At 40.0% G+C, this 71,783-nt stretch overlaps 6 protein-coding genes and 1 pseudogene across 6 annotated transcripts in view; 5 read left to right on the top strand and 2 right to left on the bottom strand.

The window, feature by feature from the left end:
- Positions 1-3,740, top strand: part of LOC110515956 — a 9,384-nt gene extending 5,644 nt beyond the window's left edge. Inside the window, exons 6-10 of the mRNA XM_036939739.1 lie at positions 1,925-2,074; positions 2,171-2,257; positions 2,389-2,538; positions 2,786-2,875; positions 2,970-3,740. Of these exons, the coding sequence (XP_036795634.1) occupies positions 1,925-2,074; positions 2,171-2,257; positions 2,389-2,538; positions 2,786-2,875; positions 2,970-3,077 (585 nt within the window). The 3' untranslated portion in view covers positions 3,078-3,740. The remainder of the gene's footprint in view (positions 1-1,924; positions 2,075-2,170; positions 2,258-2,388; positions 2,539-2,785; positions 2,876-2,969) is intronic.
- Positions 3,741-8,982: 5,242 nt separating this feature from the next.
- LOC118938266 (interferon beta-like) lies at positions 8,983-10,596 on the top strand. Its single transcript, XM_036940781.1, has 5 exons — positions 8,983-9,436; positions 9,533-9,619; positions 9,751-9,900; positions 10,148-10,237; positions 10,332-10,596. The coding sequence occupies exons 1-5, from the start codon at positions 9,311-9,313 to the stop codon at positions 10,437-10,439; spliced, it is 561 nt and encodes a 186-aa protein (XP_036796676.1). The 5' UTR covers positions 8,983-9,310; the 3' UTR covers positions 10,440-10,596.
- Positions 10,597-16,617: 6,021 nt separating this feature from the next.
- Positions 16,618-18,084, top strand: LOC118938265 (interferon beta-like). The gene is made up of 5 exons (XM_036940780.1): positions 16,618-17,043; positions 17,140-17,226; positions 17,358-17,507; positions 17,755-17,844; positions 17,939-18,084. Exons 1-5 carry the CDS (start codon positions 16,918-16,920, stop codon positions 18,044-18,046), a joined length of 561 nt encoding a protein of 186 aa, XP_036796675.1. The 5' UTR covers positions 16,618-16,917; the 3' UTR covers positions 18,047-18,084.
- Positions 18,085-24,279: 6,195 nt separating this feature from the next.
- Positions 24,280-25,508, top strand: LOC118938066 (interferon beta-like). Its single transcript, XM_036939738.1, has 5 exons — positions 24,280-24,405; positions 24,502-24,588; positions 24,720-24,869; positions 25,117-25,206; positions 25,301-25,508. Exons 1-5 carry the CDS (start codon positions 24,280-24,282, stop codon positions 25,406-25,408), a joined length of 561 nt encoding a protein of 186 aa, XP_036795633.1. The 3' UTR covers positions 25,409-25,508.
- A 4,154-nt stretch (positions 25,509-29,662) lies between these two features.
- Positions 29,663-44,199, bottom strand: LOC110487530 (annotated as a pseudogene).
- A 2,325-nt stretch (positions 44,200-46,524) lies between these two features.
- LOC110485144 (interferon alpha-3-like) lies at positions 46,525-47,592 on the top strand. The gene is made up of 5 exons (XM_021556212.2): positions 46,525-46,738; positions 46,835-46,921; positions 47,054-47,203; positions 47,289-47,381; positions 47,485-47,592. Exons 1-5 carry the CDS (start codon positions 46,613-46,615, stop codon positions 47,590-47,592), a joined length of 564 nt encoding a protein of 187 aa, XP_021411887.2. The 5' UTR covers positions 46,525-46,612.
- Positions 47,593-67,594: 20,002 nt separating this feature from the next.
- On the bottom strand, positions 67,595-71,209 carry gh2 (somatotropin-2). Its single transcript, NM_001124690.2, is given in 6 exon segments — positions 67,595-68,167; positions 68,442-68,588; positions 69,701-69,856; positions 70,302-70,418; positions 70,557-70,696; positions 71,182-71,209. Coding segments are annotated over 6 exon segments (633 nt in total). The 5' UTR covers positions 71,192-71,209; the 3' UTR covers positions 67,595-68,104.
- Between the last annotated feature and the right edge of the window lie 574 nt (positions 71,210-71,783).

The following is a 71,783-nucleotide window of genomic DNA, read 5'->3' as shown; positions in this document are numbered from 1 at the left end:
TTTCAACAAGCTGAACACAATCTTGATACAGAAGGTTTCCAATATCAAATGCACTCGAAAATAGGCTAAATTAATCAGAGGAAAAGTTCTAGATCACCACAAATCGGAGGAATTTCGCTGAAACTTGGAACTTCCAAGCGCCGTTTTTTTGTGTGTCGTCGGATGCGTTGGCGCAGCACCTGCTGTGGTTGAGTTGACTGAAAAAAATGCATGTCTTGTATGCGCTCCAGTAAAAAAGCGCATGAGCAGGTGAGATCGTGGGAGAGGAGCTTCGCTACAAACTGGTGCAGTTTTAAAAATTCCTTGACACCATGGTCAAACTGTGACGAAGTCGACTGCAGAGTCAAGCGGTGAGGAAGAAGCGGTCTGTTAGACAACCTCATAATCATCATTGGAGACATGTGACATGTCCTTGAGGCTGGCTAATAGATAGATGGATGATATTTTTACTGACTGACTGATATGTTTATATGTGAAGGCTTTGTATTTATGTATTATAACACTATTAAATGACATAATACATGCATCTATTATCATATAGTTTTTTTCCATTCATTTATATATTCAGTCATCCATTTATTCATCCATTCAGTCTCATGCATTCATTTGTTTATAGGCAATCTACAGTTAAATTAAACACCATAGTGGTCACTCAACCACTATTCTGGGAAATGAGGGATGTGGGTCGAGAAAAGTAACCGCTGTCAGAGAGCTATTGATTCAAGTAATGACCATCCAAAAGATCAACATTATAGTTTCAAATACATTTTTAAGCTATACAGTGTTTGTTTAGATGTATATTGTCTCAAACAATGTAATAAAAAAGTACATTTTGGGTTCTGTTGAGGATAAGACACGTGAACTGAGCTCATTGTGCCTTTAAAAGTTATATATTATCCAAGAGTCAATGGGTAGCCTGTGTATCATTCAGTTAAAAGTCCTACATTAAATGTAGCATTCGCAGAAATTGCCCCTTTAACTAAGCATATCCAAGACGATGAAAAATAGTGTTATTAGGAATTAGGTATTTTTCTACTAAACCCACGACAATGTTATCAAAACACATTAATTAGCACATTGGTTTATTTAGTCTCTCGTAAGTAATAAATAGTCAAATGGTAATGTTAGCCTGATTATTCAGATACAGACGTCATCAAATGCTGGATGATTTCTATTTAATCATCAGTTATTATCAACAGTTTCATTCGAATGTATCGACATGAATGGGATTAACGACAGAAGATGCAAACAGAACGAGATCCATTTTAAATCATCATCTCTCACTCCCTCTGTCACATTCACACGCACGAACGCGTGTCACATAGAGTGAGAAACACACAAACATGCTAATAGCAGGTTTGTGATTAAAAAACAAACATTGTAGTAGGTCTTCCCTTAGTTCATAAAAGTGCTATTAGATAAATATTGGTGTTTATAAAGACATAAAGAGGTCTACTGCACGCATTGTAAAATTAAGGGATCGATTATCTCTCTCTCTCTCTCTCTCTATTCTCTCTCTCTCTCGCTCTCTCTCTCTCTCTCTCTCTATGAGTTCTTTTTTTAACCTACTTAGGAAAATGTTCCTCCTATGAAGGAAAACTCGAAACATGATGAGAGGGAAGTGGAGCACACGAAAAGAGAAATCCGGTCTTGCGGTTCACTTGGCAAAACTTTCCCAAATTCATTCATTTCAACTCTTAATTTAGCGAGACACCCTTTCACTTTTTGTACATCCATTCAATCCTCACTATTTAAGATAATCCGCAGATATGGGATCAGAACACAAACCAAATTCTGACTGGAGGAAATTTGCAATATACTGGCAACAGGTAAGTCAACAACATGCTATCATTTGATCATTGCTTCGGGCTTCAATTAATTAATTATTTTCAGGATTATATTCAACTAACAATGACCATCTGTTGCAGATCATCTAACTACCATAAGAATGGCAATTCAGACTATCACTTGGATGAGCGCCTTCCTCTGCCTCGCGCAGGTTTTCTCGATGCCCATGCCTTGCCAGCTACAAGGACAGCTGGTGCGAACAACCCACAACCTACTGAGAGACATGGTAGATTTTATAAATTACTTTTGACTTGAGATGTATTATCCAACTATGTTTAACTGAATAGCTCAACATGAAAAATGTGTTTTCTCCTTCTTTCAGGGCGGTCATTTTCCTCTGGAGTGCCTGCAGGAGAATGTCTTCATGGCATTCCCAGCCACCTCATTTGCAACCTCCGGGGCGCCACAGGTAAGGGCAAGCGAGCATATTCAAGAGTTCTTTACAGCATGAAAGAGTATTTGCAACCGTTAGGATTAGAAAGTAGAACACTTTACACGGCCATTTATGTTAATTGAAATTATTGTTGTTGTCCGTTTCAGTTGAGCAGCAGTGCTGCTAAGGCTATTTATGAGACATTGAAGAACATCGACACATTGTTCGGAACTGACGAACTGCCGACAATGTGGGACCAACAGAAGTTGGAGTATTTTCAGAACATTATCTACCGTCAGATTGAAGAGAGCGAGTGTGTGAGTACCTACCTAGGCCAATACAGATAGCTTAACTGTTTAAGTGTGGTATGGTGACATTTGAATTATTTTATTCTTGTGTCAGATGATGGGGAGTGTGGTTATCTAGTCAGGGCAAAGATGCTGAATACCTACTTTAGGAACATCGCGGCAGTCATAAAATAAAAAGTAGGGTACAAGCAAATGCACTATAATGGATGCATTTTAATTATTATTCATCGCCTGCCTCTTTCCTCCTTTCTGGCAGATGAGCAGTGTGGATACAAGTGATTATCCCATCAGGGCAGAGGGCCTGAAGACATACTTTGGGAACATTGCAGCAGTTTTAAAAGAAAAGGTAGGATATAGGTTGAAAACAAATAGACACTTTGTTTTGATAATATCTCTACATAGGATAATATTGCCCTAACAATTTATTTTTATTTTCACAGAATTTCAGTTACTGCGCCTGGGAAGTGGTTCGAAAAGAACTCCTGTACACCCTAGAATTCATTCTGAAACACAACTCTGACAGCCTTCTGTGGTCCAACAGAACATGAATTTGAACTTGCAGATCTTTTTTTACTAATGTGTTTTACAATTGTGCTTGATTTTTAAAGCCTTCTATTCTACAATCATGCAATGTGCAATGTCAAACAGCAATATCATACATGTATTTATTTATGTATTTATTTATCAAGGTTATTTATTGATGTAGGCCTATTTATGAATCTATTTATCTATTTGAAAATCGTGCCTTTTGTTGCTCTTCATCAAATGTTAAGTTAATAAAATAAAAAATACTTTTAAATATTGGTAATCTCAGTGCTCATTCTGTATCCAAGTCCAAGGTGTGATTTTATGTAGTTATTTTCTATTTCACCTTTATTTAACCAGGTAGGCCAGTTCAGAACAAATTATCATTTACAACTGCGACACTGCCAAGATAAAGCAAAGCAGTGCGACAAAAGCAACAACACAGAGTTACACATAAACAAACGTACAGTCAATAACACAATAGAAAAATCTATGTGCAGTGTGTGCAAATGTAGAAGAGTATGGGAGATAAGACAATAAACAGGCCATAGAGGCAAAATTATTACAATTTAGCATTAACAATGGAGTGATAGACGTGCAGATGATGATGTGCAAGTGGACATACTGGGGTGCAAAAGAGCAAGAGGGTAAGTAATAATATGGGGATGAGGTAGTTTGGTTTGCAATTTACAGATTGGCTGTGTACAGCTGCAGTGATCGGTAAGCTGCTCTGACAGCTGATGCTTAAAGTTAGAGAGGGAGACATGTGTCTCCAGCTTCAGTGATTTGTGCAATTAATTCCAGTCATTGGCAGCAGAGAACTGGAAGGAATGGCGGCTAAAGCAAGTGTTGGCTTTGCGGATGACCAGTGAAATATACCTGCATATACCTGCTGGAGGGCGTGCTAAGGGTGGGTGTTGCTATGGTGACCACTGATTTGGAATAAGGCGGGACTTTACCTAGCAAAAACGTATAGATAACCTGGAGCCAGTGGGTTTGGCAACGAATATGTAGTGAGGGCCAGCCAGAGAGAGCATACAGGTCGCAGCGGTGGGTAGTATATGGGGCTTTGGTGACAAAACGGATGGCGCGATGATAGACTACATCCAGTTTGCTAAGTAGAGTGTAGGAGGATATTTAGTAAATGACATCGCCGAAGTCAAGGATTGGTAGGATTGTCAGTTTTACGAGGGTATGTTTGGTAGCATGGGTGATGGAGGCTTTGTTGTGAAGTAGGACGCCGATTCTAGATTTAATTTGGGGTTGGAGATGCTTAATGTGAGTCTGGAAGGAGAGTTTACAGGCTAACCAGACACCTAGGTATTTGTAGTTGTTTCACATATTCTAAGTCAAAACCGTCCAGAGTCGTGTTGCTATTAATGCAAGAGGGTGCGGCAGCAATCGATGGAAGAGCATGCACTTAGTTTTACTAGCAATTAAAAGCAGTTGGAGGCCACGGAATGAGTGTTGTATGGCGTTGAAGCTCGTTTGGAGGTTTGTTAGCACAGTGTCCAAACAAGGACTAGATGTCTACAGAATGGTGTCGTCTGCGTAGAGGTGGATCAGAGAATCATCAGCAGCAAGAGCTACATCATTGATATATTCATAGAAAAGAGTCAGCCCAAGAATTTAACCTTGTGGCACCCCCATAGCGGACATTAAGATTTGTATTAAACATGCTCAGGACATATGCACGGATGGCAGTACAATTAGTCCTATAGCCAGCCTACTAATCCATAAAGGAAAGCCATTAAAACAAGTTAAATGTATCTTCTCAAAATGTAGATATATTCAAATGCTTTTTTTCAATTAAGTGTGTTTTATCACTGGACAGGGCTGGCCTGGTTTGGACAGGGCTGGCCTGTTTTGAACAGTGTACTTTGAGCACCTATACAACTTCCGTTCCAACCATGGAGATACTATTACATTATTAGAATTGCTAATTCTACGCTTCCAACCCATCTATGAAATTGTGTTCCACAATCAATAACGTATTAGGAGTAATATTCGCCGAATAGAATGCAAAAGTGCACAGTGTATTCTGTTATCATGAAATGCATTGCTCCAATGTAATTATTTGCATAGACATGTACGAAAACTGTTCACTGTCTTTACGTTTTTCATGATTCATTTCACAATAGCATAATTAAGAGTCACCCGTTGAAAATTGGGGCTTATCAAGGGAATCATTCAACCTTCTTCACAGTGTTTTCCCTGTACACCAAGTCAGAACCGAAGGATTAAAAAACGGGGCATATAAGCAGACAATGAACGATCTAAAAATATTTGATTACTCAAGAAAGCAAAAAAGAGACCATTTTTGTATGCAGCTTTATTAACTCAATGATTGTTGTTGTTTTTCTACATTGTTTACAAACTGATATGTGAAACTTATTGATGCCAAAATAGCAAGTAAAACAGGCAACAACAAAAAAAAGTTAAACAAATGTAATTTTTCTGCTGTTGTGGCTAAACTTTTTTTGTTGTAGTTAAACATATGGGGCTCAAAACAGGTGGGGTACGGTTGTAAAACCGGTCGCCACTGGGTGGGTCCAATATCAAATGCTCTCAAATAGAGGCTAAATGAATCTGAGCAAATTCTAAATCACCACAAATAGGATGCATTTTGCTGCCACAAATCACATATGAAACTGGGAACTTCCAAGCGCCTTTGTGGTGTCATAGGACGCCTTGGCAGCGCACCTGCTGTGGTTGAGTTGAGTGAAGACATAAAATATATATATATATATTGTGTGCTCTCCAGGAACATAGCGCATGCGCATGGGAGATCACGCGAGTGGAGGTTCGCGACAACCTGGTGCAGTTCAAGAAATTCCTCGACAGCAGAGTCAAGCCATGAGGAAGAAGAGGTCTGTTGGAAAACCGCATAATCATCATTGGAGACATGTGACATGTTTCTGATCCCGGCTAATAGATTGACAGCTGATATATTTACTGACTGAATTATTTATTTATAAACATGTGAAGGCTATGAAGTTGTTCCTTTATAATGAAATCAAATAATTATTCTCTCATCATTTTTATTTATTCGTTTATATATTCAGTCATTCATCCTTTCATTGTTTCATGCATTCATTTGTTTATAGACTGAATTTTTAAAGGAGCAGTCTGCTGTTCAAACAATACCAAAACGGTCAATGAACCACTATTTTTCTCAATAGCTGTGGATTGGAGAAAAGTAATCATTGTCAAAGAACTAAGGATGAAAGGAATGTCCATCTACGAGATTAAAGTTATGGGCTAGTTTGAACTACATTTGGAAGCTGTACCTTGTTTTACCTACGTGTTTTACCTACGATAATGTTATCACAACACATTGGTAAAGTGGTTTATTCTTGCAGGTCTGCTAGTCTCCCCGAACGACGAAAAATTCAAATATTCATGCTAGCCTTTAAATGGTTGAGTATCTACCTGACTCTGTTCTGTTCTGCTTATACACGGCAGCATCTGAACTGTGCATGTGGACGCAATTCATGCACTAGTGCGTTATTTTTGCACCTGTCCACTATTTGATGTGCAAAATTTGATACTCAATATATCTCATTATTAGACCTCAATTTATTTTATTTTATTATAGGACGTTTTATATAACCAATGCCTTCACTCTCTGTACCACAATGTTTCATTTATGGATACTATTCCAATACAGTTCAGTTTTTGATATTGATATGACTTTATTTCAGGGTGGACAATTTCCAGTTCTGTTTCCGTAAAAAAAAGTCGAGCGCATGTTTCCAGAGCATGTTTACAAGAACACACAGGTAAGATACTGAAGTGTATCATGTAGCAAGATTTGGATAGAATCAACTAGAGAGTTTGATGTTTTTCCATTTCAAAATGATAAATTGGAAGTTTAACCATGGAATTTATGAGACATCCTAATGCCTAAAACGTTTTCTTTCATACAGGGCGAGGACGTCTCTGTGAATGCATTAGAGGCTTTGGAGTATATGGCCCAATTATTTAACAGCCTGACTCTTGTCACATGGAACAAAGAAACACTGAACCTGTTCAAAAACAGATGACCTAGTTAAGTTAAGAAATTGGAGGGATGCGTAAGTATGATCCCGCATCTTGTAGCCTAAGTTATATTTGGGGGGCAGACAATAATTAGCACAGGTCTTTATTTTGTGATTTAATCTAAGCGATATATTTTTTTTATGTACTTTTCTTAAGACGGAACTAATTCACTCACAACCATTTTCTATTGTCTTCAGGTCGGGTTTGGTGTTGGAGCATCCTCTGGAGATGGAGTGTCAGTGACTTCAGGCAAAGGGTCTCTGAAAACGTATTTCAACAAGCTGAACACAATCTTGATACAGAAGGTTTCCAATATCAAATGCACTCGAAAATAGGCTAAATTAATCAGAGGAAAAGTTCTAGATCACCACAAATCGGAGGAATTTCGCTGAAACTTGGAACTTCCAAGCGCCGTTTTTTTGTGTGTCGTCGGATGCGTTGGCGCAGCACCTGCTGTGGTTGAGTTGACTGAAAAAAATGCATGTCTTGTATGCGCTCCAGTAAAAAAGCGCATGAGCATGTGAGATCGTGGGAGAAGAGCTTCGCTACAAACTGGTGCAGTTTTAAAAATTCCTTGACACCATGGTCAAACTGTGACGAAGTCGACTGCAGAGTCAAGCGGTGAGGAAGAAGCGGTCTGTTAGACAACCTCATAATCATCATTGGAGACATGTGACATGTCCTTGAGGCTGGCTAATAGATAGATGGATGATATTTTTACTGACTGACTGATATGTTTATATGTGAAGGCTTTGTATTTATGTATTATAACACTATTAAATGACATAATACATGCATCTATTATCATATAGTTTTTTTCCATTCATTTATATATTCAGTCATCCATTTATTCATCCATTCAGTCTCATGCATTCATTTGTTTATAGGCAATCTACAGTTAAATTAAACACCATAGTGGTCACTCAACCACTATTCTGGGAAATGAGGGATGTGGGTCGAGAAAAGTAACCGCTGTCAGAGAGCTATTGATTCAAGTAATGACCATCCAAAAGATCAACATTATAGTTTCAAATACATTTTTAAGCTATACAGTGTTTGTTTAGATGTATATTGTCTCAAACAATGTAATAAAAAAGTACATTTTGGGTTCTGTTGAGGATAAGACACGTGAACTGAGCTCATTGTGCCTTTAAAAGTTATATATTATCCAAGAGTCAATGGGTAGCCTGTGTATCATTCAGTTAAAAGTCCTAAATTAAATGTAGCATTCGCAGAAATTGCCCCTTTAACTAAGCATATCCAAGACGATGAAAAATAGTGTTATTAGGAATTAGGTATTTTTCTACTAAACCCACGACAATGTTATCAAAACACATTAGCACATTGGTTTATTTAGTCTCTAGTAAGTAATAAATAGTCAAATGGTAATGTTAGCCTGATTATTCAGATACAGACGTCATCAAATGCTGGATGATTTCTATTTAATCATCAGTTATTATCAACAGTTTCATTCGAATGTATCGACATGAATGGGATTAACGACAGAAGATGCAAACAGAACGAGATCCATTTTAAATCATCATCTCTCACTCCCTCTGTCACATTCACACGCACGAACGCGTGTCACATAGAGTGAGAAACACACAAACATGCTAATAGCAGGTTTGTGATTAAAAAACAAACATTGTAGTAGGTCTTCCCTTAGTTCATAAAAGTGCTATTAGATAAATATTGGTGTTTATAAAGACATAAAGAGGTCTACTGCACGCGTTGTAAAATGAAGGGGTCGATTATCTCTCTCTCTCTCTCTCTCTCTCTCTATTCTCTCTCTCTCTCGCTCTCTCTCTCTCTCTATGAGTTCTTTTTTTAACCTACTTCGGAAAATGTTCCTCCTATGAAGGAAAACTCGAAACATGATGAGAGGGAAGTGGAGCACACGAAAAGAGAAATCCGGTCTTGCGGTTCACTTGGCAAAACTTTCCCAAATTCATTCATTTCAACTCTTAATTTAGCGAGACACCCTTTCACTTTTTGTACATCCATTCAATCCTCACTATTTAAGATAATCCGCAGATATGGGATCAGAACACAAACCAAATTCTGACTGGAGGAAATTTGCAATATACTGGCAACAGGTAAGTCAACAACATGCTATCATTTGATCATTGCTTCGGGCTTCAATTAATTAATTATTTTCAGGATTATATTCAACTAACAATGACCATCTGTTGCAGATCATCTAACTACCATAAGAATGGCAATTCAGACTATCACTTGGATGAGCGCCTTCCTCTGCCTCGCGCAGGTTTTCTCGATGCCCATGCCTTGCCAGCTACAAGGACAGCTGGTGCGAACAACCCACAACCGACTGAGAGACATGGTAGATTTTATAATTTACTTTTGACTTGAGATGTATTATCCAACTATGTTTAACTGAATAGCTCAACATGAAAAATGTGTTTTCTCCTTCTTTCAGGGCGGTCATTTTCCTCTGGAGTGCCTGCAGGAGAATGTCTTCATGGCATTCCCAGCCACCTCATTTGCAACCTCCGGGGCGCCACAGGTAAGGGCAAGCGAGCATATTCATGAGTTCTTTACAGCATGAAAGAGTATTTGCAACCGTTAGGATTAGAAAGTAGAACACTTTACACGGCCATTTATGTTAATTGAAATTATTGTTGTTGTCCGTTTCAGTTGAGCAGCAGTGCTGCTAAGGCTATTTATGAGACATTGAAGAACATCGACACATTGTTCGGAACTGACGAACTGCCGACAATGTGGGACCAACAGAAGTTGGAGTATTTTCAGAACATTATCTACCGTCAGATTGAAGAGAGCGAGTGTGTGAGTACCTACCTAGGCCAATACAGATAGCTTAACTGTTTAAGTGTGGTATGGTGACATTTGAATTATTTTATTATTGTGTCAGATGATGGGGAGTGTGGTTATCTAGTCAGGGCAAAGATGCTGAATACCTACTTTAGGAACATCGCGGCAGTCATAAAATAAAAAGTAGGGTACAAGCAAATGCACTATAATGGATGCATTTTAATTATTATTCATCGCCTGCCTCTTTCCTCCTTTCTGGCAGATGAGCAGTGTGGATACAAGTGATTATCCCATCAGGGCAGAGGGCCTGAAGACATACTTTGGGAACATTGCAGCAGTTTTAAAAGAAAAGGTAGGATATAGGTTGAAAACAAATAGACACTTTGTTTTGATAATATCTCTACATAGGATAATATTGCCCTAACAATTTATTTTTATTTTCACAGAATTTCAGTTACTGCGCCTGGGAAGTGGTTCGAAAAGAACTCCTGTACACCCTAGAATTCATTCTGAAACACAACTCTGACAGCCTTCTGTGGTCCAACAGAACATGAATTTGAACTTGCAGATCTTTTTTTACTAATGTGTTTTACAATTGTGCTTGATTTTTAAAGCCTTCTATTCTACAATCATGCAATGTGCAATGTCAAACAGCAATATCATACATGTATTTATTTATGTATTTATTTATCAAGGTTATTTATTGATGTAGGCCTACTTCTATATTTATTTATTTATTTGTCAAGGTTATTTATTGATGTAGGCCTATTTATGAATCTATTTATCTATTTGAAAATCGTGCCTTTTGTTGCTCTTCATCAAATGTTAAGTTAATAAAATAAAAAATACTTTTAAATATTGGTAATCTCAGTGCTCATTCTGTATCCAAGTCCAAGGTGTGATTTTATGTAGTTATTTTCTATTTCACCTTTATTTAACCAGGTAGGCCAGTTGAGAACAAATTATCATTTACAACTGCGACACTGCCAAGATAAAGCAAAGCAGTGCGACAAAAGCAACAACACAGAGTTACACATAAACAAACGTACAGTCAATAACACAATAGAAAAATCTATGTGCAGTGTGTGCAAATGTAGAAGAGTATGGGAGATAAGACAATAAACAGGCCATAGAGGCAAAATTATTACAATTTAGCATTAACAATGGAGTGATAGACGTGCAGATGATGATGTGCAAGTGGACATACTGGGGTGCAAAAGAGCAAGAGGGTAAGTAATAATATGGGGATGAGGTAGTTTGGTTTGCTATTTACAGATTGGCTGTGTACAGCTGCAGTGATCGGTAAGCTGCTCTGACAGCTGATGCTTAAAGTTAGAGAGGGAGACATGTGTCTCCAGCTTCAGTGATTTGTGCAATTAATTCCAGTCATTGGCAGCAGAGAACTGGAAGGAATGGCGGCTAAAGCAAGTGTTGGCTTTGCGGATGACCAGTGAAATATACCTGTATATACCTGCTGGAGGGCGTGCTAAGGGTGGGTGTTGCTATGGTGACCAGTGATTTGGAATAAGGCGGGACTTTACCTAGCAAAAACGTATAGATAACCTGGAGCCAGTGGGTTTGGCAACGAATATGTAGTGAGGGCCAGCCAGAGAGAGCATACAGGTCGCAGCGGTGGGTAGTATATGGGGCTTTGGTGACAAAACGGATGGCGCGATGATAGACTACATCCAGTTAGCTAAGTAGAGTGTAGGAGGATATTTAGTAAATGACATCGCCGAAGTCAAGGATTGGTAGGATTGTCAGTTTTACGAGGGTATGTTTGGTAGCATGGGTGATGGAGGCTTTGTTGTGAAGTAGGACGCCGATTCTAGATTTAATTTTGGGTTGGAGATGCTTAATGTGAGTCTGGAAGGAGAGTTTACAGGCTAACCAGACACCTAGGTATTTGTAGTTGTTTCACATATTCTAAGTCAAAACCGTCCAGAGTCGTGTTGCTATTAATGCAAGAGGGTGCGGCAGCAATCGATGGAAGAGCATGCACTTAGTTTTACTAGCAATTAAAAGCAGTTGGAGGCCACGGAATGAGTGTTGTATGGCGTTGAAGCTCGTTTGGAGGTTTGTTAGCACAGTGTCCAAACAAGGACTAGATGTCTACAGAATGGTGTCGTCTGCGTAGAGGTGGATCAGAGAATCATCAGCAGCAAGAGCTACATCATTGATATATTCATAGAAAAGAGTCAGCCCGAGAATTTAACCTTGTGGCACCCCAATAGCGGACATTAAGATTTGTATTAAACATGCTCAGGACATATGCACGGATGGCAGTACAATTAGTCCTATAGCCAGCCTACTAATCCATAAAGGAAAGCCATTAAAACAAGTCAAATGTATCTTCTCAAAATGTAGATATATTCAAATGCTTTTTTTCAATTAAGTGTGTTTTATCACTGGACAGGGCTGGCCTGGTTTGGACAGGGCTGGCCTGTTTTGAACAGTGTACTTTGAGCACCTATACAACTTCCGTTCCAACCATGGATATACTATTACATTATTAGAATTGCTAATTCTACGCTTCCAACCCATCTATGAAATTGTGTTCCACAATCAATAACGTATTAGGAGTAATATTCGCCGAATAGAATGCAAAAGTGCACAGTGTATTCTGTTATCATGAAATGCATTGCTCCAATGTAATTATTTGCATAGACATGTACGAAAACTGTTCACTGTCTTTACGTTTTTCATGATTCATTTCACAATAGCATAATTAAGAGTCACCCGTTGAAAATTGGGGCTTATCAAGGGAATCATTCAACCTTCTTCACAGTGTTTTCCCTGTACACCAAGTCAGAACCGAAGGGGCATATAAGCAGACAATGAATGATCTAAAAATATTCGATTACTCAAGAAAGCAAAAAAGAGACCATTTTTGTATGCAGCTTTATTAACTCAATGATTGTTGTTGTTTTTCTACATTGTTTACATACTGATATGTGAAACTTATTGATGCCAAAATAGCAAGTAAAACAGGCAACAACAAAAAAAAGTTAAACAAATGTAATTTTTCTACTGTTGTGGCTAAACTTTTTTTGTTGTAGTTAAACATATGGGGCTCAAAACAGGTGGGGTACGGTTGGAAAACCGGTCGCCACTGGGTGGGTCCAATATCAAATGCTCTCAAATAGAGGCTAAATGAATCTGAGCAAATTCTAAATCACCACAAATAGGATGCATTTTGCTGCCACAAATCACATATGAAACTGGGAACTTCCAAGCGCCTTTGTGGTGTCATAGGACGCCTTGGCAGCGCACCTGCTGTGGTTGAGTTGAGTGAAGACATAAAATATATATATATATATTGTGTGCTCTCCAGGAACATAGCGTATGCGCATGGGAGATCACGCGAGTGGAGGTTCGCGACAACCTGGTGCAGTTCAAGAAATTCCTCGACAGCAGAGTCAAGCCATGAGGAAGAAGAGGTCTGTTGGAAAACCACATAATCATCATTGGAGACATGTGACATGTTTCTGATCCCGGCTAATAGATTGACAGCTGATATATTTACTGACTGAATTATTTATTTATAAACATGTGAAGGCTATGAAGTTGTTCCTTAATAATGAAATCAAATAATTATTCTCTCATCATTTTTATTTATTCGTTTATATATTCAGTCATTCATCCTTTCATTGTTTCATGCATTCATTTGTTTATAGACTGAATTTTTAAAGGAGCAGTCTGCTGTTCAAACAATACCAAAACGGTCAATGAACCACTATTTTTCTCAATAGCTGTGGATTGGAGAAAAGTAATCATTGTCAAAGAACTAAGGATGAAAGGAATGTCCATCTACGAGATTAAAGTTATGGGCTAGTTTGAACTACATTTGGAAGCTGTACCCTGTTTTACCTACGTGTTTTACCTACGATAATGTTATCACAACACATTGGTAAAGTGGTTTATTCTTGCAGGTCTGCTAGTCTCCCCGAACGACGAAAAATTCAAATATTCATGCTAGCCTTTAAATGGTTGAGTATCTACCTGACTCTGTTCTGTTCTGCTTATACACGGCAGCATCTGAACTGTGCATGTGGACGCAATTCATGCACTAGTGCGTTATTTTTGCACCTGTCCACTATTTGATGTGCAAAATTTGATACTCAATATATCTCATTATTAGACCTCAATTTATTTTATTTTATTATAGGACGTTTTATATAACCAATGCCTTCACTCTCTGTACCACAATGTTTCATTTATGGATACTATTCCAATACAGTTCAGTTTTTGATATTGATATGACTTTATTTCAGGGTGGACAATTTCCAGTTCTGTTTCCGTAAAGAAAAGTCGAGCGCATGTTTCCAGAGCATGTTTACAAGAACACACAGGTAAGATACTGAAGTGTATCATGTAGCAAGATTTGGATAGAATCAACTAGAGAGTTTTATGTTTTTCCATTTCAAAATGATAAATTGGAAGTTTAACCATGGAATTTATGAGACATCCTAATGCCTAAAACGTTGTTTTCTTTCATACAGGGCGAGGACGTCTCTGTGAATGCGGGGCGGCAGGGTAGCCTAGTGGTTAGAGCGTTGGACTAGTAACCGGAAGGTTGCGAGTTCAAACCCCCGAGCTGACATGGTACAAATCTGTCGTTCTGCCCCTGAACAGGCAGTTAACCCACTGTTCCCAGGCCGTCATTGAAAATAAGAATTTGTTCTTAACTGACTTGCCAGGTTAAATAAAGGTAAAAAAAAAAAAAAAAAAAAAAAAATGCATTAGAGGCTTTGGAGTATATGGCCCAATTATTTAACAGCCTGACTCTTGTCACATGGAACAAAGAAACACTGAACCTGTTCAAAAACAGATGACCTAGTTAAGTTAAGAAATTGGAGGGATGCGTAAGTATGATCCCGCATCTTGTAGCCTAAGTTATATTTGGGGGGCAGGTCTTTATTTTGTGATTTAATCTAAGCGATATATTTTTTTATGTACTTTTCTTAAGAGGGAACTAATTCACTCACAACCATTTTCTATTGTCTTCAGGTCGGGTTTGGTGTTGGAGCATCCTCTGGAGATGGAGTGTCAGTGACTTCAGGCAAAGGGTCTCTGAAAACGTATTTCAACAAGCTGAACACAATCTTGATACAGAAGGTTTCCAATATCAAATGCACTCAAAAATAGGCTAAATTAATCAGAGGAAAAGTTCTAGATCACCACAAATCGGAGGAATTTCGCTGAAACTTGGAACTTCCAAGCGCCGTTTTTTTGTGTGTCGTCGGATGCGTTGGCTCAGCACCTGCTGTGGTTGAGTTGACTGAAAAAAATGCATGTCTTGTATGCGCTCCAGTAAAAAAGCGCATGAGCATGTGAGATCGTGGGAGAGGAGCTTCGCTACAAACTGGTGCAGTTTTAAAAATTCCTTGACACCATGGTCAAACTGTGACGAAGTCGACTGCAGAGTCAAGCGGTGAGGAAGAAGCGGTCTGTTAGACAACCTCATAATCATCATTGGAGACATGTGACATGTCCTTGAGGCTGGCTAATAGATAGATGGATGATATTTTTACTGACTGACTGATATGTTTATATGTGAAGGCTTTGTATTTATGTATTATAACACTATTAAATGACATAATACATGCATCTATTATCATATAGTTTTTTTCCATTCATTTACATATTCAGTCACCCATTTATTCATCCATTCAGTCTCATGCATTCATTTGTTTATAGGCAATCTACAGTTAAATTAAACACCATAGTGGTCACTCAACCACTATTCTGGGAAATGAGGGATGTGGGTCGAGAAAAGTAACCGCTGTCAGAGAGCTATTGATTCAAGTAATGACCATCCAAAAGATCAACTTTATAGTTTCAAATACATTTTTAAGCTATACAGTGTTTGTTTAGATGTATATTGTTTCAAACAATGTAATAAAAAAGTACATTTTGGGTTCTGTTGAGGATAAGACACGTGAACTGAGCTCATTGTGCCTTTAAAAGTTATATATTATCCAAGAGTCAATAGGTAGCCTGTGTATCATTCAGTTAAAAGTCCTAAATTAAATGTAGCATTCGCAGAAATTGCCCCTTTAACTAAGCATATCCAAGACGATGAAAAATAGTGTTATTAGGAATTAGGTATTTTTCTACTAAACCCACGACAATGTTATCAAAACACATTAGCACATTGGTTTATTTAGTCTCTAGTAAGTAATAAATAGTCAAATGGTAATGTTAGCCTGATTATTCAGATACAGACGTCATCAAATGCTGGATGATTTCTATTTAATCATCAGTTATTATCAACAGTTTCATTCGAATGTATCGACATGAATGGGATTAACGACAGAAGATGCAAACAGAACGAGATCCATTTTAAATCATCATCTCTCACTCCCTCTGTCACATTCACACGCACGAACGCGTGTCACATAGAGTGAGAAACACACAAACATGCTAATAGCAGGTTTGTGATTAAAAAACAAACATTGTAGTAGGTCTTCCCTTAGTTCATAAAAGTGCTATTAGATAAATATTGGTGTTTATAAAGACATAAAGAGGTCTACTGCACGCATTGTAAAGTTAAGGGGTCGATTATCTCTCTCTCTCTCTCTCTCTCTCTCTCTCTCTATTCTCTCTTTCTCTCGCTCTCTCTCTCTATATGAGATCTTTTTTTAACCTACTTAGGAAAATGTTCCTCCTATGAAGGAAAACTCGAAACATGATGAGAGGGAAGTGGAGCACACGAAAAGAGAAATCCGGTCTTGCGGTTCACTTGGCAAAACTTTCCCAAATTCATTCATTTCAACTCTTAATTTAGCGAGACACCCTTTCACTTTTTGTACATCCATTCAATCCTCACTATTTAAGATAATCCGCAGATATGGGATCAGAACACAAACCAAATTCTGACTGGAGGAAATTTGCAATATACTGGCAACAGGTAAGTCAACAACATGCTATCATTTGATCATTGCTTCGGGCTTCAATTAATTAATTATTTTCAGGATTATATTCAACTAACAATGACCATCTGTTGCAGATCATCTAACTACCATAAGAATGGCAATTCAGACTATCACTTGGATGAGCGCCTTCCTCTGCCTCGCGCAGGTTTTCTCGATGCCCATCCCTTGCCAGCTACAAGGACAGCTGGTGCGAACAACCCACAACCTACTGAGAGACATGGTAGATTTTATAAATTACTTTTGACTTGAGATGTATTATCCAACTATGTTTAACTGAATAGCGCAACATGAAAAATGTGTTTTCTCCTTCTTTCAGGGTGGTCATTTTCCTCTGGAGTGCCTGCAGGAGAATGTCTTCATGGCATTCCCAGCCACCTCATTTGCAACCTCCGGGGCGCCACAGGTAAGGGCAAGCGAGCATATTCAAGAGTTCTTTACAGCATGAAAGAGTATTTGCAACCGTTAGGATTAGAAAGTAGAACACTTTACACGGCCATTTATGTTAATTGAAATTATTGTTGTTGTCCGTTTCAGTTGAGCAGCAGTGCTGCTAAGGCTATTTATGAGACATTGAAGAACATCGACACATTGTTCGGAACTGACGAACTGCCGACAATGTGGGACCAACAGAAGTTGGAGTATTTTCAGAACATTATCTACCGTCAGATTGAAGAGAGCGAGTGTGTGAGTACCTACCTAGGCCAATACAGATAGCTTAACTGTTTAAGTGTGGTATGGTGACATTTGAATTATTTTATTCTTGTGTCAGATGATGGGGAGTGTGGTTATCTAGTCAGGGCAAAGATGCTGAATACCTACTTTAGGAACATCGCGGCAGTCATAAAATAAAAAGTAGGGTACAAGCAAATGCACTATAATGGATGCATTTTAATTATTATTCATCGCCTGCCTCTTTCCTCCTTTCTGGCAGATGAGCAGTGTGGATACAAGTGATTATCCCATCAGGGCAGAGGGCCTGAAGACATACTTTGGGAACATTGCAGCAGTTTTAAAAGAAAAGGTAGGATATAGGTTGAAAACAAATATACACTTTGTTTTGATAATATCTCTACATAGGATAATATTGCCCTAACAATTTATTTTTATTTTCACAGAATTTCAGTTACTGCGCCTGGGAAGTGGTTCGAAAAGAACTCCTGTACACCCTAGAATTCATTCTGAAACACAACTCTGACAGCCTTCTGTGGTCCAACAGAACATGAATTTGAACTTGCAGATATTTTTTTACTAATGTGTTTTACAATTGTGCTTGATTTTTTAAGCCTTCTATTCTACAATCATGCAATGTGCAATGTCAAACAGCAATATCATACATGTATTTATTTATGTATTTATTTATCAAGGTTATTTATTGATGTAGGCCTATTTATGAATCTATTTATCTATTTGAAAATCGTGCCTTTTGTTGCTCTTCATCAAATGTTAAGTTAATAAAATAAAAAATACTTTTAAATATTGGTAATCTCAGTGCTCATTCTGTATCCAAGTCCAAGGTGTGATTTTATGTAGTTATTTTCTATTTCACCTTTATTTAACCAGGTAGGCCAGTTGAGAACAAATTATCATTTACAACTGCGACACTGCCAAGATAAAGCAAAGCAGTGCGACAAAAGCAACAACACAGAGTTACACATAAACAAACGTACAGTCAATAACACAATAGAAAAATCTATGTGCAGTGTGTGCAAATGTAGAAGAGTATGGGAGATAAGACAATAAACAGGCCATAGAGGCAAAATTATTACAATTTAGCATTAACAATGGAGTGATAGACGTGCAGATGATGATGTGCAAGTGGACATACTGGGGTGCAAAAGAGCAAGAGGGTAAGTAATAATATGGGGATGAGGTAGTTTGGTTTGCTATTTACAGATTGGCTGTGTTCAGCTGCAGTGATCGGTAAGCTGCTCTGACAGCTGATGCTTAAAGTTAGAGAGGGAGACATGTGTCTCCAGCTTCAGTGATTTGTGCAATTAATTCCAGTCATTGGCAGCAGAGAACTGGAAGGAATGGCGGCTAAAGCAAGTGTTGGCTTTGCGGATGACCAGTGAAATATACCTGCATATACCTGCTGGAGGGCGTGCTAAGGGTGGGTGTTGCTATGGTGACCAGTGATTTGGAATAAGGCGGGACTTTACCTAGCAAAAACGTATAGATAACCTGGAGCCAGTGGGTTTGGCAACAAATATGTAGTGAGGGCCAGCCAGAGAGAGCATACAGGTCGCAGCGGTGGGTAGTATATGGGGCTTTGGTGACAAAACGGATGGCGCGATGATAGACTACATCCAGTTTGTTAAGTAGAGTGTAGGAGGATATTTAGTAAATGACATCGCCGAAGTCAAGGATTGGTAGGATTGTCAGTTTTACGAGGGTATGTTTGGTAGCATGGGTGATGGAGGCTTTGTTGTGAAGTAGGACGCCGATTCTAGATTTAATTTTGGATTGGAGATGCTTAATGTGAGTCTGGAAGGAGAGTTTACAGGCTAACCAGACACCTAGGTATTTGTAGTTGTTTCACATATTCTAAGTCAAAACCGTCCAGAGTCGTGTTGCTATTAATGCAAGAGGGTGCGGCAGCAATCGATGGAAGAGCATGCACTTAGTTTTACTAGCAATTAAAAGCAGTTGGAGGCCACGGAAAGAGTGTTGTATGGCGTTGAAGCTCGTTTGGAGGTTTGTTAGCACAGTGTCCAAACAAGGACTAGATGTCTACAGAATGGTGTCGTCTGCGTAGAGGTGGATCAGAGAATCATCAGCAGCAAGAGCTACATCATTGATATATTCATAGAAAAGAGTCAGCCCAAGAATTTAACCTTGTGGCACCCCCAATAGCGGACATTAAGATTTGTATTAAACATGCTCAGGACATATGCACGGATGGCAGTACAATTAGTCCTATAGCCAGCCTACTAATCCATAAAGGAAAGCCATTAAAACAAGTCAAATGTATCTTCTCAAAATGTAGATATATTCAAATGCTTTTTTTCAATTAAGTGTGTTTTATCACTGGACAGGGCTGGCCTGGTTTGGACAGGGCTGGCCTGTTTTGAACAGTGTACTTTGAGCACCTATACAACTTCCGTTCCAACCATGGAGATACTATTACATTATTAGAATTGCTAATTCTACGCTTCCAACCCATCTATGAAATTGTGTTCCACAATCAATAACGTATTAGGAGTAATATTCGCCGAATAGAATGCAAAAGTGCACAGTGTATTCTGTTATCATGAAATGCATTGCTCCAATGTAATTATTTGCATAGACATGTACGAAAACTGTTCACTGTCTTTACGTTTTTCATGATTCATTTCACAATAGCATAATTAAGAGTCACCCGTTGAAAATTGGGGCTTATCAAGGGAATCATTCAACCTTCTTCACAGTGTTTTCCCTGTACACCAAGTCAGAACTGAAGGATTAAAAAACGGGGCATATAAGCAGACAATGAACGATCTAAAAATATTCGATTACTCAAGAAAGCAAAAAAGAGACCATTTTTGTATGCAGCTGTATTAACTCAATGATTGTTGTTGTTTTTCTACATTGTTTACAAACTGATATGTGAAACTTATTGATGCCAAAATAGCAAGTAAAACAGGCAACAACAAAAAAAAGTTAAACAAATGTGATTTTTCTGCTGTTGTGGCTAAACTTTTTTTGTTGTAGTTAAACATATGGGGCTCAAAACAGGTGGGGTACGGTTGGAAAACCGGTCGCCACTGGGTGGGTCCAATATCAAATGCTCTCAAATAGAGGCTAAATGAATCTGAGCAAATTCTAAATCACCACAAATAGGATGCATTTTGCTGCCACAAATCACATATGAAACTGGGAACTTCCAAGCGCCTTTGTGGTGTCATAGGACGCCTTGGCAGCGCACCTGCTGTGGTTGAGTTGAGTGAAGACATAAAATATATATATATATTGTGTGCTCTCCAGGAACATAGCGCATGCGCATGGGAGATCACGCGAGTGGAGGTTCGCGACAACCTGGTGCAGTTCAAGAAATTCCTCGACAGCAGAGTCAAGCCATGAGGAAGAAGAGGTCTGTTGGAAAACCACATAATCATCATTGGAGACATGTGACATGTTTCTGATCCCGGCTAATAGATTGACAGCTGATATATTTACTGACTGAATTATTTATTTATAAACATGTGAAGGCTATGAAGTTGTTCCTTTATAATGAAATCAAATAATTATTCTCTCATCATTTTTATTTATTCGTTTATATATTCAGTCATTCATCCTTTCATTGTTTCATGCATTCATTTGTTTATAGACTGACTTTTTAAAGGAGCAGTCTGCTCTTTAAACAATACCAAAACGGTCAATGAACCACTATTTTTCTCAATAGCTGTGGATTGGAGAAAAGTTATCATTGTCAAAGAACTAAGGATGAAAGGAATGTCCATCTACGAGATTAAAGTTATGGGCTAGTTTGAACTACATTTGGAAGCTGTACCGTGTTTTACCTACGTGTTTTACCTACGATAATGTTATCACAACACATTGGTAAAGTGGTTTATTCTTGCAGGTCTGCTAGTCTCCCCGAACGACGAAAAATTCAAATATTCATGCTAGCCTTTAAATGGTTGAGTATCTACCTGACTCTGTTCTGTTCTGCTTATACACGGCAGCATCTGAACTGTGCATGTGGACGCAATTCATGCACTAGTGCGTTATTTTTGCACCTGTCCACTATTTGATGTGCAAAATTTGATACTCAATATATCTCATTATTAGACCTCAATTTATTTTATTTTATTATAGGACGTTTTATATAACCAATGCCTTCACTCTCTGTACCACAATGTTTCATTTATGGATACTATTCCAATACAGTTCAGTGTTTGATATTGATATGACTTTATTTCAGGGTGGACAATTTCCAGTTCTGTTTCCGTAAAGAAAAGTCGAGCGCATGTTTCCAGAGCATGTTTACAAGAACACACAGGTAAGATACTGAAGTGTATCATGTAGCAAGATTTGGATAGAATCAACTAGAGAGTTTGATGTTTTTCCATTTCAAAATGATAAATTGGAAGTTTAACCATGGAATTTATGAGACATCCTAATGCCTAAAACGTTGTTTTCTTTCATACAGGGCGAGGACGTCTCTGCGAATGCATTAGAGGCTTTGGAGTATATGGCCCAATTATTTAACAGCCTGACTCTTGTCACATGGAACAAAGAAACACTGAACCTGTTCAAAAACAGATGACCTAGTTAAGTTAAGAAATTGGAGGGATGCGTAAGTATGATCCCGCATCTTGTAGCCTAAGTTATATTTGGGGGGCAGACAATAATTGGCACAGGTCTTTATTTTTTGATTTAATCTAAGCGATATATTTTTTTTATGTACTTTTCTTAAGAGGGAACTAATTCACTCACAGCCATGTTCTATTGTCTTCAGGTCGGGTTTGGAGTTGGAGCATCTTCTGGAGATGCTCCAACTGACTTCAGGCAAAGGGTCTCTGAAAACGTATTTCAACAAGCTGAACACAATCTTGATACAGAAGGTTTCCAATATCAAATGCACTCGAAAATAGGCTAAATTAATCAGAGGAAAAGTTCTAGATCACCACAAATCGGAGGAATTTCGGTGAAACTTGGAACTTCCAAGCGCCGTTTTTTTGTGTGTCGTCGGATGCGTTGGCGCAGCACCTGCTGTGGTTGAGTTGACTGAAAAAAATGCATGTCTTGTATGCGCTCCAGGAACACAGCGCATGAGCATGTGAGATCGTGGGAGAGGAGCTTCGCTACAAACTGGTGCAGTTTTAAAAATTCCTTGACACCATGGTCAAACTGTGACGAAGTCGACTGCAGAGTCAAGCGGTGAGGAAGAAGCGGTCTGTTAGACAACCTCATAATCATCATTGGAGACATGTGACATGTCCTTGAGGCTGGCTAATAGATAGATGGATGATATTTTTACTGACTGACTGATATGTTTATATGTGAAGGCTTTGTATTTATGTATTATAACACTATTAAATGACATAATACATGCATCTATTATCATATAGTTTTTTTCCATTCATTTATATATTCAGTCACCCATGTATTCATCCATTCAGTCTCATGCATTCATTTGTTTATAGGCAATCTACAGTTAAATTAAACACCATAGTGGTCACTCAACCACTATTCTGGGAAATGAGGGATGTGGGTCGAGAAAAGTAACCGCTGTCAGAGAGCTATTGATTCAAGTAATGACCATCCAAAAGATCAACTTTATAGTTTCAAATACATTTTTAAGCTATACAGTGTTTGTTTAGATGTATATTGTTTCAAACAATGTAATAAAAAAGTACATTTTGGGTTCTGTTGATGATAAGACACGTGAACTGAGCTCATTGGGCCTTTAAAATTTATATATTATCCAAGAGTCAATAGGTAGCCTGTGTATCATTCAGTTAAAAGTCCTAAATTAAATGTAGCATTCGCAGAAATTGCCCCTTTAACTAAGCATATCCAAGACGATGAAAAATAGTGTTATTAGGAATTAGGTATTTTTCTACTAAACCCACGACAATGTTATCAAAACACATTAGCACATTGGTTTATTTAGTCTCTAGTAAGTAATAAATAGTCAAATGGTAATGTTAGCCTGATTATTCAGATACAGACGTCATCAAATGCTGGATGATTTCTATTTAATCATCAGTTATTATCAACAGTTTCATTCGAATGTATCGACATGAATGGGATTAACGACAGAAGATGCAAACAGAACGAGATCCATTTTAAATCATCATCTCTCACTCCCTCTGTCACATTCACACGCACGAACGCGTGTCACATAGAGTGAGAAACACACAAACATGCTAATAGCAGGTTTGTGATTAAAAAACAAACATTGTAGTAGGTCTTCCCTTAGTTCATAAAAGTGCTATTAGATAAATATTGGTGTTTATAAAGACATAAAGAGGTCTACTGCACGCGTTGTAAAATGAAGGGGTCGATTATCTCTCTCTCTCTCTCTCTCTCTCTCTATTCTCTCTCTCTCTCGCTCTCTCTCTCTCTCTATGAGTTCTTTTTTTAACCTACTTCGGAAAATGTTCCTCCTATGAAGGAAAACTCGAAACATGATGAGAGGGAAGTGGAGCACACGAAAAGAGAAATCCGGTCTTGCGGTTCACTTGGCAAAACTTTCCCAAATTCATTCATTTCAACTCTTAATTTAGCGAGACACCCTTTCACTTTTTGTACATCCATTCAATCCTCACTATTTAAGATAATCCGCAGATATGGGATCAGAACACAAACCAAATTCTGACTGGAGGAAATTTGCAATATACTGGCAACAGGTAAGTCAACAACATGCTATCATTTGATCATTGCTTCGGGCTTCAATTAATTAATTATTTTCAGGATTATATTCAACTAACAATGACCATCTGTTGCAGATCATCTAACTACCATAAGAATGGCAATTCAGACTATCACTTGGATGAGCGCCTTCCTCTGCCTCGCGCAGGTTTTCTCGATGCCCATGCCTTGCCAGCTACAAGGACAGCTGGTGCGAACAACCCACAACCGACTGAGAGACATGGTAGATTTTATAATTTACTTTTGACTTGAGATGTATTATCCAACTATGTTTAACTGAATAGCTCAACATGAAAAATGTGTTTTCTCCTTCTTTCAGGGCGGTCATTTTCTTCTGGAGTGCCTGCAGGAGAATGTCTTCATGGCATTCCCAGCCAACTCATTTGCAACCTCCGGGGCGCCACAGGTAAGGGCAAGCGAGCATATTCATGAGTTCTTTACAGCATGAAAGAGTATTTGCAACCGTTAGGATTAGAAAGTAGAACACTTTACACGGCCATTTATGTTAATTGAAATTATTGTTGTTGTCCGTTTCAGTTGAGCAGCAGTGCTGCTAAGGCTATTTATGAGACATTGAAGAACATCGACACATTGTTCGGAACTGACGAACTGCCGACAATGTGGGACCAACAGAAGTTGGAGTATTTTCAGAACATTATCTACCGTCAGATTGAAGAGAGCGAGTGTGTGAGTACCTACCTAGGCCAATACAGATAGCTTAACTGTTTAAGTGTGGTATGGTGACATTTGAATTATTTTATTATTGTGTCAGATGATGGGGAGTGTGGTTATCTAGTCAGGGCAAAGATGCTGAATACCTACTTTAGGAACATCGCGGCAGTCATAAAATAAAAAGTAGGGTACAAGCAAATGCACTATAATGGATGCATTTTAATTATTATTCATCGCCTGCCTCTTTCCTCCTTTCTGGCAGATGAGCAGTGTGGATACAAGTGATTATCCCATCAGGGCAGAGGGCCTGAAGACATACTTTGGGAACATTGCAGCAGTTTTAAAAGAAAAGGTAGGATATAGGTTGAAAACAAATAGACACTTTGTTTTGATAATATCTCTACATAGGATAATATTGCCCTAACAATTTATTTTTATTTTCACAGAATTTCAGTTACTGCGCCTGGGAAGTGGTTCGAAAAGAACTCCTGTACACCCTAGAATTCATTCTGAAACACAACTCTGACAGCCTTCTGTGGTCCAACAGAACATGAATTTGAACTTGCAGATCTTTTTTTACTAATGTGTTTTACAATTGTGCTTGATTTTTAAAGCCTTCTATTCTACAATCATGCAATGTGCAATGTCAAACAGCAATATGATACATGTATTTATTTATGTATTTATTTATCAAGGTTATTTATTGATGTAGGCCTACTTCTATATTTATTTATTTATTTGTCAAGGTTATTTATTGATGTAGGCCTATTTATGAATCTATTTATCTATTTGAAAATCGTGCCTTTTGTTGCTCTTCATCAAATGTTAAGTTAATAAAATAAAAAATACTTTTAAATATTGGTAATCTCAGTGCTCATTCTGTATCCAAGTCCAAGGTGTGATTTTATGTAGTTATTTTCTATTTCACCTTTATTTAACCAGGTAGGCCAGTTGAGAACAAATTATCATTTACAACTGCGACACTGCCAAGATAAAGCAAAGCAGTGAGACAAAAGCAACAACACAGAGTTACACATAAACAAACGTACAGTCAATAACACAATAGAAAAATCTATGTGCAGTGTGTGCAAATGTAGAAGAGTATGGGAGATAAGACAATAAACAGGCCATAGAGGCAAAATTATTACAATTTAGCATTAACAATGGAGTGATAGACGTGCAGATGATGATGTGCAAGTGGACATACTGGGGTGCAAAAGAGCAAGAGGGTAAGTAATAATATGGGGATGAGGTAGTTTGGTTTGCTATTTACAGATTGGCTGTGTTCAGCTGCAGTGATCGGTAAGCTGCTCTGACAGCTGATGCTTAAAGTTAGAGAGGGAGACATGTGTCTCCAACTTCAGTGATTTTTGCAATTAATTCCAGTCATTGGCAGCAGAGAACTGGAAGGAATGGCGGCTAAAGCAAGTGTTGGCTTTGGGGATGACCAGATGACCAAATATACCTGCATATACCTGCTGGAGGGCGTGCTAAGGGTGGGTGTTGCTATGGTGACCAGTGATCTGGGATAAGGCGGGACTTTACCTAGCAAAAACGTATAGAAAACCTGGAGCCAGTGGGTTTGGCAACGAATATGTAGTGAGGGCCAGCCAGAGAGAGCATACAGGTCGCAGCGGTGGGTAGTATATGGGGCTTTGGTGACAAAACGGATGGCGCTGTGATAGACTACATTCAGTTTGCTAAGTAGAGTGTAGGAGGATATTTAGTAAATGACATCGCCGAAGTCAAGGATTGGTAGGATAGTCAGTTTTACGAGGGTATGTTTGGTGGCATGGGTGATGCAGGCTTTGTTGTGAAGTAGGACGCCGATTCTAGATTTAGTTTTGGGTTGGAGATGCTTAATGTGAGTCTGGAAGGAGAGTTTACAGGCTAACCAGACACCTAGGTATTTGTAGTTGTTTCACATAATTCTAAGTCAAAACCGTCCAGAGTCGTGTTGCTATTAATGCAAGAGGGCAGCAATCGATGGAAGAGCATGCACTTAGTTTTACTAGCAATTAAAAGCAGTTGGAGGCCACGGAATGAGTGTTGTATGGCGTTGAAGCTCATTTGGAGGTTTGTTAGCACAGTGTCCAAACAAGGACTAGATGTCTACAGAATGGTGTCGTCTGCGTAGAGGTGGATCAGAGAATCATCAGCAGCAAGAGCTACATCATTGATATATTCATAGAAAAGAGTCAGCCCAAGAATTTAACCTTGTGGCACACCCATAGCGGACATTAAGATTTGTATTAAACATGCTCAGGACATATGTACGGATGGCAGTACAATTAGTCCTATAGCCAGCCTACTAATCCATAAAGGAAAGCCATTAAAACAAGTCAAATGTATCTTCTCAAAATGTAGATATATTCAAATGCTTTTTTTCAATTAAGTGTGTTTTATCACTGGACAGGGCTGGCCTGGTTTGGACAGGGCTGGCCTGTTTTGAACAGTGTACTTTGAGCACCTATACAACTTCCGTTCCAACCATGGAGATACTATTTCATTATTAGAATTGCTAATTCTACGCTTCCAACCCATCTATGTCATTGTGTTCCACAATCAATAACGTATTAGGAGTAATATTCGCCGAATAGAATGCAAAAGTGCACAGTGTATTCTGTTATCATGAAATGCATTGCTCCAATGTAATTCTTTGCATAGACATGTACGAAAACTGTTCACTGTCTTTACGTTTTTCATGATTCATTTCACAATAGCATAATTAAGAGTCACCCGTTGAAAATTGGGGCTTATCAAGGGAATCATTCAACCTTCTTCACAGTGTTTTCCCTGTACACCAAGTCAGAACCGAAGGATTAAAACACGGGGCATATAAGCAGACAATGAACGATCTAAAAATATTCGATTACTCAAGAAAGCAAAAAAGAGACCATTTTTGTATGCAGCTTTATTAACTCAATGATTGTTGTTGTTTTTCTACATTGTTTACAAACTGATATGTGAAACTTATTGATGCCAAAATAGCAAGTAAAACAGGCAACAACAAAAAAAAAGTTAAACAAATGTAATTTTTCTGCTGTTGTGGCTAAACTTTTTTTGTTGTAGTTAAACATATGGGGCTCAAAACAGGTGGGGTACGGTTGGAAAACCGGTCGCCACTGGGTGGGTCCAATATCAAATGCTCTCAAATAGAGGCTAAATGAATCTGAGCAAATTCTAAATCACCACAAATAGGATGCATTTTGCTGCCACAAATCACATATGAAACTGGGAACTTCCAAGCGCCTTTGTGGTGTCATAGGACGCCTTGGCAGCGCACCTGCTGTGGTTGAGTTGAGTGAAGACATAAAATATATATATATATTGTGTGCTCTCCAGGAACATAGCGCATGCGCATGGGAGATCACGCGAGTGGAGGTTCGCGACAACCTGGTGCAGTTCAAGAAATTCCTCGACAGCAGAGTCAAGCCATGAGGAAGAAGAGGTCTGTTGGAAAACCACATAATCATCATTGGAGACATGTGACATGTTTCTGATCCCGGCTAATAGATTGACAGCTGATATATTTACTGACTGAATTATTTATTTATAAACATGTGAAGGCTATGAAGTTGTTCCTTTATAATGAAATCAAATAATTATTCTCTCATCATTTTTATTTATTCGTTTATATATTCAGTCATTCATCCTTTCATTGTTTCATGCATTCATTTGTTTATAGACTGACTTTTTAAAGGAGCAGTCTGCTGTTCAAACAATACCAAAACGGTCAATGAACCACTATTTTTCTCAATAGCTGTGGATTGGAGAAAAGTAATCATTGTCAAAGAATGAAAGGAATGTCCATCTACGAGATTAAAGTTATGGGCTAGTTTGAACTACATTTGGAAGCTGTACCCTGTTTTACCTACGTGTTTTACCTACGATAATGTTATCACAACACATTGGTAAAGTGGTTTATTCTTGCAGGTCTGCTAGTCTCCCGAACGACGAAAAATTCAAATATTCATGCTAGCCTTTAAATGGTTGAGTATCTACCTGACTCTGTTCTGTTCTGCTTATACACGGCAGCATCTGAACTGTGCATGTGGACGCAATTCATGCACTAGTGCGTTATTTTTGCACCTGTCCACTATTTGATGTGCAAAATTTGATACTCAATATATCTCATTATTAGACCTCAATTTATTGTATTTTATTATAGGACGTTTTATATAACCAATGCCTTCACTCTCTGTACCACAATGTTTCATTTATGGATACTATTCCAATACAGTTCAGTTTTTGATATTGATATGACTTTATTTCAGGGTGGACAATTTCCAGTTCTGTTTCCGTAAAGAAAAGTCGAGCGCATGTTTCCAGAGCATGTTTACAAGAACACACAGGTAAGATACTGAAGTGTATCATGTAGCAAGATTTGGATAGAATCAACTAGAGAGTTTGATGTTTTTCCATTTCAAAATGATAAATTGGAAGTTTAACCATGGAATTTATGAGACATCCTAATGCCTAAAACGTTGTTTTCTTTCATACAGGGCGAGGACGTCTCTGTGAATGCATTAGAGGCTAAATGATAAAACATTCTTGATTGAAAAAAGGCATTTGAATATAACTACAATTTGAAAATATACATTTTGCTTGTTTCAATGCCTTTCCTTTGTGGATTAGTAGGCTATAAGACTAAACGTACTGCCATCAGTGCATATGTCCTGAACATGTTAAATACATATCTTAACACCGACAGACTTGGCTGCAGAATGAGCACTCAGATTAACAATATTTAAATGTATAGATTTTTTTATTAACTTAACATTTGATGAAGAGCAACAATAGGCACAATTTTCAAATAGATACATAATTTCATAAATAGGCCTAAATAAATAAATAACCTTGATGAATAAATAAATACATGTATGATATTGCTGTTTGACATTGCACATTGCATGATTGTAGAATAGAAGGCTTTAAAAATCAAGCAAAATTGTACAACACATTAGTAAAAAAGACCTGCAAGTTCAAATTCATGTTCTGTTGGACCACAGAAGGCTATCAGAGTTGTGTTTCAGAATGAATTCTAGTGTTTGCAGGAGTTCTTTTCGAACCACTTCCCAGGCGCAGTAACTGAAATTCTGTGAAAATAAAAATAAACTGTTAGGGCAATGTAGGGTAATATTGTTCTATGTAGAGATATTATGAAAACAACGTGTCTATTCGTTTTCAACCTATATCCTACCTTTTCTTTTAAAACTGCTGCAATGTTCCCAAAGTATGTCTTCAGGCCCTCTGCCCTGATGGGATAATCACTTGTATCCACACTGCTCATCTGCCAGAAAGGAAGAAAGAGGCAGGCGATGAATAATAATTAAAATGCATCCATTATAGTGTATTTGCTTGTACCCTACTTTTTATTTTATGACTGCCGCGATGTTCCTAAAGTAGGTATTCAGCATCTTTGCCCTGACTAGATAACCACACTCCCCATCATCTGACACAATAATAAAATAATTCAAATGTCACCATACCACACTTAAACAGTTAAGCTATCTGTATTGGCCTAGGTAGGTACTCACACACTCGCTCTCTTCAATCTGACGGTAGATAATGTTCTGAAAATACTCCAACTTCTGTTGGTCCCACATTGTCGGCAGTTCGTCAGTTCCAAACAATGTGTCGATGTTCTTTAATGTCTCATAAATAGCCTTAGCACCACTGCTGCTCAACTGAAACGGACAACAGCAATAATATAAATTAACATAAATGGCCGTGTAAAGTGTTCTACTTTCTAATCCTAACGGTTGCAAATACTCTTTCATGCTGTGAAGAACACTTGAATATGCTCGCTTGCCCTTACCCGTGGCAATGATGCCAATGATACAATCTCCTGCAGGCACTCCAGAGGAAAATGACCTCCCTGAAAGAAGGAGCTATTCAGTTAAACATAGTTGGATAATACATCTCAAGTCAAAAGTAATTTATAAAATCTACCATGTCTCTCAGTAGGTTGTGGGGTTGTTCGCACCAGCTGTCCTTGTAGCTGGCAAGGCATGGGCATCGAGAAAACCTGCGCGAGGCAGAGGAAGGCGCTCATCCAAGTGATAGTCTGAATTGCCATTCTTATGGTAGTTAGATGATCTGCAGCAGATGGTCATTGTTAGTTGAATATAATCCTGAAAATAATTAATTATTTGAAGCCTGAAGCAGTGATCAAATGATAGCATGTTGTTGACTTACCTGTTGCCAGTATATTGCAAATTTCCTCCAGTCAGAATGTGGTTTGTGTTCTGATGTCTGATCCCATATCTGCGGGTTAACTTAAATAGTGAGGATTTAAAGGATGTACACAAAGTGAAAGGGTGTCTCGCTAAATTAATAGTTGAAATGAATGAATTTAGGAAAGTTTTGCCCCTTAAGTCATAGGCTCAACCGTTGCTAAGAAAGACATAGAGAGAGAGAGAGAGAGAGAGAGAGAGAGAGTATCGTCCCCTTAACTTTACAATGAATGCAATAGACCTCTCTGTCTTTGTAAACACCATTATTTAACTAATAGCATTTTTTTGGACTAAGGGAAGGCCTACTACAATGTTTGTACTTCACAAAACTGCTATTTGCTTGTTTGTTTCTCTCTCTGTGCGTGCGTGTGTATGTGACAGAGGGAGTGAGAGATGATTATTTAATATTGATCTCGTACTGTTAGCATCTTCAACCATTTTATAACGTCTGTATCTGAATAATCAGGCTAACATTAACATTTGATTATTTATTACTTACGAGAGACTAAATGAACCAATGTGCTAATGTGTTGTGATTACATTATCGTAGGCTTAGTAGAACAATACCTAAATCCTAATTCCTAAAAATACTACATTTCATCGTCTTGAATATGCTTAGTTAAAGGGGCAATTTCTGCGATTTCTACATCCAATTTTGGACTTTTAAATGAATGATACGCAGGCTACCTATTGACTCTTGAAGAATATATAACTTGTAAAGGCATCATGAGCTCAATTCACCTGTCTTACCTCAACAGAATCCCAAAATGTACTTTTTTATGACATTGTTTGAAACAATATACATCTAAACAAACACTGTATAGCTTGAAAATGTAGTTGAATCAATAGCTCTCTGACACGTTGCAAGGGCCGTTTACATGTGAAAATCGTCATTGTCAGAAACAATGCCTTGATCTGAAGGATCTTCTTTCGAAAAGGCCGAACTCCCATTCAGAGAATGTGGCCTTTACATTAAGATCCTCTTTTTACCTCCCACATTTCAAGGAAGCATTTGGTATGCTACAGCTGCGCATGTGTCCAATTATTCGGCTCATTCAGTGAGTTCTCATGATGATGCTGAAAGTCTGTTCGGTGTAGATCTTATTGATGAAGGGTCAGAGGATATACTCAACCCAGCTGTTATGAAAAGTCTATGTATAAAAACTATTTGTATGCTTTACATGAAGTTACAGGCCAAGTATCTATTTCCCTCCTCAACGATACAAATGATTGTTGATGAGATTTAAAGTCTTAATGGACTTAGTCATCAGTCAACTCAAGGTTGCCCTTCAGTCTAATACTAACTTGACAGTCAGAAATTGAAGGTGTTTTAAGACCTTAGAGGACACCAATTTGCATGCATCCTTTATCAACAGAATACATGAGAAGGCAGTATTTCCAGAGGAACTTTTCCTATGTGCATCCTCAAGCTAGAAGTTTAATGTAGGTACAGATAAAAACCGAAAGGAACGATATGCTCAGTATATCCCTACATTGAAAGCTATGCTCAAGGATCTAGTTGTTTGGCAGGAATGTACAAAGCCAGTAAAGGACACTACATGTACTTCTGCACATGTGATACATTATGTTTGTGATGGATCTGTGTTCTTGTTTAATGTAGTATTTATGGACTCCGGTGTAACTCTAAAGCTTGTATTGTATCAATATGCATTTGCTGTTGTTAACAATCTTGGATCATCAAAGAAGAAACATAAGATTATGGGGGTCTACTTTATGCTTGCAAACGTTGATCCATTTTATTGCTCCAGTATTGATACTTCACAGCTCATGTTATTGTGTAATGACAGAGACTTTAAATACTTTGGCCATGACAAGCTTTTTTCAACAATGCTGTCAGATCTCAGAGATTTAGAAACAAATTGGGTTGGAGGTATCTGGACATGCACTAAAGGCAGCAGTCTTTTGCATTACTGGGGATCAGTTGGGGTCTCACAACATAGGAGGATTCACAGGAAATGTTAGTACTTCCAACTACTGCTGTCAGTACTGCCTTGCAACTAGAGGTAAACTGTTTGATTTTGATGACCCTGCTGCTGCCAGAATAGTTCAAAATTACAACGATGCAGTGAAAGCAATACAAGTTGGTAATGAGACAGAATCCAGAGAGTTCAATTTTGACTCTGCATTTCATTCCCTCAAGCAGTTTCATGTCTTACAGTCAGGCCTCCCACCATGCATTGGCCATGTTTTGTTTGAGGGGATAGTGGCATATGACCTAGCCATTTAAATCATGTACTTTGTTAAAATAAATCAATTATTTACGTACTTAGAGCTTAACCGCAGGATCAGGCAGCTTAGCTACCAAGGATCTGATGCGAATTCCACACCCTCAGAAGTTGGTGAAAAGGGAAATAAACTAGGTGGCCAGGTTACAGAAAATGAGTATTTTTTGAGGCTCCTCCCTGTGATAATAGGCAAAAAGATTACTGATACAGAAGATTGTGTATGGCAACGAACAATTCTACTTAAAGAACTTGTGGAATTAATCTGTGCCCCCTCCATTTCTGTGGCTCAAGTTACTTTGCTCAAGTATCTACGGACAAGAAAAGAGCTGTTTCCTTCTCTCAAACTGAAACCAAAGCACCACGATCTGATCCACTATCCTGCTTTGATGCTAAAGTTTGTCCCACTTATAAGGCTGTGGACAATTTGTTTTGAAAGTAAACACTCATATTTCAAAAGATTTGTTCGGAGAGTACAACATTTCAAAAATGTTTTTGTCAAACGCTTGCCAATAATCACTAATTTCTGCAAACCTATCTGAACTCAAGTTCCTTCTTTGCTCTTGCTTTGCAAGTAAAATGTTCCTTGCTGTATGCAATACAGTTGAGGCAAGCTTGCTTAGGGGACCGGATATTGTGGTGTCCACTGAGATACATTTGAAGGGCACCTTTTACAGATAGGACCTCTTTCTATGTCTTTGTAATGGTGTGTCATCAGAATTCGGGCAGATAGAGCTTCTGTTGATAAAGGAGAACAAGCGTGTCTACTTTCTTGCTACACGTCATAGCTCATCTTATTCACCAGAATTTGGACAGTGTGAAGTTCAAAGTGCTATTGAGGGCATGATGTGTCTTAATGCAGAACTATGTTTGCATCACTACCCAGAACTAGTCATTTCACGGAAACATAGCATAGCAGATGCTGAATAGGAAATCAAGTGGTGGAAGTGACAGTTCAAATAACACGAGTTTGGACAAAAATACAATAGGCATTCGGGTGTGGAAGAGCTGGAAGACATGAAGTATGTTCAGGAGGCAAGTCTTCATGTCCTGAAGCCAGTAGAAACAAGGAAGCTGACCATGTTAAGCATGGTGAGAAAATTAGAACATGATACACAGCCTGATTCCCAACCTCATATTTCTATCCAAGGTGAAAAGGATAGTACTGAAAGGAATGATCCAACACCCAGAAGTGTGTCTGGTAGCCCCCAAACACCCCGCAGTGAGGATTGTTCCTTTGCTATCCATAAGTACATAAGAAACTGCTAAACGGACTATACATTTACTGTTTAAAAAGTGCATATACATCCAAAACTTAAATGGGCTCTATGTATGACAATATGATTTACAATAAAATATTGTCAAGGTGGGTGTCAAGTCAGGTAATATTTGTCTAATTCAAATTGTTCAAATCATAACTTTTGGAAAGCTTTTCGAGTTATACTACCAATGATTTCAATCTACACAGACATTAGAACGGTCTCATCTATGCTCAGTTTCTCAGACTCTGATTAAGCCTAGTGTAGCCCTCCTATTCATCGTGTCAAATGTAGTTTTATGGCTTTATCGAATGTTTTATGTCATAATAATCATATTATTTAACAAGCACATCATTGATAGCAGGATGTATATGTTACAATGGGAGGTAAGTTTGGATTAGAAACTCAATGATCAATGATGATGATGTATGTGGTGTCAGTGCATAAAATGTGGAGTCAAGAGAACCCCAAATGTGTTTCTTGTGCACTTTCACAGGTGGTAGATACAACACTGAAAGCACAGGCTCAAGTTCAAGCGCATGCCCCAGTAGATGGACAGCACTGGCACTTCAGTTTTGTAATTCCGTGGAAGCTAATGCCATCTGAGGTTACAATAAAGCTGGAGAACAAGGAGCGCCCAACTGGAATGGAGAGATGTGATTGTTGATGAAATCCTAACTGTTTGTCCAATGCCAGGAAAGAAGCATTTGAGTGAAGTAGCCAGAAAGATGGTGCTGACTTATCCTAAGCCATTCCAAGATGTTATCGGAGGTGAAATTGTTGGTAGTGGACATGTCTCCCTCACTAAGCAGCTGCAGAGCCGAGTTGATAACTTGAAGCGAGGGAACACCCCCCTTTCCCTAAGAAGACAGTCAAGTGAGTCTGAGGATCCACAATCCAAGAGGATATGCTTGGATTCTTACGGCTGTATCAACTGGCGACCAGGACGGCTACCAGCCAATGAAACTAGAGAAACACGGAAACATACACAAGAAGAACTGAAGAAGATGTACAAAAACAGAAGCAAAGACAACAAGAGTATTGAAAAGAAAATGGCAGCAACCTTCTACTCCCAGAGGAAATACATAATTTGTGGTATGGAGAGCTGTGACATTGCCAGAGAATGTCCATATCTACACAAGACCCCCGGCATCAAGACTCACTTTAGAGAACTTACTGGTGTTGATCTCAATGAAGAGCATGAAAAAGCCATAGCGACCAAATGTGTGAGAATTGTGTGCTACTTCAAATCTCTCCCTCGTGAGTGGAGGAGCAAGATTGCCAAGACACTGTCAGATATAGAAACTGTCAAAAAGAAGCCAGAAGCCAACCTATCTGGGTCTGTTTTGCTGTTACTTGACTTCTTCAATGAAGAAGAGAACAATATGTTCCTCAACGTTGATGAAACTTGCCTTCCAATGGAAAGTGAATGTGCAAAGCTGCCAAGCACACCATGCATCGTTGTTTGTGGTAAGACATTTTCTGCATTTTCACTTTACATACCCAAGCGAAATCAGTGGTTTTCCTAAAGTGTATCATTTTGGAACCACATAAGTTTTATTTTAGTACACTGAATAGTATTAAAAGTAATCATTATATGTAAGTGTGTTAAAAATAAAACTAATAATTTTTTATACTTTCGTATACTTAGAATTCAGGATTGGAAATAGCATTTTAATATGCTTAAAATATATTCCTAATTTAAACTAATAGCTTATTTTAAGTGTACCGAAATGCTATTTGTAATCCTGTATTTAAAGTATTGTGACCGGTCCTGCATAACAATAAAGCCGAACAAGTGAGACAGGAACGAGACAAAAAGAACTAAGGGCAATTTCAAGTGTTTTAAATGAAATAAACAAGGCGTTTTAATTTCCAAACAAACAAGTCAACTTATCTCTCTGACCATTAAGGGAACTAAAATAAACAGTAAACCAATATGCACTCTAAGGAACAAAAAATGAGGCTTAACAGAAGCAATACTGATCAAATCAAATCAAATGTTATTTGTCACATACACATGGTTAGCAGATGTTAGTGCGAGTGTAGCGAAATGCTTGTGCTTCTAGTTCCGACAATGCAGTAATAACCAACAAGTAATCTAGCTAACAATTCCAAAACTACTACCTTATAGACACAAGTGTAAAGGGATAAAGAATATGTACATAAAGATATATGAATGAGTGATGGTACAGAGCGGCATAGGCAAGATACAGTAGATGGTATTGAGTGCAGTATATACATATGAGATGAGTATGTAAACAAAGTGGCATAGTTAAAGTGGCTAGTGATACATGTATTACATAAGGATGCAGTAGATGAAATAGAGTACAGTATATACATATACATATGAGATGAGTAATGTAGGGAACATTATATTAGGTAGCATTGTTTAAAGTGGCTAGTGATATATTTGACATAATTTCCCATCAATTCCCATTATTAAAGTGGCTGGAATTGAGTCAGTGTGTTGGCAGCAGCCACTCAATGTTAGTGGTGGCTGTTTAACAGTCTGATGGCCTTGAGATAGAAGCTGTTTTTCAGTCTCTCGGTCCCAGCTTTGATGCACCTGTACTGACCTCGCCTTCTGGATGATAGCGGGGTGAACAGGCAGTGGCTCGGGTGGTTGCTGTCCTTGATGATCTTTATGGCCTTCCTGTGACATCGGGTGGTGTAGGTGTCCTGGAGGGCAGGTAGTTTGCCCCCGGTGATGCGTTGTGCAGACCTCACTACCCTCTGGAGAGCCTTACGGTTGTGGGCGGAGCAGTTGCCGTACCAGGCGGTGATACAGCCCGACAGGATGCTCTCGATTGTGCATCTGTAGAAGTTTGTGAGTACTTTTGGTGATAAGCCAAATTTCTTCAGCCTCCTGAGGTTGAAGAGGCGCTGCTGCGCCTTCTTCACGATGCTGTCTGTGTGGGTGGACCAATTCAGTTTGTCTGTGATGTGTACGCCGAGGAACTTAAAACTTACTACCCTCTCCACTACTGTTCCATCGATGTGGATAGGGGGGTGTTCCCTCTGCTGTTTCCTGAAGTCCACAATCATCTCCTTAGTTTTGTTGACGTTGAGTGTGAGGTTATTTTCTTGACACCACACTCCGAGGGCCCTCACCTCCTCCCTGTAGGCTGTCTCGTCGTTGTTGGTAATCAAGCCTACCACTGTTGTGTCGTCCGCAAACTTGATGATTGAGTTGGAGGCGTGCGTGGCCACGCAGTCGTGGGTGAACAGGGAGTACAGGAGAGGGCTCAGAACGCACCCTTGTGTTGAGGATCAGCGGGGTGGAGATGTTGTTGCCTACCCTCACCACCTGGGGGCGGCCCGTCAGGAAGTCCAGTACCCAGTTGCACAGGGCGGGGTCGAGACCCAGGGTCTAGAGCTTGATGACGAGCTTGGAGGGCACTATGGTGTTAAATGCCGAGCTGTAGTCGATGAACAGCAAAAAAGTTATTTAGTCTGCCTGGGAGCAAGATATCCTGGTCCGTGACGGTGCTGGTTCTCTTTTTGTAATCCGTGATTGACTGTAGACCCTGCCACATACCTCTTGTGTCTGATGAATAGGAAGAGAGGAGTCCGACTTCTGTCGGGTTGTTGTGTGAGGTCAGAAGCTTTGAACGTCATTAGGCACGTGGTGTTGTTACTTTGACAACAAGCTTCTGGTTTACTGGATTTAATTGGTAGCTCTTTGAAAACTGAACTGCATCAGAGCTTGTTTTTTAAAAAATTTTCCCATCACCACTTATTATTTAAATATCATTTAAATATGATTTAAGTACCATATAGTGTTCTAATGTACAACTTAAGTGGTTCCAAATACAAGTACACAGCTTTTTTCCGCTTGGGTAACAATGTGTCAGATCTGTGTGGGTGTGTGAGAGGGAGATAGAACTGGAGTTTGAGGGAGAAGGATAGAGCAGGAATAAAAGAGGAGGAAGTGGGTGAGGTTGCAGGAGGTAATGAGAGAGATGGGTAAAGAGAGGAAGAGTTTGAATGGAAGACAAACAGTGGTAAAACATTTCACCCCTTGCCTGTTATTACCATAAGGAGTTATCCTCTGACTGCTGAAAACTTCACCGTTTCTGTGGACCAGATCGTCCTAAATGGCATTCCTACCTGCAACGATGCCCTGGTAATGATGTTTGTATTAATGCTTTAACATAAATTACGCCTCGGGCCTGGCAGCAACATTGGAGTTCCTGCAGAGGTATGAATTCATCCCTTATTACCCACCACAATTTCATTTGAAGTGACTGACTTTATAGTTCTTCCAGGATTTTTTTGTAGCACTTGGGAAAGTGGCAAGTAACATTACATTGCGCACCTATTGCAATAGACATTATTTTCTTTGCACACATTATAACTAACTTTAGTCTGGTGTTGTCATCTATGATGCCTTACTGTTAACTACAACTTTAAATTTCAAAACAGAACCACACCAGTCCCTTTTTGGCAAATAGAAATGTAACATTTCAGGATACACTTTCTATGCACCCAATATACTTTCTGTTGAAAATACATTGTGAAACATTATCGTTCCTCTGACATTTTCTAATATCACATTGCAAACATCCTACATGTAGCCCCTTTCAATTCAATAAATAGATTTTTACAGGTTCATTTTTGTTAGTCAACAAATCAAATGATTGTATCTGAAGGGGTAGAGGACCGCTGCTAGTGATTAAGAATGGCGGCCACACAAGTATAGAATGACATTATTTATGTGATTTCATCCAACGCAGGTGCCTATTCAAGATCAACCAAGATAAGGGGTCCAAAGTGGAGAAGAGTTCAAGAAAGCAGCATGCAATCAATCCAAAAGTTATTTCTCTGATCTCAAACAATGCATAATATGAATGGAGGGAGTAGTCTTGCGCACGTACACATACAGGCACTTAAATCCACCGACTGCAGCACGCAGTCAAGAAACAGGCAGATGATAAGAAACGCTTGACCAAAATCTTAGAACTGAATGATTTTACATTAGCATGTTGCAATTTGCTTTTAAGTGAATATTTGACATAGTATATGTAAAGTTTGAGTTCAATAAATATTTTTGCATTAGGAGTGACATACAGTTTGAGTCAATAGGAGGTGTACCTGTGGATGTATTTCAAGGCCTACCTTCAAACTCAGTGCCTCTTTGCTTGACATCATGGGAAAATCAAAAGAAATCAGCCAAGAACTCGGATAAAACTTTAATCTGTACAAACAATAGTACGCAAGTATAAAAACCATGGGACGATGCAACCGTCATACCGCTTAGGAAGGAGAGACGTTCTGTCTCCTAGAGATGAACATACTTTGTTGCGAAAGGTGCAAATCAATACCAGAACAACAGCAAAGGACCTTGTGAAGATGCTGGAGGAAACAAGTATCTATATCCACATTATAACGAGCCCTATTTCGACATAACCTGAAAGGACGCTCAGCAAAGAAGAAGCCACTGCTCCAAAACCGCCGTAAAAAGTGGGAGACTTGCAACGGGGGTGGCAGCATCATGTTGTGGGGGTGCATTGCTGCAGGAGGTACTGGTGCACTTCACAAAATAGATCTTATCATGAGGCAGGAAAATTATGTGGATATATTGAAACAACATCTCAAGACAAACCTGACTCAGTTACACCAGCTCTTTCGAGAAGAATGGGCCAAAATTCACCCAACTTATTGTGAGAAGCTTGTGGAAGGCTACCCGAAACATTTGACCCAGGCAATGCTTCCAAATACTAATTGAGTTTATGTAAACGTCTGACCCACTGGGAACGTGATAAAAGAAATAAAAGCTGAAAAAAATAATTATCTACTATTATTCTGACATTTCACATTCTTAAAATAAAGTGGTGTTCTTAACTGACCTACAGTGCCTTGCGAAAGTATTCGGCCCCCTTGAACTTTGCGACCTTTTGCCACATTTCAGGCTTCAAACATAAAGATATAAAACTGTATTTTTTTGGGAAGAATCAACAACAAGTGGGACACAATCATGAAGTGGAACGACATTTATTGGATATTTCAAACTTTTTTAACAAATCAAAAACTGAAAAATTGGGCGAGCAAAATTATTCAGCCCCTTTACTTTCAGTGCAGCAAACTCTCTCCAGAAGTTCAGTGAGGATCTCTGAATGATCCAATGTTGACCTAAATGACTAATGATGATAAATACAATCCACCTGTGTGTAATCAAGTCTCCGTATAAATGCACCTGCACTGTGATAGTCTCAGAGGTCCGTCAAAAGCGCAGAGAGCATCATGAAGAACAAGGAACACACCAGGCAGGTCCGAGCTACTGTTGTGAAGAAGTTTAAAGCCGGATTTGGATACAAAAAGATTTCCCAAGCTTTAAACATCCCAAGGAGCACTGTGCAAGCGATAATATTGAAATGGAAGGAGTATCAGACCACTGCAAATCTACCAAGACCTGGCCGTCCCTCTAAACTTTCAGCTCATACAAGGAGAAGACTGATCAGAGATGCAGCCAAGAGGCCCATGATCACTCTGGATGGACTGCAGAGATCTACAGCTGAGGTGGGAGACTCTGTTCATAGGACAACAATCAGTCGTATATTGCACAAATCTGGCCTTTATGGAAGAGTGGCAAGAAGAAAGCCATTTCTTAAAGATATCCATAAAAAGTGTTGTTTAAAGTTTGCCACAAGCCACCTGGGAGACACACCAAACATGTGGAAGAAGGTGCTCTGGTCAGATGAAACCAAAATTGAACTTTTTGGCAACAATGCAAAACGTTATGTTTGGCGTAAAAGCAACACAGCTGAACACACCATCCCCAATGTCAAACATGGTGGTGGCAGCATCATAGTTTGGGCCTGCTTTTCTTCAGCAGGGACAGGGAAGATGGTTAAAATTGATGGGAAGATGGATGGAGCCAAATACAGGACCATTCTGGAAGAAAACCTGATGGAGTCTGCAAAAGACCTGAGACTGGGATGGAGATTTGTCTTCCAACAAGACAATGATCCAAAACATAAAGCAAAATCTACAATGGAATGGTTCAAAAATAAACATATCCAGGTGTTAGAATGGCCAAGTCAAAGTCCAGACCTGAATCCAATCGAGAATCTGTGGAAAGAACTGAAAACTGCTGTTCACAAATGCTCTCCATCCAACCTCACTGAGCTCGAGCTGTTTTGCAAGGAGGAATGGGAAAAAATTTCAGTCTCTCGATGTGCAAAACTGATAGAGACATACCCCAAGCGACTTACAGCTGTAATCGCAGCAAAAGGTGGCGCTACAAAGTATTAACTTAAGGGGGCTGAATAATTTTGCACGCCCTAATTTTTCAGTTTTTGATTTGTTAAAAAAGTTTGAAATATCCAATAAATGTCTTTCCACTTCATGATTGTGTCCCACTTCTTGTTGATTCTTCACAAAAAAATACAGTTTTATATCTTTATGTTTGAAGCCTGAAATGTGGCAAAAGGTCGCAAAGTTCAAGGGGGCCGAATACTTTCGCAAGGCACTGTATGACAGGGAATTTTTACTCAGATTAAATGTCAGGTATTGTGAAAAACTGAGTTTGGCTAAGCTGTATGTAAACTTCTGACTTCAACTGTAGTTATGGGTTAGGACGACAGAATAATCATTTGACCTAAATTTTATAACCAAAATGTCAAAATACTGATATTTTGTTGTTAAAAAAAAATGCTTTAATTGAATTTCCTGTTTGACACGGTAACTTTCACGCTTTGAAAAATTCAATGAGAGCCGCACGCTCTAGGAGTTCAGATGCAATACTTTAATAACCTAATATCTAATAATAATTTAATAATAACCTTTTAACCTAATAATAATGTACTAACCAGGTGTCCGCGGGCACGCGCACAGACGAGATGCCGCACAAGACGGAGTAAGAAGAAACGACTACCAGAGGCAGAGACACACGGTCCCTTTAATTTATCAAGCAAGATATTGAGCCCTGCCCATGTCTCCTTGCTTAATAAAGTGTTATAGTTTTTTTTAAAGAAACATCCGTTTAAGGGAATACTTTAGCTCCCCTAATCGTGATATTTCTACTGAAAATGTAGGTTGCTCACCTGCACATACTCCGACTCCATTTAGAAGTAAGTTATTTTATTACTCCAGCCAATCGCAATCACTCTATTGAGACATATTGTAGACTCGTTGAAAAATGATCTTGTTCATCTCCTTAAGAACAAACATATCTTTCCATAATTTACCTAAGGATGAAACACAAGCTTTGCTTGATCTGCAATCTGATACGTCAGCCCTTAAAGGACACCAGCAGTATGATCTATATCATTGAATCTCTTGATCCTCCCTGAGAATACTTTGTTAGTTGCTTTTAATGTTGAGTCGTTATACACAAATATTCCACACGAGGGCGTTATTGAAGCTATGGAACATTTTCTTCTGCAACGTGACCCTAATGAACTACCTTCCAGTGCATCCATTATAACATTGGCTGAAATAGTACTCACACACAACTACTTCATGTGTCTAAATTATTTATTTATTCAGACGAAGGGTACTGCTATGGGATCCACCATGGCTCCCAACTATGCTCATTTGTATGTGGGTTACATGGAGAAACAGTCCATTTTCAATCCTCTCAAAAATGTTTTCTAGCCTAACATTATTATTTGGAAACAGTATATTGATGATATTTTTGCTCTATGGAGGGGTGATGCAAAACAGCTCCAGGCATTCCATGCTTTTCTTAACTCCTGTCCTGAGCATCTGAGATTTACTATGCAATCTGATACACATCATAAATAATCAGTTTCCTTGATTTTCTGATATTGTGTGAAGATAATGTTCTATACACTGATCTTTACAGGAAACCTACTGGTCGTAACAGTTTGTTGAGGGCTGACAGTTGTCACCCACTTCCCTTGAAAAAAAAACAATCAGATTTCAACAGAAATATGGCTGAGACGCAAAGCAGAATCAAGGAAGGGGGTACAAAAATGGCCAGATTAATACTGCCATTGAGAAAATTCTAAACAAAACGAGACATGACCTTTTTCAAGGTCAGTCTCGCAAAAAGACTCATTCTTGCGTTCTAACTACCCATTATTCAAAGTGCTCTGAACAATCGTTCATAAACATTGGCACATTCAAAGATCCGATGATAGTATCGGTAATGTGTTTTAGGACCCTCCCTTGGTCGTATTCTCGCGGGGCAGAAATCTCAGCGATCAATATCTAAACTCTGATTCACCACCCCAAGATATCCCTGCACAACGCCTATTTGCTCCCCTACTGGATGGAAACTACAAGTGCAATGGCTGTGCTCAATGCAATGGCACTTATAAATGTAGATCCTTTAAACACCACCAAAAAGGGAAACATATCCCAATCAAAGGAGTTATCACGGGCTCCACGTAGACAGTTATTTATCTTATAACTTGTCCTTGTGGTAAAAATGATCTGGGTAAAACAAAGTGCGAATTAAAAGTACGCATCTCGGAGCATCATTAGGTGCAAAAACTCGACTTACCCAGTTGCGACCCACGTTTTGGAAGAAAACCACTCGATTTCGTCTCTACGTTATATTGGCATCGAAAATGTCACCCTCCCGAGGAGAGGGGGTGACCTCGACAATTTATTGTTAAAACGAGAGGCTGCCTGGATCTTTAATTTAAAGACCCTTACTCCCTTCGGTCTCAACGTAGACTTTGATCTGAAGCCATTCTTGTGATTATTGTGATTTCGCCTATTGTAAATGTTTGTAGGCTTATGTAGCCAAATGGTATCTATGAGCGTATGCTATCCATTTATGTTTTTTGTATGCTTTTTTAATATATGAGAATTAACCAACGATATCAGGCCACACCCGGTCATGATTACAGGCACCTGTGTGTGTCCTTTGACACTATATAAGCTAGTCACCCCGCAGTGTTTGTCATTACAACCTGATGAAGACAGCTTGTTGGTTATCAGGTTATTCAATTATTGCATCTGAGCTCCTAGAGTGTGCGGCTCTCCTTTAATTTTTCAAGCGTTCTACTCCGCTAGCCAGCACCTCGCCTAAATAGGTGTGCGTTTCTTTCGCCTCTAGATTGTACACTGAGTTTACCTGATACCCCTCTTCTTAACACACCTCTCCCATCCCTCCTTTTCTACCCCTTTACCTCTCTGCCATGCAACTGCACGCACATGTTAAGGTTTGAACGTGTATTGAATAACTTAATATACGTAATAAATCTTGTAAAAATATATATAAGGAAATCCCTGTGTAATGTCAGTTATTTAGATTTTTTTGCTGGAGAAATCTTTATTTTCACAACCAATAATAGTTACATTGAGAGTACATTTCTGTAATATTATGATAGTTTTCTGTTTTCTAGCTTTATTTTGTCATCAATTAAGTAGTTGTGTCTGTTTTTTATCTGACCAATTCTCTAGTTTCACAAATGATACCAGTTGAGTTGAGAGTCGTTTTTGTAATATTATGAAAATTGTCTGTATTTTTGTGTGGACTTTGGTATCAATTAAGGAGTAATATCTTATTATATATTTTTTCGATTAACAATTCTCTAGTTTCACAACTGATGCCAGTTAGATCAAGAGTAGGTGTTTGTAATATTATGACAATTATCTGTATTTTTGTGTAACTTTGGCATCAATTAAGGAATGATTTAATTTATTTAGATGACCTGCTTTCACAATTTATACCAGTTATATTGAGAGTAGTTTTTTGTAATATTGTGACAAATATCTGTGTTCTAGCTATATTTTGTCATCAATTCAGGAGTCATTTCTGGGTTTAAGCTGTCTAATTCTCTATTTTCACAACTGATAACAGTTCGATTGAGAGCAGTTTTTTGTCAAAAATGATGATCATAATCTGTTTTTAGCCGGCCAATTATTTATTTTCACAACCAATGCCAGCAAAAGAAAAGAGGACTCAATGTAAAAAAAAATAGGAGTTCATGTCGTAAAACTGCAGCAATAAACTTTATTTGATGTAAAGTAAAATCACCGTTTTTATACAGATTATATATGTTCCTTTTTAGTCTGTAGTTTTACAGTCTATTTCCGGCACCCATGCTGCCAGACTTTTACCGTATATTAACAGGATGTTTTTTTTACGATGTAGCACGTCCAGGAGGATTGCATGTTGTAGTATGCCTATTAGAACGTTTTAAATGTTGTACGTAATTTTCTGATAAATCTACGATAAGGTTGTCGCAACACACTGGCAACACACTTATTTAGATAAGTAACGACAAAAAATATGTAAAAACATGTTCATGTTAACGCAGAGATTTGGTTCTAGGTTGCCGATATTATTCAGATGATTAAAGACATATAGAGGTCTACTGCATTCATTTAAGTGTGGATATTCTCTCTATCTCCCTCCCTCTCCCCCTCTCTCTCTCTCTCTCTCTCTCCTTATTTCTCTCTATCTCCCTCCCTCTCCCCCTCTCTCTGTTTTAGCAATGTTTGAGCCTTCGCAAGGCTGATGAGTGACATTGTTTAGACCTAGCCTACTGAGGACACATTAGGCACATGATGAGAGAGAATTCTTAGCGCTAAATTGTAATTATTTAGCCTCTATGGCCTATTTATTGCCTTACCTCCCTTAATCTTACTACATTTGCACACACTGTACATAGGTTGTTCTATTGTGTTATTGACTGTACGTTTGTTCATCCCATGTGTAACTCTGTGTTGTTGTTTTTGTCGCACTGCTTTGCTTTATCTTGGCCAGGTCGTAGTTGTAAATGAGAACTTGTTCTCAACTGGCCTACCTGGTTAAATAAAGGTGAAATAAAATAAAATAAATAAAGTGGAGGATGCGAAAGGGAAATCCTTACAATTTAAACGAAGCCGCAGATATGGGTTCAGAACACAAAAAACAACATTCTGACTCTATCAGAAGACAAACGACATTCTGAAATGTGTACTATACTGGCAACAGGTGAGTCAATATATATCATATGATCATTGCTTCAGGTTTCAACGAATGAATCATTTTCAGGATTATATTCAACTAACAATGACCATCTGCTGCAGATCATGTAACTACCCTAAGAATGGCACATCAGACTATCACTTGGATGAGCACCTTCCTCTGCCTCGCGCAAGTTTTCTCGATGCCCATGCCTTGCAAGCTTCAACGACATCTTGTGGGAACAACCTACCTTCTACTGAGAGACATGGTAGATTTTATAAATTACTTTTGATTTGAGATGTATTATCCAACTATGTTTAACTGAATAGCTCAACCTGACTTCTGTGTTTTCTCTTTCTTTCAGGGAGGTCATTTTCCACTGGAGTGCCTGCAGGAGAATGTCTTCATGGCATTCCCAGCCACTGCTTTCGCATCCTCCGGCGAGCCACAGGTAAGCGCATGGGCGCATATCCAAATGTCCTTTACAGCATGAAAGAGTATTTGCAACTGTTAGGATTAGAAAGTAGACAGACAACTTTACGATGCCATTTATGTTATTTGAAATTATTGTTGTCCGTTTCAGTTGAGCAGCAGTGGTGCTAAGTCTATATATGAAACATTGAAGAACATCGACACATTGTTCAGAACTGACGAACTGCCGACAATGTGGGACCAACAGAAGTTGGAGTATTTTCAGAACATTATCTACCGTCAGATTGAAGAGAGCGAGTGTGTGAGTACCTACCTAGGCCAATACAGACAGCTTAACTGTTTAAGAGTGGTAGAGTGATATTTGAATTATTTTCTTCTTGTGTCAGATGATGGGGAGAATGGACACACGTGATTATCTAATCAGGGCAAAGATGCTGAATACCTACTTTAGGAACATCGCGGCTGTCCTAAAAGAAAAAGTAGGGTACAAGCAAATACACTATAATGGAAAACAATGTTTAGATACTATCTCTATGTAAAAAAAAACTACATTTCCTTAACAGTACATTTTTATTTTCACAGAATTTCACTTACTGCGCCTGGGAAGTGGTTCGAAAAGAAATCCTGTACACCCTAGAATTCATTCTGATACACCACTCTGACAGCCTTCTGTGGTCCAACAGAACATGAATTTGAACTTGCAGAACTGATTTATATACTGTACTTGATTCTGATAGTCTACCATTCTACAATTATGTAATGTGCCATGTCAAACTGCAATATAAGACATGTATTTATGTGTCTTTCAAGGTTATATGTTTATTTACATATTTATTTATTTGACAATCGTGCCTATTGTTGCTGAAAGGCTGGTCATGGCTCAAATCAACACCATTATCCCAGAACCCACTCCAATTTTCATACCGCCCCAACAGATCCACAGATGAGGCAGTCTCTATTGCACTCCGCACTGCCCTTTCCCACATGGACAAAAGGAACACCTATGTGAGAAACACCTGTACTCCCTGTTCACTTCTGGCTGCACGGCCAGGCACGACTCCAACACCATCATTACATTTGCCGATGACACAACAGTGGTAGGCCTGATCACCAACAACAGCGAGACAGCCTATAGGGAGGAGGTCAGAGACCTGGCCGTGTGGTGCCAGGACAACAACCTCTCCCTCAACATGATCAAGACAAAGGAGATGATTGTGGGCTACAGGAAAAAGAGGACTGAGCACGCCCCCATTCTCATCAACCAAGCTGCAGTGGAGCAGGTTGAGAGCTTCAAGTTCGTTGGTGTCCACATCACCAACGAACTAACATGGACCAAGCACACCATGACAGTTGTGAAGCGGGCAAGACAAAACCTATTCCCCCTCAGGACACTGAAAATATTTTGCATGGGTCCTCAGATCCTCAAAAGGTTCTACAGCTGCACCATCGAGAGCAGTGGTTGCATCACGGCCTGGTATGGAAACTGCTCGGCCTCCGACCATAATGCACTACAGAGGGTAGTGCGAATGGCCCAGTACATCACTAGGGCCAAGCTTCCTGCCATCCAGGACCTCTATACCAGGCGGTGTCAGAGGAAGGCCCTGAAAATTGTCAAAGACTCAAGCCACCCTAGTCATAGACTGTTCTCTCTGCTACCACACGGCAAGCGGTACCGGAGCGCCAAGTCTAGATCCAAGAGGCTTCTAAACAGCTTCTACCCCCAAGCCATAAGACTCCTGAACATCTAGTCAAATGGCTACCCAGACTATTCACATTGCCCCTCCCCCCTCCCCTCTCCACACCACTGCCACTCTCTGTTGTCATCTATGCATAGTCACTTTAATTAACTCTAGCTACATGTACATACTACCTCAACTAACCGGTGCCCCCGCACATTGACTCTGTACCGGCACCCCCCTGTATATATTATTATGTTTTACTGCTGCTCTTTAATTACTTGTTACTTTTGTCTCTTATTCTTATTTATTTTAACTGCACTGTCTGTTAAGGGCTCGTAAGTAAGCATTTCACTGTAAGGTCTACACCTGTTGTATTCGGTGCATGTGACTAATCAAATTTAATTTGATTTGATTTGGATGAGCAATGGTTGAGCGGCATAGGTAAGATGCAATAGATGGTGTAAAATACAGTATATACATATGATATGAGTAATGTAAGATATGTAAACATTATTAAAGTTACATTTTTTTTAAAGTGACTAGTGGTCCATTTATTAATAAAGTGGCTAACGATTTGAATCTGTATGTAGGCAGCAGCCTCTCTGTGCTAGTGATGGCTGTTTAACAGTCTGATGGCCTTGAGATAGAAGCTGTTTTTCAGTCTCTCGGTCTCAGCTTTGATGCACCTGTACTGACCTCATCTCCTGGATGGTAGCCCCTGGTGATGCGTTGTGCGGACCGCACCACCCACTATAGAGCCTTGCGGTTGAGGGCGGTGCAGTTGCCGTACCATGCGGTGATACAGCCAACAGGATGCTCTCAATTGTGCATCTGTAGAAGTTTGTGAGGCTTTTAAGTGACAAGCCTAATTTCTTCAGCCTCCTGAAGTTGAAGAGGCACTGTTGCGCCTTCTTCACCACACTGTCTGTGTGGGTGGACCATTTCAGTTTGTCTGTGATGTGTACGCCGAGGAACTTAAAACGTTCCACCTTCTCCACTACTGTCCTGTCGATGTGGATAGGGGGGTGCTTCCTCTGCTGTTTTCTGAAGTCCATGATCATCTCCTTTGTTTTGCTGACGTTAAGTGAGAGGATGTTTTCCTGACACCACACTCCGAGTGCCCTCACCTCCTCCCTGTAGACTATCTCGTCGTTGTTGGTAATCAAGCCCACTACTGTTGTGTCGTCTGCAAACTTGGATGAGTTGGAGGCGTGCAAGGCCACACAGTCACGGGTGAACAGGGAGTAGAGGAGGGGGCTGAGCACGTGCACTTGTGGGGCACCAGTGTTGAGGATCAGCGAAGTCGGGACGTTGTTTCCTACCTTCACCACCTGGGGGTGGTCTGTCAGAAAGTCCAGGGGTTCTCATTTATCAACGTTGCGTAGAAAAGCTTCTAAATGAATTTACATTTTCGCAAATACAAAAAAGTTGGTATTTATCAATTGCTCATACGCTTGATTTACACACACGTGTAAGTATTTTGCCTTGATAAATCAGACACATTCTAAAATACTGTGCTAGTGCACATGAAGTCTCAATTACATAAAGAACCACCCTAAATGACAATTTATGGTCACAAACCTTCCCCTTAAAGCTGCCAAAAAAATATCAATTCGGAGCAGGTTAGAGCTGTGGTAAATTCTGCCTCATCTGAGTGCAGAACAGTTAATGAAATGAAAAAGAAATGGCTTGATTTGAAATCATAGGGCAGAGTGACTTCACTGTTTGCTATGGACCAGTACATTTACAGCATAATTGAAGAGACCTCAGTGTCTGGCATCATTTTTGATGGTGACACTAAGGACCCTCTCCCATACCCTGAATACCAGACACACCAACTGATGGTGAGGCTATCTTTATTTTCGCAACCATATTCAGACATGGACCACATCTAAAAAATAAAAAAAATATTGACAATAAATAACAAATATATGACAAAATAAATGTAACAAAATTAACAGATTTGGGTGATTTGCCTGGCCCCTCAGCCATCCCCAGGCCTTATCAGAGATGAAGGTAAGACCCAGATGCAGACCACATCGGATAACCAATAGTTTAATAATCCCAGAGGGGTAAGCAAATAGACAGGTCAAGGCAGGCAGGGGTCAATAGTCCAGAGAAGTGGGGGAAAGGCACAGGACGGCTCAGGGTCAGGCAGAGGTCAGTAATCCAGAGGTATGGCAAAGGTACAGGACGGCAGGCAGGCTCAGGCAGCGTGGTCAGGCAGGTGTGTGGGCTCAGAGATAGGACATGCAAGGGTGAAAACCAGGAGGGCGAGAAAAGATTGACTGGGAGGAAAAGCAGGAGCCGAGACAAACCGCTGGTAGGCTTGAACAAAGAAGACAATCTGGCACAGATAGACAGAAAACACAGGTATAAATACACAGGGGATAATAGGGAAAATGGGCGACACCTGGAGGGGGGTGGAGACAAGCACAAAGACAGGTGAAACAGATCAGGGTGTGACAGGCCTACCAGAAGGGTGTCCTCGTTGGTCGAGCGCTTCAGCTGCGCCGCATGTTTTGACTGAAACAGCAAGAAGAGATCAACACGTCAATTCTTGGACCGAAAAAGCATCTGGAGGATGTATGCAACGGCCTGAGAGAGATAAATCAATCATTGAAAGAACTTGTTGATTGTGACAAACATGTGAGACGATAAAATCTGGTGCCATGTAAATGTGTTTTCCTTGTCGACTTGATTACCATATTTGGAAGAACAGATACCTAAACCTGGTGTATGATATTGACTGGTCCTCAGTGCCAGGGCTACGGGTGGTGGGAAACACTCCCTGTCAGGCATGGGCTCATCGGGTCTGGGTGGATCATTCAGTGGAATGTCATTTTTGATTGCAACGTTGTGGTGCCTTCACAATGTAGCAAACCTAAAAAGGAATTTTCACAGTGTATTAAATTCATGTAATGGCATTTGAAGGAATGTCATTTCAGAGGCAAACCTTGCTATTGATTTCAGTGTGCTTCGTGTCCCTGACAAGCACAGCCAACGCCCTTTTCAGCAGGCCTATGGTGCGCTCCACTGGGTTTCTTGTGCGTGCGTGCGTGGGCTTGGTTGTACCTTGAGGGGTTTGTGAGGGGAGCCCTCAGCCATGTTTTTAATGGGTAGCCCCGGTCTCCTGCAGTTATGAACTCAACATTCAGATATTGTTTCCCAGTAGAGGTCAAGCATGGCAAATAAAACCTTGCAAATAAAACATAAGTCACTTACCAATAAGCCATCCATCCTCAACAGCTCCTTCCTGGAGGTTAAGGTTAAGGACTGTTCTGCACAATGAATGAATCATGTGTCCCACCTGGCCATTTGGCCACTACAGTCAACAAAGCCAAACGTGAATCACAGATGACCTGCACATTGACAGAATGGAAACCTTTTATTTTGACAAAGTTGAATTCGTTCACTGATGGTGCTTTTACTGCGACGTGGTTGCAGTCAATTGCTCCAATGACAATGACATCCAGCTACGGTATGGAAATCCCTTTCCACTCTGGCCTGTTGCACAGCAGTGTACGGACACAGTATGTATTGTGGGGGTCAATGAAATAATGCCATGAAGGACTGCAGGCAATATTCGGCTCCTGGTTGGTTGTGAAATGCCAGACCGATCCGCAATCTCCCGTTGGAATGATCCAGTGGCCAAAAATCCCAGGGTGGAGAGGATTTGGGTATGCACTGGGATGTAATGGGTGCGTTTCGTCTCGAACCCCTTCATTTTTAGAGTGTACTTATTGACTCAAGATATTTTAGCTTTTCATTTTTTATTAATTTGTAAAAAATGTGAAAAACATAATCTATTTTGACATTATGGGGTATTGTGTGTAGGCCAGTGACAAACAAACATCTACATGTAATCAATTCAGGCTGTAACACAACAAAATGTGGAATAAGTCAAGGGGTGTGAATACTTCCTGAAGGCACTGTACATGCATGTAACCTATTGCTGAAGTGTTCATGTCAGGTTACAGCTAGGTGCAGTCTGATCAAATGGTGAGGTTTGACTGAGGGCCCGTTGAGCTTATTGAGAATCAAAGGATTTATGTCTAGTGGAACCAGACGGGTAAACAGAATGACACACCCTGCACCGATCATTATGTAAACCTGAAATAGAAACATGGAGGTGAATCATATTTTATAGTATATGATTCACTGACTTGAGATTGAAACGGACCTATATCAAAACACCACGGTTAATCAACAGGTGCCAAGGTGTTGAAGTGTTATGATTCACCACATAGACGTACATTATCACAGGTCTGATTTTTAAGCACTGCTGGCTAAAACAGAAATATCTCATCTGATTCACAGGGGATTATTACTGTAGAAGTTCATAAAGGGGCTATACATGCTGTGGTACATCTGTATGGGAACTACACCCTAGAATATGACAAGTTGGATGGGTCTGACACGGAATTAGGGCCAAATGTCAACATTTGACAGAATATTGCTCATTTTGATTGACCATGAACGATTACATTTAAATGAATAGTCTTCCGCTATTGCAATAGTAACGTTTTAATTTATTTTTTAAGTCAAAGTTATGGATTAACCTTAGCACAGCTCATCATTCAAATGCTAAAATATATGATTGAGGTGGAAAAACGTTCACAAGGTCAGGAAACAGCGTCTGGTTTTGTAAACCTCAGTCTCTTATAGGGGATTTATTTATCTTCTTCTGAGGTCAAGTATTACTCATCATCCTTGGCCCAATAATTGTCTTTAAAATCCCGCCAGTCTGCCACGTCCACAGAACGTGTGTTATTAGTCGCTATTTAGCAGAACTAGTGCTACGAAGGTAGGTGTGAGCTGTGAAGTGACTCACGGCTTCAGCCCACACCTGTGACACCAACAAGGTAACCCTGGAAGATACCACAGACCTGTGGCTTTAGGCAGCCGACAATAAACCACTTCTTTTCTAATCCTCAAATCAAAAAGGTGTTGGCCAATACAGCCAAGTCCATAATTATTGTCACCCTTGATAAAGATGAGCAAAAAATACTATATTATTTACTGTATTTTATATACAAATACTGAGCTACAGTATGCTGTATGCGAAAAGAAAAATGTGTTAATTATATTGTTTTATACTCATACAATTGCTCAGAGAAAGAGATCTGAGAATACGTTGCGAGGGATCTTTGATCATTCCAGACCCGTGATCTCCTTTGTCTGCTCTGATGGACTGCCCCCTCAGGTTTGAGGTATAATGTAGGTATGAGGTACTTTTCTGCATATGCTTCCATTTTTCGGTGCCAAAGAGCTCTATTTTTATGTCATCTGACCATCTGGAGTTTTATAAACGGCATTGACACTTTGATTGGAACCGGTGCTATGGTCAGATGACAATAACATTTGAGCTCTTTGACCTTGAAAATGACCTTACGGGGCCTCCCGGGTGGCGCAGTGGTTAAGGGCGCTGTACTGCAGCACCAACTGTGCCATCAGAGACTGGGTTCGCGCCCAGGCTCTGTCGTAACCGCCTGGGAGGTCAGTGGGGCGACGCACAATTGGCGTAGCGTCGTCCGGGTTAGGGAGGGTTTGGCCGGTAGGGAAATCGTGGTCTCATCGCACACCAGCGACTCCTGTGGCGGGCTGGGCGCAGTGCGCGCAAACCAAGGTTGCCAGGTGCACGGTGTTTCCTCCGACACATTGGTGCTTCTGGGTTGGATGGCGCTGTGTTAAGAAGCAGTGCGGCTTGGTTGGGTTGTGTATCAGAGGACGCATGACTTTCAACCTTCGTCTCTCCCGAGCCCGTATGGGAGTTGTAGCGATGAGACAAGATAGTAGCTACTAAAACAATTGGATCCCACGAAAAAGGGGTAAATAAAACCTAAAATATGGTGGTGGATCTTTGATGTTATTTGGATTCCACTGGTCCTGGAGCCCTTGTTAATTGACCACAAAATCAACATTATGCAATGTCCATCTCAGTCTCTCTACTTGAACCCCATTGAATACGTGTGATTTGAATTGAAGAGGGCAGTCCATTCTGAGCAGAAGGAGGAAAGATCTGGAAATATTCTGTGTGGAGGAATAGTCTAAGCTCCCTCCCAACATCCAATCTCATAAAACATGTAACCAAAAAGGCTCACTGTTGTTATCCTAGAGTATTGAAAACAGTGCCAATAATGTTGACCCCCCCCCATCTTCAACAAAAACAAACGCTACTTGTTAAACAAAATCTGTTTCTCTGAGCAATATTGTATTAGTATAAAATTATATAATTTCCCATTTTATTTCTGAGCACACAACATAAGCACAACATATTTTTATACAGTATTTTTGCTCATGTCTATCAAGGGTATCAATAACTTTGAACCTGACTGTAAGTCTTCTCCCAAACCATGCATGGTTGTCTGGTTATTCTTCATCATACCAGTGTGGTTAAGTCTGAAGTCTAATGCTGACTAATATAGATTACTGTAACCTTTACAGACAACAGATTGAAACTCCAACTTTTGACACATCCCTCCCATATTGGGCTGACAAAATGGGTGGATGGTTGCCCGGTTACATCTCCTCATTGGATTCCAATACTAGGGCTATTGCTCATCATACCGGAGTGTGGAAAAGCTATGATACAAGTCTAATGCTGACTAATACACATTACTCTACACTTCATGCCAACAAATTGAAACGTTCTATACCTGGTGTTTGGCTGTCAATCACTAAAACCTGCTAATCAGGAGGGAAAACATACTACTACTGGATGTGGCACTGACTGCACTTCGTTATAATTCAAGACCAAAACCATGACAACTTCAAATAAAAAATGTTTACACTTTCACCCGACAGACAGTAACATAGTATCGTAAAATGACGGATCCGCCACAGTGACTTCCAGTCAAACAGTCTGCCGTGCACTCATACACTTCTGATGACGCAGGGGCAGATTAGAATAGGGAGGGGTTTGGTATCCATGGCTGCAGATGTTTAGATTAGAAAACGAATACCAATGAAAGGAAAAAACTAAATGAAAGAAGAAAACTCCCTTTGATACATTGTGATATGATCTCGTGGCATGGCATACAGTAAATAGTACTTGGGGGGAGGCACACACACACACACACACACGAGCCAATGCTCAGTGCCTGCTGGCGGATTGTGACTCCTTTACTGCCTCATTGTCATAAATCATCCACTTAGATGATTAAGCACATTTTTACCACAAAACATAAACACACTGACTGGCTGCCCTAGTTCTCTCTCTCTCTCTCTAAGAGACACAAACACTTGAACATAATAAAAGGAAAGAACCACTTGTGCTTTTAATAAAACATTGAATTGTCAAAAGTTCATAAACATCTACAGAATTTCAAACGCATGTTATATGCAGTAGTAGCACGTCAAGATATACCGTTTTACAAAACATTCCATGCAATTTTTCCAAGTACATTCTTTAAAAAGTAACAGGAAATGTCAAGTTGTTGTTTGGCACCAACTTGAACAGAGTAAGTGCAGGTGAACACAGGTGAATTGTCTCCAGGTACATGTCACATGTTGACACTGAGTTCCCACGGTATATCCTCATTTTCCTCCTGGCCGTCAGGGTCAAATTGACTCCAGGGTATGTCATTCACCTGACAAAGAAATAAAAAGAAAAGATGTTGATTCCTGAGATCAGATTTGATTTAGATTTCATTAACGCTTGAGTTCAACAAGACTCCATTATGCAGAATACACAATGACATAAGCAGTCACATAAAGTCATAAAGTAGAATACTAAAGTTAAGATTACATACATGTTACACCAGTGACTGTCCTGTGAAGTTGCCAATAATGTAAACTGCACTGGCAATTTTTGTAAATACTACAATGGCCAAAATACATAGACTAAGCAACCCATGTGGGTAGAAAACAATTAAAATAATACAATGGCAATCGAATGTGTGGGATAATTGCTGTAAGAGAACAGTGTGGTACGAGTTCTTCCAGATCATCATCCTGTAGGACATAATCTCGCTCCATCCTGCATCCAACTACAACTTTCCCATTGCCTGGAAGTCAGATTTTTTTTGTGTGATTACATTTGTATTCCCTTATGGCAGAGAATATCCCTGCCTATAGCTCTACTGTGCACCTAGAAGACATGAAAATATGCTGAGCTGATATCTTCAAAATGATTCCAATGATTAGTTCACTTAGAGTTCAGGGCCTTGTTTCCCAGAGTCTTTGTAGCGTTAAAATCCTTGTTAGAACCATCTTTAGTAGCCAATCTGTTTCATCAGAGCCTTCGTTAGTAACGATCTTAAAAACCATTGCACATCTACAAGTGATCCAGACCACTCGTAGAGTAGCCAAAGTGCATCGTTAGATGTTTTTTGCCCTTCCACTTTATTCACAGAAGATCTCTGCTAAACATAGAATCAAGATGTTGAGGCTAGTCATCTGTCTGACATTGACCACCAATCACTTCAGAATGAAGTTAACTACAAATACAAAGTTGCCAAAGTATTTCCAATTGAAAGATAAAACCATCGACAGGGCTGTAGTGGAGCGGGTCGGGAGTTTCAAGTTCCTTGGTGTCCACATCACCAATGAACTATCATGGTTCAAACATACCAAGACAGTCGTGAAGAGGGCACAACAAAACCTTTACCCCCTCAGGAGACTGAAAAGATTTGGCATGGGTCCCCAGATCCTCAAAAGGTTCTACAGCTGAACCATTGAGAGCATTGAGAGCACTGGTTGCATCACCGCCTGGTATGGCAACTGCTCCGGCATCTGACAGTAAGGCGCTACAGAGGTTAGTGTGAACGGTCCAGTACATCACTGGGACCAAGCTTCCTGCCATGCAGGACCTATATCATAGGCGGTGTAAGAGGAAAGCCCATAACATTTTCAGAGACTCCAGTCACCCAAGTTAGACTGTTTTCTCTGCTACCGCACGGCAAGTGGTACCGGAGCACCAGGTCTAGGACCAAAAGGCTCCTCAACAGCTTCCACCCCCAAGCCATAAGACTGCTGAACAATTAATTAAATCGCCACCGGACAATTTACATTGACCACTTCCCCCCTCCGTTTTGTACACTGCTGCATGTTTGTTACCTATGCATAGTCATTTTCCCCCCACCTACATGTATAGATTACCTCAACTAGCCTGTACCGGTGCCCCCAGTATATAGCCTCGTTATTGTTATTCTTTTTGTGTTACTTTTTATCATAACTTTTTATTTTAGCCTACTTGGTAAATATTTTCTTCATCTTGAACTGCACTGATGGTTAAGGGCTTGTAAGTAAACATTTCGCGGTGAAGTCTACACTTCTTGTATTCGGCGCATGTGACAAATAAAGTTTGATTTGAAAACCGAGATGACTCCATTAAAAGTTAAATAGGAGGGATGGGTATGGTTAAGATTTTAACTACTCTTACCGATACTGCTTATCGATCCACACTGCCCTGGTGTGGAGGAGCTTCTGTTTTACACTGCCCTGGTGTAGAGGACTTTCTGTTTTACACTGCCCTGGTGTGGAGGACCTTCTGTTTTACACTGCCCTGGTGTGGAGGACCTTCTGTTTTACACTGCCCTGGTGTGGAGGACCTTCTGTCTTACACTGTCCTGGTGTGGAGGACCTTCTGTTTTACACTGCCCTGGTGTAGAGGACCTTCTGTTTTACACTGCCCTGGTGTGGAGGACCTTCTGTTTTACACTGCCCTGGTGTGGAGGACCTTCTGTTTTACACTGCCCTGGTGTGGAGGACCTTCTGTAAAACACTGCCCTGGTGTGGAGGACCTTCTGTTTTACACTGCCCTGGTGTGGAGGACCTTCTGTTTTACACTGCCCTGGTGTAGGGGACCTTCTGTTTTACTCTGCCCTGGTGTGGAGGACCTTCTGTTTTACACTGCCCTGGTGTAGAGGACCTTCTGTTTTACTCTGCCCTGGTGTGGAGGACCTTCTGTTTTACTCTGCCCTGGTGTGGAGGACCTTCTGTTTTACACTGCCCTGGTGTAGAGGACCTTCTGTTTTACACTGCCCTGGTGTGGAGGACCTTCTGTTTTACACTGTCCTGGTGTGGAGGACCTTCTGTTTTACACTGCCCTGGTGTAGAGGACCTTCTGTTTTACACTGCCCTGGTGTGGAGGACCTTCTGTTTTACACTGCCCTGGTGTGGAGGACCTTCTGTTTTACACTGCCCTGGTGTAGAGGACCTTCTGTTTTACACTACCCTGGTGTGGAGGACCTTCTGTTTTACACTGCCCTGGTGTGGAGGACCTTCTGTTTTACACTGCCCTGGTGTGGAGGACCTTCTGTCTTGCACTGTCCTGGTGTGGAGGACCTTCTGTTTTACACTGTCCGGGTGTGGAGGACCTTCTGTTTTACACTGTCCGGGTGTGGAGGACCTTCTGTTTTACACTGTCCTGGTGTGGAGGACCTTCTGTTTTACACTGCCCTGGTGTGGAGGACCTTCTGTTTTACACTGCCCTGGTGTGGAGGACCTTCTGTTTTACACTGCCCTGGTGTGGAGGACCTTCTGTTTTACACTGCCCTGGTGTGGAGGGCCTTATGTTTTACACTGCCCTGGCTTGTTTAGTGCACTGTAACAGTGAGATAGTGGTCCTGACAGAGGCTGGTCCACCCGTCTGATGTGATTGCCAGCTTTGGCACGTCCTTCAGCTCAGTGATCACATTGACCTTTTCTACACCATACTAGGTAGGAATTAATGTGTCAATGAGGTAACTCCTGGAGGGAGGGGTATATTTGGGGTTGAGTGCCTTGCTCATCTCCCTACAGTAAAGAAAATATAGTTTTCATGCGTTGAATTATCATTATTGAATTAGTGTTGTTGTGTATTGTATTGTGGAGAGATGGGACTAACATGCAACCCTTTCATACTACTATATCCTAAAAAGTAATACAACTCAATATATATACTGACAGACTGTTACCTAAAGCCCTTGGACTCCACTGTTGCAAAGGGGTGTAGGCCTTTCACTATGAACTTGGTCATGGCAAGGTGGCACTCATTCACCCTCTCCTCAGTCATCCTCCCACTAGCTGACAGCGTGAAGGGGCTTTGGGCTTGTCTTTGCCTTGGACCAGTGGTATTAGAGGGAGGAGTGGGATGGATCATTGCAACTGAAACTTTAACAAAAAAGTTGCAAAATCTTTACATGGGTGATTGAATTTATGAACGCACCCATAGCTAAACAATCAGCTGGCTAATGGTTACTTTGGATCCTTTTTGATGTTCGCATAAATGTTGTAACTCCGTGTGTGGGCTCTAGGCTGCTAGCATACATACATAACGTAGACCGGGCAACGAGAGATGAACTACGAGCTAGGCAGTCGAAAATGGTGCATTTCTCTGTCTGTACATGGACAGATTGCTTGTAAGGGCGGAAACACGAGCAAAAGTCTTGTTGCACTTGTGGTAACGAGCATTGTCAGCATCGTCTCTGGTGAAGTGTAACCACACTTTAACGTGTAGTTCTCTCCACCATCGTCACTGATTAAGAGCAGCGTGCTGTGACGTGCGAGAGTGAGCTCTCTTCTGGGTTGGGAAAAGCGAAAATGCATCATAGATGAATGTCTTAATTTTATTGCAAATTAGAAACGGTTGGTGAGATACAATGTGCAAGATAACGTTTATGTAGCAATAAAAAATAGGACATTTATTTTCTTAATGTATCCAGTACCGAAAGCAGAACCGATAACGTCGAAGCTTATCGATACTACGGCCTTTCATAATTTAGCCCCGGGGCCCGTTTAATACCTGGTTTCGGTGTCATCCCTATTCCCGAACCTATATATTGAAATCATATTGAGTGTTATTTTACGATCACATTTTTGCCTCAATGTGTCACGAATGACACGATGTGCCCAATCAGCCGTATGGGAAAATACTCAAGTGGTGGCGGGAGCTTGGACTATCGTTTTCGCGTTCTCCCCAATTTAAATGAAGCTTTACTCACATTTTTTTTTACAAAAATACTTTAAGAGGCCGCTCTACAAATCATCATGGAGTGGTAAGACATTGCCATCTACAGGTCAAGGTCTGGTATTAGTTATTGGTCAAGTGTTAATGTGATGGTTTACAGCAGCTTATGAGAAAAAGACTACTCAGGGGCCTCGAAGTTGTTTTAAAACGGGGAAAAAAGTGCTTGGTTGAAAATATACACATATGTCACATAAGCAATGAAATAACACAATTTAATCAAATCAATTTGGAGACTATTTTGATATCTCTTTGGAATTTATGTTTGATCATCCGTGCTTCTACACCTGCATTGCTTGCTGTTTGGGGTTTTAGGCTGGGTTTCTGTACAGCACTTTGAGATATCAGCTGATGTAAGACGGGTTATATAAATACATTTGATTTGATGAGAACTACAAGCACTAAACTGTACAATAGAGTACCGCAGTATGAGTCAATACTCATAAAACAAAGTGGTAAACAAGGAATCGTTTTCCCACCAATTTCTCCCATATGGGGAGAAATAAGGGCTGTGTTTCGTGTAAGCTTACCCTGATAACTGTGTAAATCTCTCTAGGACAAGGTGACTTTTATCAATATATTTGCCTGTATTTAACCCCCAAAAATGAAATGCTAATTAGCTGCTAATGTGGCTATCATAAAGAACTACAAATGATCTGGACAAGACTGACGAATCAAGGCAAAGGTAAGAATCTCTGGATAAACTATCTAATCTTAGCTAAATGTAGTAATGAATAAATTGGCTAAATTGTTGTGCAAGTTTTAAATTGACACAATACCTGTTAGCATAGGTGTCAGCTAGAGATGATGTGCAAGAGCTTGCAGGGATTTGTAGTTTTGCATGTCTACTTTGACTCCAATTAGCATTTTTGAATCAGAGTAAATAGAGCCTAATATATATATATATATGTCACCTTGTCCGAGAGAGATTTACATGGTTATCAAAACATCACACCAGGGTAAGCTTACACAAAGCAAAACCCTTATTTTAAGGGTTTCTAAAATCCACTATGGAAAAACGAACAGTGGAGAAACCATTTTCCCGTTTGACCGCTAGGTTTTATGGGTATTATGACACCTCCACTGTGGGGCTCTATAGTCTACAGCATGTGAGTAAGTTTCTCTCGGTTCCTTTACCTTCAAAGGAGAGCTCTGTAAAAAGCCTCTTCCGTGTGTGACTCTCTGTGCTTTAGATGCCTGGGCTGCGGAAAAGTACTTGACTGGAGCATAAAACCCTGGCTCGACCAAGGCAGCATTGGGACACACCTTTACCAGATACAGTGGTCCAAAGTTACAGAATATGCATATAACGCACCCACAAGCTACAGGTGGCTGAAAACACAACCATAGAACGATTGACAAATTTCCGGCCAAGGGTGGTCCATTTAAAAAACATTCCTTCCTCCCTCGCCCCTTTGTTTTTTATTTGTATTTTTTTATTCATAATACAAAAATTAACAACTTACATTGCTACAACAAACATGTCTAACAAAAGAAAACAAAACACAGGTATTAACAAGAAAGTACTAAAACATACAACAAATATCAACAAAATAATTTTTATAAAATAAAAAATTCTAGTTGTATTCACTCTAAACAAAAATCTCATTATAATGATTCAGGAAGATGTTATTCTTGTTGTTGTTCATTAGGGATAGTGTCTTAACAAGATCATTAAATTCAATCAAAAATGTGTAATTTTGGTATAGAATTCTGGAATTTTTGTTTGTGTATAAAGTATTTGGCAACAAGAATAAACAAATTCACAATCATTTCAATGGTCTTGTTATCATTGCAAAAGTAACATATTATATATATCCTTCATGTCAAAAACATGGGTAATGTTCATGATGGTAAATAAGAATTTTGCAAGGTTTTCCCAACATTCTGACACAAATTTACATTCAAGGAACAAGTGAGTCAGATTCTCACCTTTTTCACAGAAAATATTGTCAATAGCCACAAATTTGGACAACATAGAATTTCATGGATATATCTTATGTAGATTAAAATATATATATATTATTATTTTTTAAATTTTACCCCGTTTTCTCCCCAATTTCGTGGTATCCAATTGTTTAGTAGCTACTATCTTGTCTCATCGCTACAATTCCCGTACGGGCTCGGGAGAGACAAAGGTTGAAAGTCATGCGTCCTCCGATACACAACCCAACCAAGCTGCACTACTTCTTAACACAGCGCGCATCCAACCCGGAAGCCAGCCGCACCAATGTGTCGGAGGAAACACCGTGTACCTGGCAACCTTGGTCTATTTGACGCCCCTTCCTCTAACCCAGTTCCCGAGCCCATCCTGCCTCCGTCTTGTGTCATGGGACCCATACAGTGGGAAATACAAGCAGCCGTCCAAGAGGCCCTACGCCATGACTCAGCACCTCCCGACACCCCTGCAGGCAGACCTAGTTTCCTGCGTCCGTCAGACCCCAACTAATGCAATGGTGCCATACCTCGCTGAGTTTTGGCCATCCCGGAATCACCCGGACCACGGAGCTACTGACACGCAAGTTCTGGTGGTCATCCCTAACAGCCGACGTCCGAGATTTACGTTCTTTCCTGTCCTGTCTGTGCTAGGGCAAAGAGCCCTCGCCATCTACCTCCCGTTAAGCTCGAGCCTTTACCTAGACCACACACCACACAGGTTCTCCAATATGTGCCGGATCTCATCCCCTTTCCGCATCTACCTAATGCCATGGAAATGGCCGAGTGTATATTCCAACAGGTGTTTCGTCTGTATGGAATCCCAGAAGACATTGTTTTGGATCGGGGACCCCAGTTCGTCTCCAGGGTGTGGCAAGCCTTCTGCGAACAACTGCGGGTCTCCATCAGCCGGATACCATCCCTAAACCAACGGGCAGACGGAATGCCTGAATCAGGAAATAGGAAGTACCTTCACCAACACTGCACCCACCAACCACACGAGTAGAGTCGCTATCTAGCCTGGGCCGAATACGCACAGAACTCCCTGGTGCATTCCTCACTCCATCTCACTCCTTTTCAGTGTGTCCGCGGATACCAGAACTGTCTCCCATTGGGGAACTATCTCCCATTGGGGGTGCATCTTGTTTAGTAGACAGGGACTGGATTGCAGAGAAATGTTCAGACATGGAAATGTCCTCTCACTTTTTACTTGGGGTCTGAGGTAAAGAGGTTGCAAGGATTTCATCTTGGTCAGTTTTGATCTTTCTCTTGCTTGATCTCGCGGCATCTTGTGTATCCATGCTGATCTGGCTCTCGTCGTAGCTAGCTAGCATGCCTGCCGTCTTTTGTGAGGCTTGGATATTCCGCCTACTGTTGTCTTTCTGTCGTGTTCTTCCCATTCAACTTGACAAAAACAAACTCTAAACTTGTTCTATGTCGCTAACACAAGTAGTTTGTTTCTTTCAACATTGATAGCCAATATTAGACTGTTAACCACCTAACCCTCAATGTTGCTTTGACGAGCGAGAAAACACTCCCTCACAGCAACGCCATCTTGGCTCCCCTCCCTCGCCCCTTGCCCTGCAAGTGTATACTCGTCAGGCGACATGAAACGTCAACAGAAGTGTCCACTTAATTTGAGGGCTGAGGGGATAGGGTCTGTCTTTTAAGTGTTTGGACCGCAAGCTAGGTATTCTACCTTGCTCTCCTATCAAAGATTTTGTATCAAAGTTGCATTAGTATTCTGCAAGTTAATTCTAAAATGTAGAGTCTTACAAAAGGCCTATACTATTAGATTTCTTTAATGTCACTGTATGTAATGATGACAAAGAAAACAGTCTCACTCGTTTTTTTCTGAATTAAAAGTGTGGCGATTCTCAAGTCATTAACTAAGCTAGATAACTACTGAATTAATCACATAGCTAACTACTGTATTAATCACTAGCAATTCATCAATGAGACTTACGTAAATAAAAGCTTCTGAAAATGTGGATAGAATATTCCAGACAAAAAGTGTTTGATATTTTCAACAGGTACCCTGAACTCTGACGTCCATCTCGACCTCCATTGCAGTAGTGAATTCTGGCTAGAGCAACATTACTGTAGGCTACTACTATTCTCTGCCAACAGTGTGGCACGAAATGGTTTCAATGATCCAGGTTGGTGTTAATCTCCCCCTAGTCAAGTCTTTTCGGGAGGATATTATGAATCAATCTATTGCATACGCTTTGATATGACGTTCATGTTTACGATGACTTCAGCACAAGATTTCCCCGCACTGAAAACATAATTTCTTCTTCTTCTATGCTATTATGGCAGTCCGCAAACACACAGTAGAGGTGCATGCCGCCACCTACTGTATGGGGTGAAAACTGGGGAACTTTTATGCAGCAAAAGAAAGGTTGAAAAAAACATAGTCATGTCATTCCCAAACGTTTTCACTAAAACAAACATCAACGTACTACTTTAGGCAGTTTCAGTCTACTCAGATCCCTACACGGGCTCTGGGGCCTGAGAGGGAGGAGTATCTTCCGACAGTATTCCCTGCAATGTTTCCGCCGTGAAGTCCTGAAGATCCAATAACCTTTTTGCCGCTTTCACAATGATATCCAGTTTCTTCTATTTTTTTAAATGAGTTTGTCCTGTACAAGTCATCACCTGCACAATGAATGCAACAAAAATCCATCTTCGTCCCCATTAGTATTTCAGGATCTTTTATCTGATGAATGATATCAACAGGCCGCTTGCTTGTCATCCACTGCCAAAGCTTCATCATCTCTACTCTCTCCTTCAACAATCATCTCTGTCTCCACATAGGAGACCTGATTGACAGCCTTGAGCCTCGCTACTTTGACCTCCTTCACCCTAACAGGGCACTCAGGGAACTCTGGAAAATGCTTTCCATCACATTTGCAGCATTGTGTATCCTCAGACTCTTCAACACTTATATTCCATCTGCAAATACTTGACACCTGGCCAAAGATTTTACATGCATGACATTGCTGTTACTTTTGTACATACATTGGCACTGCACATCTCATGTATCACAGCTTTACATGGGTCAGGAGAGACTCTTCATCGAACAGACTTCTCCTCCTTCTTTCCTTTCACAATAAGGGTTAAGTGATGTGAAGCCTCGATATCCAGCGAGATGACACCTTTCTTCGGTGCCCTTCTCTTGAAAATCACAACTCTCCACTTCGTATGTTGACAGTTTATAGAGCCACAGAGCTGTCTCCCTTTTGCTGTTTTGATACACATGAAATCACCATCATACCGCTCCTGGTCACTCTGACTGACTCCGCCTTTCTCAATTTGTCCTTCACCATCTTCGTAATCGCAAACAGGTCTCCCAAAAATAAACATTATTATTCATGAATGGTACTCCAACCAGAAACTGCTGTTCATTTTCAGCTTTAGCTCTTTTAGCTCAATTCTTCTTTATTACCGTGGTCCAGTCATTCTTACCAACCTTACTCGCGCCAACATAATCAAACATTGCATCAGCTTCTGCCCTTGCACGACCTGTCACCACCGGGCCAGATTCAAGGTTGTCCATCCACCTTCCATATTCCTATACTCTGGAAACCCTCATCCTTCTCGTCCTCTCGTTGTATCTATCTAGCATCTCCATTCCGTCCAATATTGTCCTCACTTGGCACAACCAACAAAATAGTTCGACCACCGAACAGTTGATATAGCTGTAAATGTTAAACAACAGTTTATTAATTGAAGAATTTGAGAAAGCTCTGACTTTACCCCTTCAGCAGATTTTCTGTACCCAACGCGACCAATGAGCTCGAGCACTGGGCAGTGCTTACAGCTATGTAACCAATGAAATTGCGAGTGCTGGGACACACCTTCATCTGGTTAAAGTTTGTTGGGGCCACCAAAGGGTTTGGAGTTGCCCATGATCGAAGACCTAAGGAAAGTAAAATAATTGAATCGTTTTATCTCACAATTGAAGTCCCTTAAATACCTGTAGAACCATAATTGACTCAATATATTCAGAGGTTGGTAGGCTAATTGTCTGTTGGCAACAAGGTAAAATGTTCCTGTGGTAAAAATTTTAATATTAGCATCGCATTCTATTTCCCGCCCCCTGGCTCTGCAATTGGTCTTGCTCGTACCTTGCAGGGGAGCCTCGTGAATCCACGGTACGCCACTGTTCATGGCATTGACGTTAACGATGAATGGTAAATTATAACGCAGCTACTAGTACTGAAGGTAAGTCCATAGATTTAGTTATGGTGGGAGTTGATGTGAGGCGGTGTGGTGCTTTTGTAAATATAAGATTCTGGTACTACTAAGACTCAACTCACTTCATATAACACTGAAATGTTCATTATGTTTAATGCATGGAACTTGTTATTCATGATGCACCGACGCTATCCCTCTGACATCCTCAGCGCGCAAAACTCCATTGCCAAAACCTGAAAGCTAGCTTCACATCCACTGTGTGTCATGAATGTTGAATAAAATGCCATTTGAACTTACTCTGACAATTGTCCATGGGTTTGGTTTTTGTATAGCGTGGAATTTGAGACAAAACATCTGAAGGAACATGGCAATAAACAGGTCTGCTGCATACCCATCTTCCTCTCTGTCAAAATAAGTCTGGCACAAGTTATCGCTTGCTTGCACTTGCAGGACTTTTGTTTTGACATGAGGTGTTTCGACATATTAGGCACCTGCAGGAGACCAGCCTTTTTATGTACGTTCCTTTGGATATCTTTTCTCAAATTCCGAGCTATATAACAACCAACTCTATGGACAATCAGCAGACAAAGTTCAAATTGAGCTTTATTCAACATTCGCAACAGACAGGGGATATTTATGTACAATACGAATGTACGTGACTATGGGCTGTTTTCAATCGGTATTGCCGAAGAACAGCGTGACATCTTTAAGGTCATTTCCCGAACGAGCCTGACATATGCAGCGTTTGCGGTGAATGCCGTCTCCACGAACGCAGGGAACATTGCCTTTACATTTCAATGGAGCGTCTGCGATACGAATTGAATCCAGCCTTAAGTTGTCCAAGGGACACAATAGGAATGTTGGGGCTAGAAACTTGTAACAAAAATGTTGATTTGAAAGATAGCAAATAGTAGCCAAGAGATCATGTACCGCAGAGAAGTTTATTGAAAACGAATCACTATTCGTTTCAAACAGTAAGATAAAGGAATGAAAATACTTCAAGGAAATGACTCTAAAATATATTATCCATCTGTGGACGTACCTAAAGATTGGAGCTCTACATGTTCCCATTTCACCTCTAAATATTAATTTATGCATAAATGGCACCACCACCTTGAATCATATATCTAAATAAGACATATTTATAAACCTTTTCAATAAATGTACTAATCTAAAATGTCCATGGATCAGTGGTAGCTCCGAGTAATGGAGTGAAAATCATAGAAAGTTGATTTCAGAGAACAAAATGCAAAATGCTTGAAAACCCCTGGAGCCAGGCTCTACCAGATCCAAATGAAATCTACTCTAGACTAAAAAAAACATGCCTAATGGAGAATCTCAATTGAACATGCTCTTCAGTGCAGGGAAAGGTCTCATCTGTATCTGGGAAACCGAACCCTGGAGACAGGCTCTTGCTGGCTGCCGCTCCGGCCCACGTTTACAGAGTGCAGTTGGCCTCCAGTGACTTCCTGCACTTAGCGACGGTCAGGTAGGTCTCAACCTTGGGGGTGGGGGGGGGGGGGGGGGGGGGGGGGGGGGGGGGGGGGGGGGGGGGGGGGGGGACAAGAAGAATAGGTTATAGTTGACACATTTTAATGTGAATGTTCTAAGTCACCAGGACTTTCTCGAGACCAGTCTTGATCAATGAACAATAATAGTAATAACAAATGGGTTAAAGACCTATAAAGATACTTCACAATAGAGATCACAAAAAAACAATGCACTGTAGGAAATATAGGAAGGCACATGCAATTGAAGGCAACATGGTCTTCCACCTTATGCATGTCCTTCTTGAAGCAGGCCAACAGCTCGTAGTTCCTCCTGACGTTGCCGTCGCCCCCCAGGTTCTGGTAGTAGTTCCCGTAGGGGGGCAGATGCTGAGAGTCATTGTCATCCAGGCTCAGTACGCCATCCTGGCTCCCCTGTGGGAGACAGAGAGAGATGCATGGTGGGGTGGAGGTGTGCATAACAATACTTGTTTATTTGGCCATTCTACAAGCACATATGGCAAAAGACACATGCATAAATGTCCTTGAATGGGCCAATATTCAGTCATTGAATGGGGTGTTACTGATATAGTCACTATTAGTGATGATCGATGAGGTGAGTTACCCCGTCACAATGGAAAGCGCTGAAAGATCTGCTGAGAAGAGACATACGTGGTCCTACACTATGCTTTCTAACTAGGAAAGCATAGTTGTATTTCACTTTCATGTCAGTGGAAGATAACAACCACATTGTAAACCCCAATGTGCTGTCATTACTCAAAACTTTTGAGGAAACCGTTGCACTTAATATACAGAATCTGACTACAGTCGCTTAAAGTGATTTTTATAGTCATTACTCAAACCTATAGAGTCGCCCTGTAGAGGGTTGAGATTTGAGTGGTATCAGCTTGACATTTTTTAGTAATGCCCCCACTAAGACATGTCTCCAATATACTTTCCAAGTGTGCCTTGCCTTTTGAGTGAATTGTAGAATTATCATGTTTGTTGTCATTAATTTTCAGTCCTGTGGCCTTCAAGTGATTTTCTAGGCAAATATTATCATTATAGTTAAACTCTTTATAACAATATATTACATATCTTATAAGGCCTTATTTTGAGGTGTAGCTTTTCCCAAATACAGTGGCCTGAAACTCATGGTTTACAGGCCACATCAGGCCTGCAAGTAGGTTTGCAAAATTTCGGTACCTTGTATGTTATTTACCTTTGTGAAAATGTAGAAAAATGTACGTTATATATCTGTGTGTAGCATAAGATGAATCAATCAATCACTCAATGTACTGTACATGCAAAAACACAGATATTAAAAACAATTCCAAAAAATCTACCTGTAGTAGAGCATGCTGGGTAAAAAGTTCATTTCTTATAACTTTAAAAAATTGCATTGATGTGACTCATTTAGATTTGAGCCAGAACCACATAGACATTTGAAGTAATAATGACTTTTCATTGACTGACTTCAACTTACTAGAAGTATTTGAGTTAAAAATGCACAAAGTGCGTCACCACAAATGGTCATTGACCATTACCTTGATGAGCAGGTTGATGCCCACTTTGAGGTCGCTGAGCTTCTCAGAGATCTGGTTGGAGTTTCTGACCATTAGGCTGTTGGAGATGGTCAGGGTCTGGCTAGGGTACTCCCAGGATTCAATCAGGCGGAAAGAGATATGGAGCAGCTTCAGGACCTGTGTGTGTAGATGTAGAGAAACCACAGATTATTAGAAAATGAAGTTGAGATGTAATTGTACAGCTTGAGATGCCATATCATTTACATGATACATGGCTGGAGAATGTAGACGTAGAGAAACCGCCGATTAGAGAGTGATGGGCATTACTTACAAGGACTATGATATGTGGTTGTTTTTGAAGGCACTGAGGTATAGCATTATTTTACTGCCGATTTTAAGTGTACAATTTAAAACTCCCTGTCATGGCTAGATTTAATTTCCACCATGCATGATGCTGGTTCTGCTTATCTACAGTATATATTTACCCATGGAGTTTAGACAATCGGGGATCTGCTTGCCCAATAACTAATGACTAAGTTGTATCGATTGTTCAAATTGAGATGCCCTATTATTCATGTTGGAATCGTGCATCATGGAGGATTGTCTCAGCCAGGTAACTTACTGAACTCTTCTGAGTCTCCTGCTTGTCGATTGGGCTCACGATGGAGTCAGAGTTACAGAAGTCCAGCAGGAATATCTTGTTCAGCTGTCTGCGTTCATCAGGCAACAGGGTGCCTTCCTGCACAAAATCACAAAGACGGGAGAGAGAATGTTTTGCCGCTCGGTTTGCGTGAAGAGGACACTTGTCTACAAAGAAGAGGAAACACCTCTGAAACATTATCTGCTGTGTCAAAAGAAGATTCAAAAGCTGTCTTACAAAGTCGTTGAACATTTTCTGAGCCAATAGGTGGAGGTGTTGCACCCGGTTGACCGCGATGTTGAAGAGCCGTTGGTTTTCCATCGCCGCCCCTTGACCCAGGAAACAACTGACCAGTAAGACTGGCATCAGCAGAAACACTAAAAGAGAGATGACAGAAAATAAGAAATGTATAAAAACGAGTAAGTCAAATTATGTTGCGACATGTTAGTAAGATATTCTCAATAGTAAGATATTCTCAATTTGCTATCTTTCTCATTAGCCTAGCGATTAAGAGAGTTGGGCCAGTAAATGAAAGGTTACTGGTTTGAATCCCTGAGCTGACTAGGTGAGAAATCTGTTGATGTGCCCTTGAGCAAGGCACTTAACCCTAATTGCTCCTGTAAGTCGCTCTGGATAAGAGTCTCTGCTAAATAACTCAAATGTAAATCTAATAGATCACATGGTTAGGTTGTTAAAGGAAGTGGTTCTGTGTAAGTAGATTATACCCTCATGGCAGTACATTACTTGTTCACTCTTTCTCTGCCTTCTTGGCCCCTGCCTCAGTGATTAAATGTTAAAGTTAAATGGTATTAAATGGTACACTGACTTCCCACTTAAAAAAATAAAATAAAAGCTGGTTTACCTTGTCCCATTTTTTTCTCTTAATCACCAAGGATGATTACTTCACTTGAAAGTGTGGTGGTCGGTTCAGTATGTTGCCGCTTGTTTGGGGCCACTGTTTTTATAGATGGAGAACACATGTTTTAATGTATCAACAGGAGGAAACATGAGATTTTCTCCATGTACCACCTCTCGCCGATGGGACCTGTTTTTGTATGTGACTATGGAACAATCAGTATAATGCGTCAAATCAATCATGAATTTTTCCATGAGTTCGGGAAGAGGTGACTCCTAAAAACAAAAAACGTACTCGATGACTTGACAAATGAGGGTCAAAACACAGACGACACAAACCTCTGTTGTCTAGGACATAATGAATGAACAAAAGTTACACTCAGTCACACAGACAGACACAACCCCTGTAACTTGACAACAACGCCGGTTATTCTGCCGTCCCGCTGTAGATAACAGGCATTATTTGACAAATATATTATATTGCTTCTTTATTAGCACCAATATTTTGATTGTTTAATGTCAATTGAATGTCCTATGGTATTAGCACAGACCTCAAGGTAGACACACAGAGAAGGACCTATCAAGGACTTGAGACGCACATCTTACAAA

This window comes from Oncorhynchus mykiss, chromosome 13 (assembly GCF_013265735.2).
Source record: "Oncorhynchus mykiss isolate Arlee chromosome 13, USDA_OmykA_1.1, whole genome shotgun sequence".
In the NCBI taxonomy this organism is placed as follows: domain Eukaryota; kingdom Metazoa; phylum Chordata; class Actinopteri; order Salmoniformes; family Salmonidae; genus Oncorhynchus; species Oncorhynchus mykiss.
This window is presented reverse-complemented; position numbering and strand designations above follow the sequence as displayed.

Coding starts and splice junctions, on each gene's coding strand:
- LOC118938266 (XM_036940781.1), top strand. CDS start 9,311: ATGGCAATTCAGACTATCACTTGGATGAGCGCCTTCCTCTGCCTCGCG. Junction 9,620..9,750: donor CAACCTCCGGGGCGCCACAG/GTAAGGGCAAGC, acceptor TGTCCGTTTCAG/TTGAGCAGCAGTGCTGCTAA. Junction 10,238..10,331: donor CAGCAGTTTTAAAAGAAAAG/GTAGGATATAGG, acceptor TTATTTTCACAG/AATTTCAGTTACTGCGCCTG.
- LOC118938265 (XM_036940780.1), top strand. CDS start 16,918: ATGGCAATTCAGACTATCACTTGGATGAGCGCCTTCCTCTGCCTCGCG. Junction 17,227..17,357: donor CAACCTCCGGGGCGCCACAG/GTAAGGGCAAGC, acceptor TGTCCGTTTCAG/TTGAGCAGCAGTGCTGCTAA. Junction 17,508..17,754: donor AGATTGAAGAGAGCGAGTGT/GTGAGTACCTAC, acceptor CCTTTCTGGCAG/ATGAGCAGTGTGGATACAAG.
- LOC118938066 (XM_036939738.1), top strand. CDS start 24,280: ATGGCAATTCAGACTATCACTTGGATGAGCGCCTTCCTCTGCCTCGCG. Junction 24,406..24,501: donor ACAACCGACTGAGAGACATG/GTAGATTTTATA, acceptor TCCTTCTTTCAG/GGCGGTCATTTTCTTCTGGA. Junction 25,207..25,300: donor CAGCAGTTTTAAAAGAAAAG/GTAGGATATAGG, acceptor TTATTTTCACAG/AATTTCAGTTACTGCGCCTG.
- LOC110485144 (XM_021556212.2), top strand. CDS start 46,613: ATGGCACATCAGACTATCACTTGGATGAGCACCTTCCTCTGCCTCGCG. Junction 47,204..47,288: donor AGATTGAAGAGAGCGAGTGT/GTGAGTACCTAC, acceptor TTCTTGTGTCAG/ATGATGGGGAGAATGGACAC. Junction 47,382..47,484: donor CGGCTGTCCTAAAAGAAAAA/GTAGGGTACAAG, acceptor TTATTTTCACAG/AATTTCACTTACTGCGCCTG.